Raw genomic sequence first — 68600 nt, 5'->3', positions numbered from 1 at the left:
ACCTCTGGACATCTCTTGATCTGGCTACCCCACGAGGGGTCACTGTGAGTTGGTTGTGTCTTGGCAGCACTTAATTATTATTACGCCGCCACCTTCTCTTGAGCACCTATCTTTCTTTTGGGAATCTCCTTACAGGATCTGGATGAACTGCTGGATCTTGAGATGAATGGATTCGTTTCAAGAGGCACATGGAGAAATGGCAGATACCAGGTACAGTGGCCTGCTTGTACTGGGAGGGACGGAGGGAGAGAGAGAAAGAGAGAGAGAGAGAGAGAGAGAAAGAAAGAAAGAAAGAAAGAAAGAAAGAAAGAAAGAAAGAAAGAAAGAAAGAAAGAAAGAAAGAAGGAAGGAAGGAAGGAAGGAAGGAAGGAAGGAAGGAAGGAAGGAAGGAAGGAAGGAAGGAGGAAGGAAGGAAGGAAGGAAGGAGAAAGATGCAATGTCCAGAATTGTGGAAGGAAGGAAGGAAGGAAGGAAGGAAGGAAGGAAGGAAGGAAGGAAGGAAGGAAGGAAGGAAGGAAGGAAGGAAGGAAGAAGAAAGATGCAATGTCCAGAATTGTGGAAGGAAGGAAGGAAGGATGCAATGTCCAGAATACTGGAGGGAAGGAAAGAAGGACAGAAGGAAAGGGGAACAGAGAGACTTGTAGGTTTCTCCAAAGGGCTAAGTGGAGTCCCCTTGGGACCATTTCAGGTTCAGGAAATTTTTCAAGCGAGCGGGAGGCAGGGCCCTTCTGTATTCACAATCTGAATCAGACTCCACGGATGCGGGGATTGAATAGAGCCCACAGTTCTCATATGACTATTGCACAGGACATTAGCTGAGAAGTCAGATACACCTTTAATGTGAAAACAGGAGTTGAAATTATATAAGGTGGTCTGGAAAGTGCGGGGGGGGGGGCCTCTCTCTGTTGGAGAGGATAACAATCTTTTATCATTCCAGGGGCAGTTGAGATTAACAAAACTATTAGGGGGTGGAAGAGTTAAATCATCTCTCTTGGCCATCCCCTGTAAGTTTATGACCTGAATCAGCGCCCTTTTCTGCCTGGTTTCGCCTTTAAAAATTTCTGGGAAGTTTCATCTTGTAGTCACCAGGGATCTGACCAGGTTGAGTGCTTTCCACTAAAGTTGAGTGACGGTGTTTGTTTGTCACTGATTTATTTAATTTTGTATTCCTATTCCGCCCTTCCTCAGAGGCCTAGGGCGGATTGCCACATGATAAAACATTCAAGTTTAAAAATGAATTTCCCCAGCGCCACATGATTGACAAACAGGAGGGGCACCGTAGGTCGCCTAATAAACCAAAGGATGTAAATGGGATTAAATGAAGTCTTATGCAGGCCCTGTGAGACACAGCTCTTCTGCTGAACATTCAGTTGGGGGCCACCGATCGTATTATTATTATTGTTGTCGTTGTCAATAATGTTAATGTTAATGTTAATGTTAATGTTAATGTTAATGTTAATGTTGATGTTGATGTTGATGTTGATGTTGATGTTGATGTTGACGTTAACATTAACGTTAGCATTAATATTAGCATTAGTATTAGTATTAGTATTGATATAATATTAATATGATATTGATATTGATATTAATGATAATGATAATGATAATGATAATGATAATGATAATGATAATACTTGTTTCCCGCCACTCCTGGCAAGCCAGCTCGTGGTGGGTTACACAATAAAAACCCCAAAGACAACAAAACCCTAATTAAAGACCCATTAAAATTAACATTGTAAAGGTGATATCCAGCAGCTATAGACATTAAAGGTAATGCTTTGTGTTATATACATATTCAACACATTATTCTTTCATACTTAAATCTGGATAACGCTGTAAATAGTACACCACTCTAAATGCTAGAAACATTAATCACAGTCTTAAAATTGCTAGAGCAATTTATCGTTTACAATCCGTTGTTCAAAAGTTGGATACCACCGTGTATAGCATTTGACTTTGTCACGTTCAGGATAACATATCATTGAATGGGTCCCCCCCTACAAAAGACACTCCCATGAAAACATGTTACATTGGTAAAAACCTATAGTATAGAATAGACTTTCTCAACCTGGGTTTCGTGAAACTCTGGGGTTTCTTGACATCCCTGGAAGAGTTTCCCAAGGGGGTGGAAATCAATTAATTTTCATATATTTTTAAAATTTATTAAACATTGATCAGGTGATATGGCTAATATATGGTTATGTCGATCCCCCCAAAATGGCCAATGATGGGCCTGGAGGGGGTGGGAAGGGGAAGAGCTCTGGGTGGGCGTGTCCACAGCTCTGCTTCCCAACCATATTCTTCCTGATCGGGCCACTTCTGGTGTTTCTTGAAGCCTGACGAATGTTTCAGGGGTTCCCCAAAGACAAAACAGTTGAGAAAAGCTGGTATAGAATGATCTGGAAATAACAGCTGTTATTTGCTGCCGCTAAGCATAAGTGCTCCTTAGAGTTTTTAAATTGTTTTTAACATATTTTTATTGTTATCAATTATAATATTGTACTCCACCCTGTGCCTGCTTGCTGGGAGGGCGGTATAAAAATCAAATAAATAAATCAACAAATATCTAGGGTTTGGCAGGGAGACTAGTACATTTTTAAGATATTGTTCAGAGGCCTCAACCTGCTTTGCATGCCTCTAGACATGTCTAAGATCCCACAGAGCCTCGATCTCACTTCGGAGTCTATTCCACCAGGCTGGGACCTCTTCAGCCAATTTAATTTCCTTGGGCAAGTTCTTTGGAGGACATGCTGTGAGAGGCACTCCTGCGGATCCTGGACCATTTAGGCCTTTAAAGGGCCAAATGAAAACCTCAGACTTGATTTTGTCCTCAGTCTGGAGCTGCTGCAGCTGGGAGAGAACAGGTTGAATATGGACTCTCTGTTGGGTCCCTGCAAGGTCCCTTGCTGCTGCATTCGGAACCAACTAGAGTTTCCAGAGCACCTTCAAGGGCAGCCCTGTGTGCAGCAAGTTACAGTAGTCCAGGCTTTGGTGGCCACTGTGTGGATCACAGAGGCTAGGTCGGGAGCTGACAAGTAGGATGTTAGATGTCGTGCCTGGTGAAGATGGTAAAAAACCCAGGTGAGCAGCATTAGTGCGGGAGGAAGTTCACTTGAGGGCACAAACCTAGAAATGAGGCGCACGTGATACATGCAGGTTGATGGCTAGCTGAGAACTGAGGACTGCAATTCATGCAAAGCAGCAGGGATGCCCTTTGGTGTTTGCCTTGGCCCAAGACCCGACCACTGCTGTGGTCAGGATTGATCTTAATATTAAAGGAGCCGGGATAGGAAGTGGTTGACGTACCATTTTAATTCAACCAGCTGACATGATATTACTTATAGAGCAGCTTCTCAGCTTTTTGGGAGATATGTCTCCATTCACAGGCCGCTGTGGCCCACGTTGAGATGTCTTGGAGTCTTCCAATTATTATAGCTATGTGCAATTCAGGTTATGAAGGAATGGACTCTCAGGCTCCCGTTCCATCAGGTCACAGGAGGTCGGGAACCTCTGCAGCCACCCTGAATCACTGCTTGGTGACACTTTATTTATTTAAAACCGCCCTCTCCATCAGAGGGGACCCAGGGCAGCGAACAACCCAGCTGTCCCTTTCCCTGACCGCAAATGAGGGACATTACCCAAAAACAATCCGGATAGCAGCAGACAACACCAACAAATCTGAGGGCATCTCCCACTAGATGCAGTTGCACTTCTAGCACTGTGGCTGTGTGTTCCTGTTTGCGGTCTCTGCCTAGCTGCCGTATTCCCCACTTTGTTTCTACAAGCTAGAATGGGGGGGGGGGGGGCGGCGATCTGATGCAGCTTGGCATTGTCAAGCTATCTGGCTAAATCGATAACAAATTTACCCACTGCCCTTCCCTGTTACTGTCCTTCAGATGGCAAGGCTGAACAAATAAAAAGGATACACAGCGTGCATTCAAAAATACAGGCCTAGCAAGGGTTAAAAGAAAAGGCGAAGGCATACCGTTGTGTGTGAAGACCTGCTGAGAATGGAGCTTGAAGTCTGAGGCAGGGTCTTCTTCTTCTTCTTCTTCTTCCTCTTCCTCTTCTTCTCCTCTTCCTCTTCCTCTCCTTCTCCTTCTCCTCCTCCTCCTCTTCTTCTTCTTCTTCTTCCTCTTCTTATCCTCTTCCTCTCCTTCTCCTCCTTCTCCTCCTCCTCCTCCTCCTCTTCTTCTTCTTCTTCTTCCTCTTCCTCTTCCTCTTCCTCCTCCTCCTCCTCCTCCTCCTCCTCTTCTTCTTCTTCTTCCTCTTCTTATCCTCTTCCTCTTCCTCTTCCTCTTCCTCTTCCTCTCCTTCTCCTTCTCCTCCTCCTCCTCCTCCTCTTCTTCTTCTTCTTCCTCTTCCTCTTCCTCTTCCTCCTCCTCCTCCTCCTCCTCCTCCTCCTCCTCTTCTTCTTCTTCTTCTTCTTCTTCTTCTTCTTCTTCTTCTTCTTCTTCTTCTTCCAGATCTAGTCAGCTTAAACTCCGTTCTATACCATGCTGGGGGCCTAGTAAAGAGCTGACACCACTTCCAGTGTCTGTGTCCACCTCTGAGCCTATGGATTTAACACAAACAGTCCCCTTTCCTCACACGTCATCCTGATCCCAACCTATGTTTCAAGAGGAGAGGCTGGCGCTGCTCTAAGCTGTAGCATTATCTTAGTTTTCAAGGTTGGGCCTTCTCTCTGTTGGCTCCTGCATTTATAATCTCTCTTTGGGGGAAAAAGATATACAAGGCCCAGGAGCAAGACGCAAGTTCGATTTTATTTCGCCAAATTTTTACTCTGCATTACCTGCCCTCCCAAGGGTCACTGGGCTAGATGACAATTTTAAATATGCGTGATGAAATCTCTGCTTAAGAAACCTTTAAAACCTTCACGGGTGTTTTAGCATCCCATCCATTTCGCCCCAAAGCATTCTAAATGCCCTCATTTCTCATTTCTGGTGTCTTTCTTTCTCTAGAGAAGCATATCCGATGATGACGATTCAGGAGAAACGGTAAGTTCTCTATGGTCTCTATGCCTTGTTGTTGGCCCTCCGGAGGAACTGGTTGGTCACCATGTGAGACAGGATGCTGGATCAGGGCTCTTCTGATGTCCTTATGAAGGTCTCTGTGCCCTGTGGTTGGCCCTCTACAAGAACTGGCTGGACACTGTGTGAGATGGGAGGCTGGACTAGCTAGACTAGTGGTCTGATCCAGCAAGGTTCTTCTGATGTTCTTATGAAGGCCTTGGCCTCTCTGCCGTGTTGTTGGCCCTCCAGAGGAACTGGCTGGCCACTGTGTAAGACAGGAGGCTGGACTAGCTAGATCAGTGGTCTGATCCAGCAAGGTTCTTCTGATGTTCTTCAGAAGGCCTCGGCCTCTCTGCCCTGTTCTTGACCCTCCAGAGGAACTGGCTGGCCACTGTGTGAGACAGGATGCTGGACTAGATGGACCACAGGTCTGTTCCAGCAGGGCTCTTCTGATATTCTTTTGTGATTTCCCCCCTGTTAATCATTACCTCAAAATCAATCCCGCCGTTTGCTTAACATTTTTGTTTTCGAGAGAGTTCCCAGATATGAAGCAGCTCAGGTTTTCAAAGAGTGGCATTTTCTTGTGCAATGTTGGCTCAGGATGGCTGGAATGCAAACGGACTCAGAGGCAGGGGCCGGGGGTGGGTGGGTGGGAAGGGTCTCAGCTGGGGGACAAATGGGTCACAAGCTCAGAACATTTTTTTCAAAGAAGGAAGAGAGCAAGAATCGGCATCAGGGATGCCAGCCTCCAGGTGGGGCCTGGGGATCCCCCGGAATTACAGCTTTCACTCCAGACTACAGAGATCAGTTCGTCTGAAGAAAGGGCTGCTTGGGAGGGGGGACTCTCCAGCATTGCGCCCCTCTGAGGTCCCTGTCCTCCCCAGGCCCTGTGCACAGATCTCCAAGAGTTTCCCAACCTGGAGCTGGTAACCCTGATGCATCCCCCACACTAGTGCCTGGTGCTGCCCGCCACCCAGGACTAATGGTGTCCAGGGACACCCGTACTCTCCTGGGTCCCACCGGCTGGGGGCAGCTGCCTTCACCTGGAATTCTTACTCTTTCATTGAAACTGAATGAGTAGAAAAGGAAGTTATCCTGTAGCCTATTCTCACCTATGGAACTTAGTGGAACACACACTGGTTGCTGGAAGAAGGGTCGCCCAACCACACCGTCCTTAATAGTCCCTGGCCATTCTTTCATGCTACCCCTGCGGACGGAGTAATTAACACTGCAATGGTACACAACCTGATTACAGAGCATTTAGGAACTAACAGACTTGATAGGAATGAGGAGAGAAGTTCCTAAGGACATTTCTAGCTGAGAGAGCAGCTGACTGAGTGTTGTACTTCTGAGATGAAGAGGGGGGGGGGGAGGGTTGCCCTAAGTATTTGCCCTGCTTAGCTTCCAATATCTGACAAGACTGGGCAATCCTGGATAAACTTCTGGAGAAGAGGCCCATCAGTGGCTATTAGTAGCCACAAGCTACATACGGAACACTCTGTCTGGAGCTTGATCCATTGGCCTGATCCAACATGGCTTCTCTTATGTTCTTATGGCTCTGCTGGTGGACCTCCTGGTGGCCCCTGGGTTTTCGCCACTGTGTGACACAGAGTGTTAAGCTGGATGGGCCGTTGGCCTAACCCAACATGGCTTCTCTTACGTTCTTATGGGTGGGCTGGTAGACCTCCTGGTGGCAGCTGTGTGGCACAGAGTGTTGGACTGGATAGGCCATTGGCCTGATCCAACATGGCTTCTCTTATGTTCTTATGGCTCTGCTGGTGGACCTCCTGGTGACCTCTGGGTTCTGGCCCCTGTGTGACACAGAGTGTTGGATTGGACAGGCCATTGGCCTGATCCAACATAGGACAGGCCATTGGCCTGATCCAACAAGATTCTCTTATATTCTTACGACTAGCCAGGTCAACTGACAGTAACGAAGCATTACCCAGGGAAAGCCCTACATGGGATCCGGGATATCATCGTGCTTGTCTGAGTCCATCTCATTGTATGGGTACCCACAGGTGCATGGCGATGACAATATCCTCCTCCATAGCTTCAAGGTCCAGTCGGTCATCACATCCCGGCTGGCCAACACGATGGTCCAGAGCAGAGTGACGAATACCGCCAAGCATGCACAGAGCCTGGTCTTCGATGTCCAGATCCCCAAGGGGGCCTTCATCCACAACTTCACCATGTAAGGACGAGCAGGGCTGCTTGGACCACTGCCCTTGTGCACAAACATGGGTTGGGTTTCCCGGAATGTTCCTGGAGATTTGTGGGGCGGAATCTGGGAGGGTGGGCTGCCAGGTCCCCCATGGTCCCTGGAGGGCAGGGGGCAGGGTTGTAACCCCCAGCTTGGAGAACCCCCTGGAGATTTGGGGATGGAGCCTGGGGAAAACAGGGACAGCCATAGACTGCACCCTCCCATGCGTCCATTTTCTCCAGGGAACTGATGTCTGTAATACTGGGGGAATCTCAGGTCCTGCCATGAGACTTGTTGGATGACCTTGGCCCAGTCCCAGTTCTCTCAGAGCCCTCTCAGCCTCACCTACTTCACAGGGCATCTGTTGTGGGGAGAGGGAAGGCGGTTGTAAGATGCTGTGCAACTCTTTCAAATATTCAAAAGCGGGGTACAAAAAACCCTGCTCTTTCCTCCTTCACTTGGAGGTTGCCAACACGATTAATCAATGTTCAGCCCCAGGAAGCTCCAGTGGCATTTCTCCCTGTTAGCAGTAATAGCAGATCTCACCTGGGGATTACAACAAACAAAAACGGGGCTACACAGTAGGAATAAGAAGCTGCACACTGCCTGGTCTATGATCCTTTGGGCTCTTTTCCTGGATCACAGAGCAGGCTAGGTGCAGCTTGGGAAAACACCACTAATGCAAGGAATTAATTCCTTTTTTAAAAGATTTCTTCTAAATCATTTTTAATCCCTTGAGGATAATATTATTGCTTCTGTTAGGTCCACTGTATAAGCCACCTTGCAAACTGGGGGACTTAGTGGGTCCTCGTTTGTACTTCAGTTGGAACTAGCCTATTGAACTCTTGCATGAATTATTTTTTGCATCCCCCCCTTGTTGAATTGTTGTATTATTATGCACTCATCCGCAATATGGTTTCATTATGATTGTCTTTATTACACTTTATAAATTATTTTTGCCCCTTTGAAAGCATTCTTTACTGTCGTGTCAGAGTCATGATGACACAGTTCTCTTTTTTTCCTGGTACTCACCTGGAAATCGGAAATACCTCGGCTGCCTCAGTTTTCAAAGCCATTTCTCCCTGTTAACTTTCTTAGTGCTTCTGTGTTTAAGCCTCTGGTCCCTTTCTCCGTATATTTTTGCTTCTTTCGGGAGAGGGGCGAGATAGAACTGTTTAAAATCAAGAAATGCCCTTTGACCCAACCCCTTTTCGCTACTGTCCGGCAGGAATGTCAACGGCATCACGTTCACCAGCTCGATTAAAGAGAAATCAGAAGCCCGGAGCCAATACGCGCAAGCCAGGGCCCGGGGCAAAACGGCTGGAATACTGAGGTACGTATGTGGCCTGTTTCACTTTCCTACATCTTGTTAGCAAAACAAGAGAGCTAGAGGGATGTCCAGGTCAGAAAAAGATTCCTAGAATTCAGGGTTGCCACTTCTGGGGGAAATACCTGGAGACTTTGGGGGGTGGAGCCAGCAGTGGGAGGGATTTGGGGCAGGAAGGGAGTGAAATGCTATAGAGTCCACCCTCCAAAGTGGCCATTTTCTCCAGGGGAACTGACCTCTGTAGTTTGGAGATCACCTGTAATTCCAGGGGATCCTCAAGTCACACCTGGAGGTTGGTATCCCTATGAAACTGAGAGCTCCTACATGCCAGGTAGACGGCTATGCCGAGAGGGGCGGTTCTATAAATCTAATAAATCATAGCTAATAAATCCAACCCAATTAAGCCACCGCTTCTCACCCTGTGATATTACACGGGATACCTTTCGTTTTGGAAGCTCTGCAATCCTGATTTGAAGTATCAAAGTCATTGAAACGCTTGGTTAGTGCTGCCTTCCTCCCGGGCAAAATGGTGGCCAGTCACATTCTCTCAGCCTAACCTGCCTCTCAGGGTTGTTGTGAGGTTAAAGCAGAGAAGAAGTATTTCTGCCACGCTGGCTCACCAATGGGAAGAAAGGTGGGATAGAAATGAAGCAAATAAATAGTCTCTTTTCCAGCCAAATATTACAATCATCATCATCATCATCATCATCATCATCATTATACTTAGATTTATTGCCCGCCATTCCCAGAGGCTCATGGCGGGTTACATTGTTCTGAATAAAACCCCATTAAAAACCGCATCAAAACCCCAGACATAAAAAACCAACAACATCACAATCCAAATGAACAATGTAAAAGAGAAGAACAGTAGGAAAAATATGAAAAACCTATCCCTTCTACCAGTAAATCATTCCACAGCAGATCGCTGTGTTTTCAATGGACAGTTTTAAGGTCCTTATGGGACCCGCCCTCCCAATTGAGAGTTTGCGTAGGACTGCACATTCAGATTGCCTTCTGCATACTGTTGACTGTTCCCAGGAGCAACGCTCTGGACATGGAGAACTTCAAAGCGGAGCTCAATGTGCCTGGAGGGACCACAGTCCAGTTTGAAATCCACTACCAAGAGCAGATCCGGAGGAAGCTGTCATCTTACGAGCACGTTATCCCCCTGCAACCCGGCCGGCTGGCTAAACACCTAGAGGTAAAGGCCCACCGTTTGCTCCCTGCAATTGAGACTGCAAAATCTTGCCTCCAAATATTTTGTGTGCTTAGAGACGAAACTGCCTTGTTCTGTTTTGCCATAGAATCACAGAGCTGGAAGGGACTTCCTGGGTCATCTAGTCCAACCTCCTGCTCTGTGCAGGACACTCACAACCCTCTCGCTCACCCACTGTAACCTTCCACCCCCTTGAGCCTTCCCAGAATCAGCTTCTCCGTCAGAGGGCTCTCCAACCTCTGTTTAAAAATCTCCAAAGATGGAGAACCCACCACCTCCCAAGGAAGCCTGTTCCACTGAGGAACCACTCTAACTGTCAGGAACTTCTTCCGGAGGTTTAGACGGAATTTAGAATAATAGAATCACAGAGCTGGAAGGGACCTCCAAGATCCTCTAGTCCAACCCCCTACACTGTGCAGGAATAATGACCTGACAACCTACAGTGACCCAAATTCCACGCCCAGGTGATTTCCCCCCGCCCCAAAGAAAGCTAGAATCCCAGGCCAGTGTGCCCTAGAAGAAATTCCCTTTCCGACCCCAAAGTGCCAATTGGCATTTCCTGGGCATGCAAGAAAGGGCCACACAAGCCAAGCACAAACACAACCTTCCCTGCCCACCCACTCACAATCTGCCAAAGTTCACATATTATTGAGCTATATCAGCTATTGGATTCAGTAGACCTTCTGGCACTCTTAACCATTCCTGAAAAATTAGGGGGTGGGGCTTGCCAGCTTTGCAGTAAGTAACAACTTCTCAGGATTTGTCTAGAATATTTTGACTCTCAAGATTGCAGCTGTTGGTGTCTTCCGTATTCCCCTGACCCCCTCCTGCACTGCCCGCAGGTGGACATCCGCATCATTGAGCCTCAGGGGATCAGCTTTGTCCACGCTCCCAACTCCCTGGGAGATGAATTTTCCAGTGTCACCGTCGTCACCAGAGGAGAGAAAAAGGTAAGGAGGAAACAGCGAGGGATGAGCCAAGAGGGCCACCTTGGCCAGCTTACTGGGTGACCTGCGGCCAGTCACGTTCTCGCAGCCTAACCTACCTCTCAGGGTTGTTGTGAGGTTAAAGTAGAGAAGGAGTATGTCTGCCACCCTGGCTCACCAATGGGAAGAAAGGTGGGATAGAAATGAAGAAAATAAATCACCACCAAACGCTGAAGATGACAATGCCTCCTTTGATCCCTCCTTCTCTCCTTCCCAGGCCCACGTGTCCTTCAAGCCCCCCGTGGCTCTGCAGCGGAAGTGCCCCACCTGCTCCTCCACGACCATCGACGGCAACTTTGTGGTGGTTTACGATGTCAACAGAGACAGCAAAGCTGGAGAACTGGAGGTAAGGCATGGGGAGGGGAACCAAGGAGAAGACACAGGAGACGCAGATCCTTCTCCTGGATGCTTGAGGCTGATCCTGCATTGAGCAGGGGGTTGGAGTAGATGGCCTGCATGGCCCCTTCCCACTCTAGGGTTCTAGGAGTCTAGTTCAGCAGTGGAAGGGGCTGCCTAAGGAGGTAGTGAGCTCCCCCTCACTGGCCATCTTCAAGCAGTGGATGCTTGAGGCTGATCCTGCCTTGAGCAGGGGGTGGGACTAGATGGCCTGGATGGCCCCTTCCCACTCTAGGATTCTAGGAGTCTAGTTCAGCAGTGGGATGGGCTGCCTAAGGAGGTGGGGAGCTCCCCCTCACTGGCCGTCTCCAAGCAGCGACTGGACAGATCCTTCTCCTGGATGCTTGAGGCTGATCCTGCACTGAGCAGGGGGTAGGACTAGATGGCCTGAATGGCCCCTTCCCACTCTAGGATTCTAGGAGTCTAGTTCAGCAGTGGGATGGGCTGCCTAAGGAGGTGGGGAGCTCCCCCTCACTGGCCGTCTCCAAGCAGCGACTGGACAGATCCTTCTCCTGGATGCTGGAGGCTGACCCTGCACTGAGCAGGGGGTGGGACTAGATGGCCTGCATGGCCCCTTCCCACTCTAGGATTCTAGGAGTCTAGTTCAGCAGTGGGATGGGCTGCCTAAGGAGGTGGGGAGCTCCCCCTCACTGGCGGTCTTCAAGCAGCGACTGGACAGATCCTTCTCCTGGATGCTTGAGGCTGATCCTGCACTGAGCAGGGGGTGGGACTAGATGGCCTGGATGGCCCCTTCCCACTCTAGGATTCTGTGACCAAAGAAATCAACTGCACACCCCTCATGTGTTTCATTGGTCCTTCTGAGGAACTAGTGGGCCACCATATAAGACAGGAGGCTGGACTAGATGGACCACAGGTCTGATCCAGGAGGACTCTCCTGATTTTCTTATGGAATGGAACCGATTCTGGGCAGTGCAGCATTTCATCCTTGTCTTTTCTTTTGTAGATTTTCAATGGTTATTTCATCCACTACTTTGCTCCTGAAAATCTGGAGCCCCTGCCCAAAAACATCCTCTTCGTCATTGATGTCAGCGGCTCAATGTGGGGGCTGAAGATGAAGCAGGTAAGAAGAAGGGAAGACCTGACCACGTCACACACGCCTGAGGGCCCATGTTGCCCGATATCAGAAGAGGAACTGCTCCCTGAGTGTGTGTTTTCTCAGCCACACACCTGCTTCATGAAATGCTGGTCATTTTGCTGCTACTCCCCGGACATGAGGCCTGCTTGGTGATCTTGGGCCAGCCACAGGTCTCTCAGAGCTCTCTGCCTCACCTACCTCACAGGGGATCTGTTGCGAGGAGAGGTAGGGAAGATGGTTGTCAGCTGCTTTGAGTCACATGAGGCCTGCTGGGTGACCATGGGCCAGTAACAGTTCTCTCAGAGCTCTCAGCCTCACTTACCTCACAGGGGGTCTGATGTGGTGAGAGGAAGGGAACGGTGTTTGTAGCCTGCTTTGAGTCTCCTTTGGGTAGTGAAAAGTGGGGTACCAAAAAGTTCTTATTCTTATTATTTAGCTCTTGTACATGTCTTTTAGTGAACTTCTGCCTGTTTAACTTCTGCCTGGTTTATTTGCGAGTTCTCTTAAAGTGGAAAAATCCATTGATGGAAAATTCTGGATTACCTCCCCCACCTCCTCAGAGTTAATTCCCTCAACTAATTAGGAGACTGCCTACTGGGGCAGCAGCTATAGACGTGGTTTCTTCTGTCTCCAGACCGTCGAAGCGATGAAGACCATCTTGGGGGACCTCCGCTCCGAGGACCAGTTTTCAATCCTCGACTTCAACCATCACGTGCGAACCTGGAAAGATAGTTTAGTGCGTGCTTCCGCAGGGGAGACCGAAGCTGCCAAGAAGTATATCGAAGGAATCCATCCTAGTGGAGGTATGTAAGTATGTTACTACAGGGAGCGTTACTATTATTTATTTTATGGCTTGTGTAATGTAGCCAAGAAATTTAAGGATTGTCTGGTGGCTGCCAGGGGTGGGATGTTCAAGGGTGGTTTGCCATTGCCTGCATCCGGGTTGTTCCCTGGTGTCCTTTGGAGGAACTCCCATCTTGGAGGTCTCCCATACAAATACTAGTCAGAGCCGACTCTGCTTAGCTTCTGAAATCTGACTGGATCAGGCTTGCCTGGGCTATCCAGGGCTGATTCTGCACTTACTTTGTTTATTCCGTTGTGGATCCTGATGAATTCAGATCAATTTGAACTCAGGTCTTCCTCTATCTCTCCCCCCCCCCCGACCCCATTGAAACAGAAGAGTGTTCTGCAGGTGATTAGGGAAGCTCAGAAGCGGGCCAAGCACAGCAGGAGCCCTTTTATTTTCTTGAAGGGCGGGGGAGGATTGCAGACAGCAGAGGAGGGGGGAATAAATTCAAGAGGAAAATCTCTGCTGAGAGAAGTTAGGGCTTCTGGAACTTCTGCCGAGAGAAGGTAGGGCTTCCCCTTTAGCCTTGGGAACAAGGAAGCCTTTGAACTGATGCCCTTGCCAATCAGGGCTTTTCTACAGTGTTTGAGGCTCGAGGCAGCAAGTTAGTTTAGCACATGCAGAAAGCTGCACCTTTACTCATGCCGATTTTTCAAATATCGACGGTTGTATGCACTCCAGGATATTGTGGGGAAAATGTAGAGTCACACTGGATCAATCCTCTTGTTGGAGAGGGAACATTTAAATCACCCCAAATCAAAATGAAAATCACATTCAGTGTAGATGGCAGGGACTGAATTGACCTGGGATTGGAATAAAAGCTCCATGCAGATTCAGCCCAGGTCAGGGAGTCTAGCCATTATATGCTGAAAGATATAGATAAGGATGGACAGCTGTGTGGTTACAGACCTACCTGTGCTAAAAAAAAAAAAAAAGCAACCAGCATCCATTTTGTGTTAATGTAAGCGCACCCCAGTTTTCGGCTTGCGTATTTTCATAGTGTGTGAGAATATAAAACCCTTCCCAAGAGGGACATATATACTTTGCCCCATCCTGAAATTGGAGTTGAGTCCCCATCTCTTACACAATTCTCTGATCAACCCATGAACTTTTATGGCCTAGCTCAGGATATTCAAAGAGCCCTCAATTGTCCTTTCCCAGCAAGTAGGCAAATGCTCATCAGCATCGCGTCTATTTGTCTCTATAAAGGAAAAGCCATCTCTTTCCTGCTTGAAACCTGAGGAGTTTATTGCTCCATTCTCAGGAAAAGAGAGTTCTCTCTGAGATCAAGGCCTCCTGGAGTGTTAATCAAATGCGTCCTATGTTTCTTTATCATAAGAACATAAGAAGATCCTTGCTGGATCAGAACAAGGATCTATACAGTCCAGCATCCCATCTCACACAATGGCCAACCAGTGCCTCTGGATGGCCAACAGCAGGATACAGAGGCTGGGGCCCAGCTTGATGGGGGGTAAAACGGTAATGACTGGGGAAAGAAATGGCAAACCACTCTGTATTGAGTCCGCCAAGAAAACGCCGGAGGGTGTCACCCCAAGGGTCAGACATGTTATCTGTATCTTTTTTCTGTTTCCTGTAAACTGCCCTGAGCCTTCAGGGAGGGCAGTGAATGAATGAATGAATGAATGAATGAATGAATGAATGAATGAATGAATGAATGAATGAATGAATGACTTGGCGCTTGCACAGGGGATACCTTTTCCTTTACCTTTATCCCTGGCTGGATTGAGTTCCTTTGGTCGTGATTTAAACTTGTTTTATCTTTTTTCCCCTTAAACAGGGACAAATATTAATGATGCTCTTCTTCGGGCCATCTTTATTTTAAATGAAGCCAACAGAATGGGAATGTTGGACCCGAACTCTGCATCCATGATTGTGTTGGTGTCCGATGGAGATCCTACTGTGGGTAAGCCCCAACATGCAGATGATTTAAATGAACTCAAAAACACAAGAAGAAAGTAGAGTTGAGATGGTGCGATAGGGAGTATAAAATATGGGTCAAACAAAGATTAACAGATACCTTCCATGAAGTGAAGAAGTCCAAAGGAGGGTCAGACAGCGAGATATCCTACTTAAATGTTGGGCATACGATTTGGATCTTAGAAAGACAGACATGACTATAGCTAAGTGCATCTGTTTCATGTCTTCAGGCTAAGGATGGACAGTTAGTCCCTAAAACAAAAGAGTTAATGTATTTGCTGGGTGAGGCAAAGAAATGGAGACCAAGTGATGGCTTGGCGTAATGGCAGCGTGGTGTTGTGGTTAATAGTGGTGGCCTCTAATCTGGAGAATTGGGTTTGATTCCCCACACCTCCACATGCAGCCAGTGGGATCACCTTGGGCCACTCACAGAGATCTCACCTCAGAAGGTGCCTGTTATAGGAAGAGTCCAGATGTTTTGCAGAAAATTCTTTTGAATTAATTTCAACCCATTGGTTCTGGTTTTCTGGGGCAACAGAAAACAACTCTGCTCTGTCTTCTATATGACAGCCCATCAAGATGGTGAGGGGTCTGGAGACCAAGACATATAAGGAAACCTCCCTCAACCTTTCCTCGGAAGTCTTGGTCTCCAAACCCCTCACCATCTTCGTAGCCCTCCTCTGGTCATGCTCCAGTTTCTCTACATATGGTGCCCAAAACTGAACACAGTCAACACTTCCAGGGTGCCTGAAAGCCTGAAAAACATTTCAGGGATCCCTCTGTAGTCAAAAGTTTGAAAAAGGCTACACCAGACTCATGCCAAGAAGAATACATTCAATTGCTTCTGGTTTGGGACAAACATGGAAAGCTTAAACAGCTTGGTGTCCTGGTTAGGAGTGCGGACTTCTAATCTGGCATGCCAGGTTTGATTCTGCATTCCCTCACATGCAGCCAGCTGGGTGACCTTGGGCTCACCATGGCGCTGATAAAGCTGTTCTAACCGAGCAGTGATATGAGGCTCTCTCAGCCTCACCCACCTCACAGGGTGTCTGTTGTGAGGAGAGGAAAGGGAAAGCGACTGTAAGCCGTTTTGAGACTCCTTCAGGGAGAGAAAAGTGGCATATAAGAACCAACTCTTATTCTTCAACCATCTCCTTCCACCTCCCTCCCAATGTAGGAGAACTTAAGCTGCCCACCATTCAGAAGAATGTGAAGAAAAACATTCAAGATGACATCTCCCTGTTCTCCCTGGGCATTGGCTTTGACGTGGACTATGATTTCCTGAAGAGACTGTCCAGTGAAAACAATGGGATGGCACAAAGGATTTTTGGAAACCAGGACACCTCCACTCAAATGAAGGTGAGCATTCATCCTGTTTCTTTGGTATTTGGAGTGGCCATGTTTGGTGGGACAAAGAGTTGATGAAGCCACCATGAATGGATCTTTGGGGGAACAGTGGTTGATTTCATGTATTCCAAGCCCCGAGACTCATGGGGCGAGGCCTGGTGGTGCCCTACTGAATAGCTGTTCTAGTGGTAGTGTTTCCGGAAGCTCCTGTATAGTATTGTGTTTATGGCACACTCATGGATGCTTTAGGCTGATCTTGGACTAGACAGGATGGCCAAACTGTGGCTCTCCAGATGTCCATGGCCTACAATTCCCATGAGCCCCTGTCAGCACATACACCACATGTGCTGGCAGGGGCTCATAGGAACTGGAGTCCATGGACATCTGGAGGGCCACAGTTTGGCCATCCCTGGACTAGATAGTATGTATGGCCCCTTCCAACTCTACGATTCTATGAAAGTTGCGTTGTGGGTGGGCCAAGGCGGACCTTTCAATGTGAGCTATCATTTCTGTACCTCTTTGGACTTTGCAGCAATTCTACAACCAAGTCTCCACTCCTCTACTGAAAAAAATCGAGTTCAACTATCCCCAGGGCATGGTGTCGGATGTCACCCACAACAGCTTCCAAAACTACTTTGGAGGATCGGAGATCGTGGTGGCTGGAAAAGTCGACACCAAAAATGTGCAGCACTTGGAGAGCGTTATCACAGCCACGGCCGTGAGTATGGGGTCTGTTTCTCCCTTCCTCTTGTGCCTTGTACCATGGCTCTCAACAAATTGGATGGTTTCAAATCTCTTCAGAGGAACTGTGGACTGAGACTCTGGGGAGTGGACATTCTAACTCATGTTCGCCATGGCCTGCCCTTCCCTCTGCTTTGCAATCAGTCCTTCAAAATATAATGGCTAATTCTTGTTCAGTTTTTCTGAGGATTGGCCCACCCAATGTGGTTTATGTACCATCTGGAGCAATTAACTCCCGTCCTGCATCTGACCCACAAACTGAGCCCTGAATTGGCTTAGTAGCCAACCAGTTCTTCTGGAAGGCCAAAAACAAGGCATAGAGGCCTTCATATAAATACTGAAAGAGCTGTGCAGGATCTGACAGATGGTTTACCTAGTTCAGCAGCCTGTCTCTCACAGTGGTCAGCCAGTTGCCCTGGATGGACAACAACAGGGCACAGAGATTGAGGGCTTCATCAGAAGGGCCCTATTGGATCATACCAGTGGTCCATCTAGTTCAACATCCTGTCTCACACAATGGACAACCAGTTCCTCTGGTGGGCCAGCAACAAGGCATAGAGGCTGAGACCTTTATAAAAACATCAGAAGAGCCCTTTTGGATCAGACCATGGTCCATCTAGTCCAGCATCCTGTCACATACAATGGCCATCCAGTTCCTCTAGTGGACCAACAACGCACAGCGGCTGAGAGCATCATAAAAACATAAGAAGAGCCCTTGTGGATCAGATCATTGTCCACCTAGTACAGTATCCTGTCAAACACAGTGGCCAAACAGTTCCTCTGGTGGGCCAACAACAATGCACAGAGGCTGAGGCCTTCATAAGTACAGCCCTGCAAGATCAGACCACCTAATTCAGCATCCTGTCTCACACAGTGGCCAACCAGTTCTTCTCTTTGATAATGCAATCCCTGCAGTTGCATGCTGTTGTTGAGGCTGACACTAGCAGATCCTTGGAGATTGGTATGGGCAACTTCATTAATGCATGGGTTGATGCGGTTGTGCCTTTCTGATTTCTCTTGGGATTTTAGTCCAATGCAGAATTAGTCTTGGAGACGCTGGCCGATTCCGAGGGTCTGGATGAGTTCTTGAGCAAAGATAAGCATGCTGATCCCAAATTCACGGAGAAGTTGTGGGCATACATTACCATCAACCAGCTTATGGCCGAGAGGTAAGATTCTCTGAATTTAGACAAATCATAAATGGGTGGGCAGCAGGGACTGTTTTGGTGCTTGGCTCTTGTGACCCTTCCTTGTCCACCCAGAGAAATGCCCATCACCACACTGAGGTTGGGAGGTAAATTTCTTCCAGGCCAAACTGGCCAGGGATTCTGGTTTTTTGTGGGGTGGGGCATAATCTGGGCATGGAATTGGGGCAGAGATTGATGGCCCAACCATGTGAACCCTGGTATTTCCCAATCCGTAGGAACATGGCCTCCACGGCTGCCCTGAAAAGGAACATCACTAAGACTATCCTGCAGATGTCTCTGGACCACCACATCGTCACCCCATACACAGCAATGTTGATCGAGAGCCCGAATGGAGATGAACTGATGTTGGCCGACTCCCCCCGAGATCACAAGCGGGCGTGCTGTCCAGGTCGGTTCCTGACTGCTGTTCCCATCAGGGCTCCGTGAAAAAAACAGGAGACAATCGGCAGAGTGGGCAAATCGGTTTGATTTCGCTCCAAGACTTTTACGCCTTTCACTTACCCAATTACCGTGGGAAGGGTCCAGACCAGGAGTCCTCAACATGGTGTCCACCAACACCTTTCCTGGTGCTTGGTAAATGTTTCAAAAAAATGGGTGGGCCAAGGGGGACTTTTGCCCAACAAGGCTTCTGATTGGCCAGTGGAGATTTGACTGGCTGCATGGATTTTTAGAAACTTTGCTTTGTCAGCAGCCATCACCACGGCACAGGGATCTCAGTCACAGTGGGTGACTGAGAGTAAATTGCAGCAGGAACCATTTTGTGGATGGCCCTGCCTCCTACTGTAGCTCTTGGTGCTGTGGTTAAGACCAGCAGCTTATGATGTGGAGAACTGAGCTTGATTCCCTCACTCCTCCACATGCAACTAGCTGGGTGACCTTGGGCCAGTCACAGTCCTGTTGGAGCTGTTCTCACAGGGCAGTCCTGTCAGAGTTCTCTTAGTCCCACCTCCCCCACAAGGTGTCTACTGTGGGGAGAGGAAGGGCAGGCGATTGTAAGCTGCTTTGAAATTCCTCCTGGTAGTGGAAAGCGGGATATAATAACCAACTCTTCTTCTTCTTTGGCAGCCATTTTGTGTGATTGTCAGCTGCAGTCATTTTGTGGATGGCCCCACCTCCTGCAGCAGCCATTTTGTGGCCGCTACCATCACTCTGTGTCAGGATTCCTAAAGTGTCCACAGATTCCAAAAGATTGAGGACCCTGTTGGAACTTTTGGACTAAACTCAGTCCAAGGTCCCTCCTAGAAAATTAGAGCTGCAGAGTAACAGTTATTCATTACCTTTGTGGATGAAGCACAGATCCAGACTCACAGCACTTTGAGGTTTAAAAGAGAGATAATCTTCACTTGGAAAATGAAGATCATTTGCAAAATATATCATATTCATCTGCTTTAGTCTCCTTACTGAAGCAGAGTACGAAAGCTTAAAAGATAGTTACAAAGAAAACACATTGCAAGCCTCTTGTGTATAGGTGGCAAGCAGACTACATGTGCTCAGGGTTTTTCCATTGCAGCCTTACCTTTGACCACTTGATGCCACTAGTGAGCACACAGGTACAGCTCAGCTGCTTGAACAGCTTAACGACTGCCCTTCAAGGCTGACTTCACCAAATTACTTGCTGACTGCAACTCCAACAGACCCCGAATCTAGTCTCTGATATTTTACGAAGCATATACCAAATGCATAGGGATCTCCGAAGGTGAATTAAAGTTTATTCTCCCTGCACGGATTTGTTTTTTCCGCTCCGTTCTTGGTGCTGCTTTCTTCTAATAGCTGCCCCATCAGGATGCAGCCTGGTTTCGCTCAAGACCGGATCTACCCTGTTTCTCCTCTCCCCAAACAGGTGCTTTAGCTGTTGGTCATCCAAAGCCCGAGAATTCCCTCCCACCGTGGGCCAAAGGCACTTCCATGCCCAAGGAACCATTAAGTCTTGTGAAGGGGCCAACTGCAGCAGCCATCCATGCTGGTAAGATGTGTGGGATGTTTCAACAAAGTCAGTGCGATCTACACAGGGGAGCAAAAAACAACAACAACAGTCACCCTATGCAAGAAAGGAAGGCTGAGGCCAAAGAATGAAATTGAGGGCAGGTGGGAGGGAGGGAGTTCCCCACCTGAAGCGAGTCAGTGGTAAGCTTTTCAGATGACTGCAGAGGAGAGGACACGCAGTAATGGGTTTAAACTTCAAGTACGACGATATAGGCTAGAGATCAGGAAAAAAAATTCAGTCAGAGTAGTTCAGCAGTGGAATAGGCTGCCTAAGGAGGTGGTGAGCTCCCCCTCACTGGCAGTCTTCAAGCAAAGGTTGGATACACACTTTTCTTGGATGCTTTAGGATGCTTAGGGCTGATCCTGCGTTGAGCAGGGGGTGGGACTAGATGGCTTGTATGGCCCCTTCCAACTCTATGATTCTATGTATATTATGCAGAAGGAAGAATATGAATCTGGGTTTCTCCCTGCTAATAATACCCCTGTCAGTTGCACTGTGCTGGCATTATGAGGGGAGGGGCCATGGCTCAGGGGTAGAACATCAGTTTTGCTTACAGAAGGTCACAGGTTCAATCCCTTGTCTCTCAATTAAAAAATAATAATAATCAGGGAATGGGTGATACAAAAGATGTTAAACCAGTGGTTCTCAACCTTCCTAATGCCACGACCTTTTAATACAGTTTTTCATGTTGTAGTGACCCCCAAACATCAAATTATGCTAAGGTGACCAGATTGTCCCACTTTTGGAGGGACGTCTGGGGGCACCTGGCAAACTGTACTTACGTTGAAATTAAAAAATATATATTACAATATTTTTTTGCGTTCTATGCATTCTATGAAAATCTTTGTTGCTCCATATAAACTAATTTTTACATCAAGAACCCCCCCCCCCCCCGGCCAATGGTGTCCCGCTTTACAAATGTTAAAATCTGGTCACCTTAAATTATGCAAGTGTTCCTTCACTGACCAATGGCATGAAGATCCATTGTTCATGACTGTATATAAATTGGTGTCTTTCTGAGGTTTCTCAGTTCTGCCTCTTGTCCCACCATGCCGATCTCGCTCTTTTCCGCTGCTCCAGACAGACAAATGCTCTATCTCAATCTACCCTGCAAGGCTGTGGTGTGGATGCCCCTCCCCGGCCAAGCTGCTTGCCCTGCCGTGCCCCCTGTGAAAGGGTCATTTGACCCCCCAAAAGGGTCCCGGCCCCCTGGTTGAGAACCACTGCGTTAAACAGAGACTCTGAAAAGCCATCTCCTCTTAATAGTGACCTTAGTGTAGACCTGGGGATCTTCTGGAATTACAGGTCATCTCCAGATGACAAAGATCCATTCCCCTGGAGAAGATGGCTGCTGTGGGGGGTGAACTCCATAGCATTGTACTCCTCCAAGGTTCTTCCCCACCCCAAATCCTGCCCAGTCCTGGATTCACCCCCAAAGTCTCCAGGTATTTCTCAGCCCAGAGCTGGCAACCCTAGATAGACCAGTAGTCTGACTCAGAATAATGCAACTTCATGTATTCATTCAATGCTGGTATTTGCATCTTTGGCAGAGGAGGACGCTGTTTCCATTGACTTCCCATTGAGTTTCACACCCCAAATTCAAGAGTTGAGTGGGCCATCAAAAATACATTGCAGAGCTGGCAAAATCACAAGGGGAGGGGGTTTGGAGCCCCTTCCCTATGAAGAAAAGGGGGGAACAGTTTAGAAGAGAGATGACTATGGGTGGACATGTGAGAGGTTTATAAAACGATGCATGGGGTGGAGAGAGCAAGCCAAGATAAGTTTTTATCCCTCCCCCAAAAGACTAGAACTTGAGGGCATCTCATGAATCCGATGGGCAGTAGGTTGAGGACAGGCAGAAGGAAAGACATCTTTATACAGTGAGTGACTGAAGTGTGGAATTCATTGCCAGAGGATGACCTCAGGAACAAACAGCTTTCAAAATGGATTTGATGGATTCATGGAGAAGAGGTCTGTGAGTGGCTACTAGCCGTCGTGTCTAAGGAGAACCTCCCTGTTCAAAGGCACTAATCTTCTGAACCCCGGAGTCAGAAGGGAAAATCAGAGGAAGTCCTTGGCCTCTATGGCCTGATGCTAGCTCTCCATAGGAACTGGTTGGCCACTGTGTGAGACAGGATGCTGGACTAGATGGACCACTGGTCTGATCCAGCAGGGCTCTTCTGATGTTCTTAGGAAGCTGGACTAGATGGACCACTGGTCTGATCCAGCAGGGCTCTTCTGATGTTCTTAGGATGCTGGACTAGATGGACCCCTGGTCTGATCCAGCAGGGCTCTTCTGATGTTCTTATTAGGGGAAGGCTTTGGGCTCTCTGCCCTGTAGTTTGCCCTCCAGAGGAACTGCTTGGCCATTGCATAAGACAGGATGCTGGACTAGATGGACCACTGGTCTGATCCAGCAGGGCTCTTTCAACGTTCTCATGTTAACTAAGAAACACATCAGTGAGCACCCTGGTTCCATGGGAAACACCTTTTGAATTGCTGTGCTGAGCCCTGAAGAATGACTTCAGTAACTCATACTAACAAAAATTTTAACTAGGTATCTTTAAAGCAAGAGATATCTTAAACAAGATATCCAACCCCTGGGTGATCTTCTCAGGAGACGGTGGGGAGTTTTTGGCTGCCACACTTGGAGGGTTGGTTGGAGGTTTTATTGGGGTTTTAGTGAACTATGTCTTATTGTAAAATGCCACAAGTCTCCGGAGAAGTGGTGGGATATAAATCTAAAAATAAATAAAAACAAAATCACTTAAAAGGCAAAAAGGACAAGGGTTTTTGCCAAGAGGACTAGAAAATACGGACCATCTTTGGTAGGGTTGTCAAGTTGGCATCCAGCAAGAGACCTCCTTGTATTGGGGGGGGGGGATATTCTCCAGTGATGTCATGACACTGCTGGTGATGTGACCTCTGGCATGACTTGGAAGTGATGTCATCACATAGGGGTGATGCTCTAGCGTTGGCCTGAAATTCTACAGTTTAACCATCGAGTTTTGGGTGAATGATAGAGTATGTTCTGTATGTGGTGATGTCACTTCCGAGTCACACCAGAAATCACTGGTGATCCCCTTCCACAGCAATCCAAGAGTCCTGGTAGATCTAGTACCTGATACCTGGAAACATCTGGAGGACCAGCTCCTGATGCTACCTCATATTCTCTCAGGCATTCATGAGCTCTTCCTTTATTACCCAACCTGACCACCATGTTGTGAAGAATGAGATGTACCATCTAGGCATCTCTATGGTTCTTCTCCTCAGGCGTTGTGAGGGCATCCTGCTCTCACACTCTTATTTTGTTGGACTCCATTCGATACATTTGTGGTTGTGAGATAAATAAAAGAAACTGAAAAGATGAACATCAAAACAGCGTAACAAAATTTAAGTCCCATGGTACCTTTAAGACCAACCAAGGTTTATGCTAGGTGTGAGCTTTTGAGTGCATGCAGACTTCCTCGTTGTGCATGCACACAAAACCTCATACAGAATCATAGAATCAAAGACTTGGAAGGGACCTCCTGGATCATCTAGTCCAACCCTCTGCACCATGCAGGACACTCACAACCCTATCGCTCCTCTACTGTAACCTGCCACCCCCTTGAACCTTCACAGAATCAGCCTCTCTGTCAGATGGCTCTCCAGCCTCTGTTTAAAAATCTCCAAAGATGGAGAACCCACCACCTCCCGAGGAAGCCTGTTCCACTGAGGAACCGCTCTGTCAGGAACTTCTTCCGGATGTTTCTTTTGCATTAATTTAATCCCACTGATTAAATTCTGGTCCATCCCTCTAGAATAAAACTTTGCTGGTCTTAAAGGTACCATGGGACTCAAATTTTATTATGCTGCTACAGACCAACATGGCTACACACCTGAATAGAAACAGGATGATTAAACAAACTAAGAAAAATAGTTTTGAGATTCGGATTGTTGAGTAAGACGCATGTGAAAACATCAAACACTAGAAGTCCGTATTTTTGGAATCTTTGTTTTTAAAAATTTTCAAAATTTTATGCCAAATTATTTTCACGTCACCTTAAAGATCTCGACAAGACAGTTGGTTTTTAAAGTTTCTTTAAAGTAGTCAAAGAATAACAGTGATACCTCCATGTAACGCTTGAGCATTATGCTCACTGTCTGCAGCTGTACCATGCGCATTACGGCTCATTAGTGAAGTCTCCTGGATGTTTACGGTTTATGTCTCCGTGTCCTTTAAATTTTGCCAGCTGACAATTCCCTCCGTAACGGATTTCCACTGCATTTTTCATTGCATATCTTTAAGATTTTCCCTCTGGGTGCTGCATAAGACGTTTTCACATCAACAATAAGATCCCCAAATACTCTAGACCAGTGGTCCCCATCCCCCAGTCCGGGGACTGGTACCGGTCCGTGGATCAGTGGGTACCGGGCCGCGGTTCCTCCTCATCCTTCTCCTGGGCTGCTGCCTCGGGGGCTGCCCCGCCACTCTGCTGCTGGCTCACCTTTGGTGCTCTCCAGCGGTGGCCATGGCTGGGGCTCCCCCTCGGCATCGCACTGCGCAGCTGCTGCTGGCAGCATTATCTAGAGGGCAGTGGGAAGTCAGGGGCGCCGGCAGGAAAGAAAGTGGAGCAGCGGCTCAGGCGGCAGTGACGTCCTTTGGCAAAAGACTACCCCGCCCCCCCGGGCCTCAGTAAAATTGTCAAGCTTTGACAGGTCCCCAGTGATAAAAAGGTTGGGGACCACTGCTCTACACGATGCACTGCTCACATCTGGCATGTTATCTTCTTTATTTATCTGAACAGGATCCTTAATTATGGGCCAAGCAGTGACTGACAATTCCATCCCATCTTGGGCGAGGCCCACCCCGAAGCCAGGGGGTCCATTAGCTGTGGTCATGGGTCCAACTCTTTCTGCCATACACGCAGGTAACAGAAGTTGGACTGACTCCCCCCGCTATACTGTCCTTGGTAGAAACACAATACAGCAACTCATTGGGTAAAAAGAAAAAAAACAGGCGGTAACATTTCTTCCATATATTCCTCAATATATTTATTTAAAATTTGATAAACATTTATTGGGTGATATGACCATATATAAGAGCCTCTTGTGGCGCAGAGTGGTAAGGCATGCTGTCTGAAGCTGTCTGCCCATGAGGCTGGGAGTTCGATCCCAGCAGCCGGCTCAAGGTTGACTCAGCCTTCCATCCTTCCGAGGTCGGTCAAATGAGTACCCAGCTTGCTGGGGGGTAAATGGTAATGACTGGGGAAGGCACTGGCAAACCACCCCGTATTGAGTCTGCCATGAAAACGCTGGAGGGCGTCACCCCGAAGGTCAGACATGACCCGGTGCTTGCACAGGGGATACCTTTACCTTTACATATATGAACATATATGCTCATGTCAACCCGCTACCCCCTCCCCAAATGGCCAATGATGGGCCTGGAGGGGGTAGGAAGGGGAGGGGCCCCAGGTAGGCGTGTCCACAGTGTTTCCCAAGCATATTCTGCACGATTGTGCCACTTCAGGGATTTCTCAAACACTGAAGAATGTTTCACGGGCTTCTCAATGGTGAAAAAGTTGAAAAAGGCTACTCTATGGTAAGAAGCAAATTCTACCATAGAGGTTTTGCCCAAAAATCAGAGTGCCCCGCCTACTGCCTATGTCACATTCATTCCCAGCTTCTTCCCTCCCTGCTCCCGGTAAATTCACCCCCATCCCCCACCAGCTGATCCAACATATTTGGCACCCCTAGATTCTGGTTTGCCCAGAAAGTAATGCAGGGGCATTACTTTCCTGAGTGGAAATCAGATGCTCATTTGCTAACCTGACCTTGCGATAAGATAGGAAAGAACTCCCAACGAATTGGATCTCGGGCCAAACACTCAACGAAGACTGCAGTTAAGCCATCCATAGCGAGCGACAGTCATGCAGTGATGGCCACGTGGCTCTATCTGCAACAAGGCCCCGCTAGCCCCGATGCTTGCATTGTGATGCCTGTGAAACTGATAAGACTGCCATTTCCCTTGGAACGGAATCTGAGTTTGTTTGTTTTTTCTTTCGAAAGAGATCTGTGCTGCACAAGGGGATAATTCTAGCTGTCCTCGATCTTGTTTCCCAAACAGGGCCTTTACTTTTAGGGCAACCCCAGCCCGATAATTCCACTACGTCTGCGAGCAAACCGAAAATGAATTCTGCTGGCAGCGGGATACACTCAGGTAGAACAGCTGGTACCGACTCTTTATTTCAACGTCACAGAAGCCTTTTGCTTGAATGCAGACTTGCTCGAGAGTACAGGCAGTGGGACAACAGGAAAAGCTGCAGGGCTGTTGAGAGAGAGGGAGAGGGATGAAGGGCCAAAGGACGTGTTCAGGTTTTAAGGAGCTGAGTTCAGGTTACCTGGATACAATCTTGGTTCCCTGCAGCCGCACGACATCCCCTTTGAAAGCTGTTTCTTCCTGTGGCCATCACTACATCCTCCGGCACTGAATTCCACATTCCGATCACACACTGTGCAAGGAAACATTTCCTTCTGCCTGTCCTGAACCTACTGCAAGAGCTCCCCAGGGGATATGCGGCCTTTCCCAGAAGTTCAGATGGCATCTAACATCACTGGAGCTCCCTTCCCCTGTTGCTCTACAGGCCTAGTCTCTTTCTCCACCACGGAAATGGTCAATGATTGGCCGGCTCCTGCATCTTACTCCTGCAGCCACTTCTCCGAAGGGGCATGTGACCACTTCCGGGGTTCTTTGAAGCCGGAAAAGATATTTCAGGGGTTGGTCCACGGTCAGAAGGTTGAAAAAGGCAGCTGTATACAATGCAACAGATGCGGTTCACAATCATTTCTCACTAAAAATGTGCTATTATTTTGATTTCCACCACTGCCACGCAATTTTTGAGACAATATGTTATCTATATGTTACCTAGCAGAGTTCTCGAGGCGGTAGATGCCTTGCACAGGTAACGGGGCATGTAATGTTGTCCGTTGATGTGTTCGTCTTCGTCAGAACAGTGACTGGATGCTGTTTGTGTTTGCAGTGGACAACGATCCCCATTTTATCATCAACCTGCCCAGGCAACAGAAGAACATCTGCTTCAATATCGATTCCAAACCGGGAGGGATCCTGAACTTGGTTTCAGATGCTGAATCCGGTAAGGGATTACCTCTTCTGTATTGAGAGGGAGTGACTGGATTTTACTGTGCGAAATGGGAAAATCCACTAGGAAATAAACACTAAAGTGCACGGAAAGTGCGTTTGCCAGCCAGGGGCTCATGGTTATTGTAGTCCATGGACGTCTGGAGAGCCACAGTTAGGGACACCCGGCTAGAGATTGATTCAGATGCCTAGAAAAGGGCTAGACTGCCCATGAGAAAAATAACATTGAGTTTTTTCCTCCTTCGGACTGCAGGGATTGCGGTGAACGGACAGCTCGTGGGGGCCAAGCAGGCAATAAACGAGAAGCTTCAGACCTACTTTGGGAAGATTGGGTTTGAGTTCAAGAAGAAAGGCATCAAGGTCGAAGTGAGCACGGAAGCCATCACCCTGATGGACGGCTCCTCCAAGATTTCCCTCTCCTGGTCTGACGCGGGGAGGATCATTCGGAGACGGTAAACTTAACGCTTCCCGTATTCCTTCCAGAGAGCCAGGAGCAGCATTCTGGGTTCCCCTTTCCCCATTTTATTATTTATTTCCACTGGATCAGGGTCCATGTAGCAGACAGGTAGGTGAGGTTTCCTGCCAGAGGGGAGATTTGTGTCGGCATATGCATGGTCTGTCATGTGCATGATTCAACAGCATCTGAAGAATAACCCACACTACAGGGAGCGTCGGAGGAGATGCGCAGCATATTCAGAACTTCTTGGTAGTTTCCCCAAAATCTCCTCCTGTGTCCTGATTGGCTTGGTTGGAGACTTCCTGCTCCTATGCATATGCTTCCTCCCTGACTGAACTCCAAGAATGAATGGAGAACGCAGTCAGTTAGGCTGTTAGGACTATCACTCTCCTCTTGTTTCTCTTCTCAATACAATACAACTATTTATTCTTTAAGAAGCCAGGGCTTGGCTCCTCTTTGGCATATTTAAACTCTTCCAGCAATTGGAACCCGGGTCTCCCAGTTCTTCAGCTGAGATTCTAACTGCTGTCCTGCTCCAGCTCTCGGATCCAGCAATTTCAACGAAGAGAAACGCCTTCCGTCCAGCTGTCTTTCCAGCAAAGTCAGAATCTATTAAATTTATGTCCCTGCCCTTCCTTCGAGGTGCTAAGAGCATTCTCTCTTCTCTGGCGCCCCGTTGCAACAACCCTGTCAGGTAGGCTAGGGAGGCAGGCAGCGATCCAAGATCACCTAACCAGCTTCAGAGCAGAGATCTGAAAACGTGACGCTCAACCCTCGCACCACACAGGACCTTTCCCCTCACCCTGTCTGAATACCTGTACACATTCCCTTGCTCCTCTTTGTATGTTTACTATCTACGAGCACAAGAGATTAGTGGAGGGTTATTTGTTGGCAGGAACACCAGCGGGTGTGGCAAAACAGCAGTCTGGGAAAATGACAAGCGATCAGGAAGACCGGGTCGCCTTTAAGACTAATAGAAATGTATTCTCTCCAAAGCTTTTGCAGGCCAAATTCAGTTTCCTCACATCTGATGCTCCGGACCACGCTGTTGAAAACGTGTTGGCCATTTTCAAACTGCCTTTCTATTCCATTTTGGATTTTTAGACACACCCGTTTCAGCTGGATTTATTTACTTGTTCACGCAAGCCGTTTGTGTTGGGTTAGGAAAGTGTGGTTGAGGCATTTTTGAGGGGAAATGCTCTCTTCTGTTTTCTACCCCTTGGTTGTACTTCGGAATTGCTCATTAAAATGTCCATAGCGTTTCCTTTGATGCTGCTTTCCCCCGGCCCTTTTTTCACTGTGCATGCTTCCTCAGAGGTTTTTACAAAAATGTTCTAAGCTCAGCACTATTGAGATGCCTTGGTCCACTGATTGAACCTGAGGTTCTCAGGATGCTGGACTAGATGGACCACTAGTCTGGCCCAGCAGGGCTCTTCTTAGGATGCTTGACTAGATGGACCCCTGGTCTGATCCAGCAGGGCTCTTCTGAGGTTCTTAGGATGCTGGACTAGATGGACCACTAGTCTGGCCCAGCAGGGCTCTTCTTAGGATGCTTGACTAGATGGACCCCTGGTCTGATCCAGCAGGGCTCTTCTGAGGTTCTCAGGATGCTGGACTAGATGGACCACTAGTCTGGCCCAGCAGGGCTCTTCTTAGGATGCTTGACTAGATGGACCCCTGGTCTGATCCAGCAGGGCTCTTCTGAGGTTCTTAGGATGCTGGACTAGATGGACCCCTGGTCTGATCCAGCAAGGCTCTTCTTAGTATGCTGGACTAGATGGACCCCTGGTCTGATCCAGCAGGGCTCTTCTGATGTTCTCAGGATGCTGGACTAGATGGACCCCTGGTCTGATTCAGCAGGGCTCTTCTGATGTTCTCAGGATGCTGGACTAGATGGACCCCTGGTCTGATCCAGCAGGGCTCTTCTTAGTATGCTGGACTAGATGGACCCCTGGTCTGACCCAGCAAGGCTCTTCTGATGTTCTCAGGATGCTGGACTAGATGGACCCCTGGTCTGATCCAGCAGGGCTCTTCTGATGTTCTTAGGATGCTGGACTAGATGGACCCCTGGTCTGACCCAGCAGGGCTCTTCTGATGTTCTCAGGATGCTGGACTAGATGGACCCCTGGTCTGATCCAGCAGGGCTCTTCTGATGTTCTCAGGATACTGGACTAGATGGACCCCTGGTCTGACCCAGCAGGGCTCTTCTGATGTTCTCAGGATGCTGGACTAGATGGACCCCTGGTCTGATCCAGCAGGGCTCTTCTGATGTTCTCAGGATGCTGGACTAGATGGACCCCTGGTCTGACCCAGCAGGGCTCTTCTGATGTTCTCAGGATGCTGGACTAGATGGACCCCTGGTCTGACCCAGCAGGGCTCTTCTGATGTTCTCAGGATGCTGGACTAGATGGACCCCTGGTCTGATTCAGCAGGGCTCTTCTGATGTTCTCAGGATGCTGGACTAGATGGACCCCTGGTCTGATCCAGCAGGGCTCTTCTTAGTATGCTGGACTAGATGGACCCCTGGTCTGACCCAGCAAGGCTCTTCTGATGTTCTCAGGATGCTGGACTAGATGGACCCCTGGTCTGATCCAGCAGGGCTCTTCTGATGTTCTTAGGATGCTGGACTAGATGGACCCCTGGTCTGACCCAGCAGGGCTCTTCTGATGTTCTCAGGATGTTGGACTAGATGGACCTCTGGTCTGGCCCAGCAGGGCTCTTCTTAGTATGCTGGACGAGATGGACCTCTGGTCTGATCCAGCAGGGCTCTTCTTGAATTCTTAGGATGCTGGAGCAGATGGACCCCTGGTCTGATCAAGCAGGGCTTCTCTGATGTACTTAGGATGCTGGACTAGATGAACCTTCCCTGGCCTTGTCCACGTGGACTCTTCTGATGTCTTTAGGAGACCTTTACTTCTTTCTCTGAGTGATGGTTCAAGAACCACATAAAGGGCAGAAGAAGTTGGGGAGAGGGGAAAGACCACCCACTAGGCTCCCCTGTGGTTCTTCAGCAGCCCATCTAAGCAGAAGAGAGAATGACTAACAGCCTGTATCCCCTTCTTCAAAACTTCTAGGCTACTCATCGTTGTGAACCGGAACAGCAATGCCACCATCGTCGTTAACGGGAACATGACCTTCATGGTTTTGCTCCACCGAGTGTGGAAGAAGCATCCGGTCAACGTTGACTTCCTGGGCATCTACATCCCTCCTGAAAACAACTTATCCCCCAGTGTCCACGGCCTGATAGGTAAAGCCTCTGGAATTAGGAGGACAGGAGTGGCTAATCCAACGGTGGGCAAACTGTGGCCCTCCAGATGTCCATGGACTACAATTCCCATGAGCCCTTGCCAGCGCTGGCAGGGGCTCATGGGAATTGTAGTCCATGTACATCTGGAGGGCCACCGTTTGCCCACCCCTGGGCTAATACATATATATATGTATATATTTTGGTGGTGGTGGGGTTAGTTTAAAAAAGAAAAAAATGGAGATGTAACATAGGCATATAAAATTGTCTGATTGCTTCTGATTTAGGGCAATCCTATGGCGTAATGACAGCCAGCTTGGTATCGTGGTTAAGAGCAGCGGCCGCAGATCGAGAGAACTGGGTTTGATCCCCTACTCCTCCTCCACATGCAGGTGGCTGGGTGACCTTGGGCCAATCCCAGTTCTCTCAGAGCTCTCTCAGCCTTAGGTGCCTCACAAGGTGTCTGTAAGTTGCCCCTGGGACACATGAAGGCTACTGTGTGACCTTGGGCCATCGCCAGTTCTCCCATAGCTTTATCAGTCCCACCACCCTCACAGGGTGTCTGTTGTGGGGAAGAGGAAGGGAAGGTGGTTGTAAACAGCTTTGAGACTCCTTTGGGTAGCGAGGAGCAGAGTACAAAAAAGCAGCTCTTTTTCTTGAAGGTGTCACATCCAAATACTAACAAAGGTCTGCTTAGTTTCTGAAATCTGACAAGATCAGGCTTGTGTGGGCTATTTTGGGTAGGGTGCACACACACACACACACACATGGTAAATAGAGCCTTCAGGCTCAGCAGCTGTAGATCCCCTACAGATCAAATTCCCCAGGGGAAAAATCAGAAGGTCGGAGGTCATTACTTGGACACCCCATGTATTGGCTTCTTGAGCAGCTGGTTGGTCAGTGTAAGGTGGCCGGATACTTTTCGGGTCAATCCAGTCTTGCATAGCTTCCAGCTGGAAGCCTCCAATTAAAGTTTTGATGCAATGCCTTTTCAAACTTCCCCCCCTGCCAGGTCAGTTTGTACTTGAACCCGCTGTGCACATCTTCAACGAACGGCCGGGGCGAGACCCGGAGAAACCCGAAGCCACCATGGAAGTGAAGGGCCACAAGCTCACCGTCACCAGGTGAGGCTTTCCATTGGTCCACAGTCTTTTGATGCAGGAAAGGTCTTTGAATGATCCGACTCACAGCTTCCCCCGAAGACCCTCAGGTGGCCATAAAGATGCATTTGGTTATTTAAGACCTAGCCACAGCGATGCATGCCGACTGGACTACTGCAACTTGCTCTACGTGGGGCAACCCTTGAACCTGACCTGGAAATTGCAACCGGTACAAAATGCCTCTGCTCAAGTCCTCACGACAGCCTTTGTCAACGTTTTCACCATTGAAAACCCCCTGAAACAATCTTCAGGCTTTGAGAAACCCCAGAAATGGCACAATCGTGCAGAATATGGTGGAGAAACAGAGCTGTGGACACGCTTACCAGGGGCCCCTCCCCTTCCCAAATCCTCATCTTTGGTGATTTTGAGATGGGGAGGCGGGTCGGCATGACCATATATAGTCCTGATAAATATTTAACAAACATTTCACAGATTTTAAAATGTATTAAAAATAATTCACTCCTACCCATTTGGGAAACCCTTCCGGGGCCAACAAGAAACCCTGGTTGAGAAAGCCCATGGAGGACCCATATTTGCCCTGCCCTTCACTGTATGAGTTCCAGATCAGCTTCAAGGTTTTGGCATTGACCTTTAAAGCCCTACGCGGTCTGAGCCCTGCGTACTTGAGGGATCGCCTCGTCCAATATGTTCCCTGGAGAGTACTGCACTTTGCAAATACCAACCTGCTGGCGGTCCCTGGACCCACAGGTACCTGCCTGGTCTTGACCAGAACCAGGGCCTTTTCAGCTCTGGCTCCAAACTGGGGGAAATGAGTTGCTGGTCAACATTTGGGCCTCGAGGAGCTATCAAAGCCCTGCAGGGTTACAAGTCCTGTGGTTGAGGCTAAGGCAGCCAATAATCAGACAGGCCTCCCTCTGGTGTGTTTGGAGGAGCCAGGATTAGTTTGGCACGAGACAGGAAAGTGCCAAAAAGGTGTAAATCTGTGTTTTTAACATTTTAATGGTTTTTTTTACTGCTGGAAGCTGCCCGAGCCCGCTTGTTCCTGGCTCGGTCTTCCATTTCCTCCTGTGACGTCACTGATATGTTCCTGTCCTCCTCCGCAGGGGGGTCCAAAAGGATTACCGACTGGACCGCATTTTCGGGACCCGGGTTCACTGCTGGTTTGTGCACAACAGCGGAAAGGGCTTCCTCGACGGCCGCTACCAAGATTATCTCGTCCCGACTTTATACAGCTTCCTGCCTTGGCCCTGAAGGAGGGTTAAGGAAAGAGCCCGCCCCTTGCGGCCAAGCCCCACCCCCTCCGCTCCAGAGAGATTTGCATTAATTCACGTTTGGGAGGGGCGGCAGAGCCTTCCCGAAAGACAAGCCTGAGTATGCAGGCTAGGTTTAGGCCACAGAACGCGCCTGGCCAGTCGCTACGTAACAGAGGCAGATTCCCCCTCCAAAACTATCCCCAATTCGTACTCAGGATGTTCCAGAACCATTCCTAACAGAGGGCAAAGTAACAGAAGGGGAGGGGTCTGCAAGAAAAAAAGTCCACGTCTTTCACTTTTACAAGGAAGGGAGGCGCATGGTAAAATGCCGGTCTGTTTCCTGGACATAAATACCACACTTTGAAATATAACTTAAACCATGCAATTAAAAGACAATTATATAACTCCTGGTATAGTTTTGCCAGATTCACGAGGGACGGTGTGGCGTAGAGAGTCCGGCTGGGGCCTAGAATTCCGGGGTGGGAATTCCTCGCTCAGCCAAGAAAGGCTGCCAGGTGCCCTTAACAAGGTGGTTGTTGCAGATATTAAGTCAGGGGTAGTCAAACTGCGGCCCTCCAGATGTCCATGGACTACAATTCCCAGGAGCCCCCTGCCAGCGAACTCTGGCAGGGGGTTCTTGGGAATTGTAGACCATGGACATCTGGAGGGCCGCAGTTTGACTACCCCTGTATTAAGTGAAGGGGAACCAATATGAAAAGACACGTCTGGCCCCCGATCAGCGTGAAAAGCGAGATCTAAGTCAGCAAGCCAGCAGGCGTCTTGGTGCTGTGGCCAAGGGATGTCAAAAATATCAGCAGTGAACTCTACGCTGAGGAAGCAGAGCATCACGGACACAAGACAGACGCTGCCTCGTACTGAATCAGGCTACTGGCCGATCAAAGCTAGGTGTGTCTATTCAGCCTGGCCGGAGAACTCCAGAATCACAGAGTTGGAAGGGACCTCCAGGGTCATCTAGTCGTTTCCGTTTCTGCCACCTACACCCAACCCCAGGAAAATTAATCCCTGGATCAGTGCAGATGGGGGGGGGGGGGGAGGAGCTACAGTGAAGAGGGGGGGGGGGAGTCAAACATATCTAAGACAAACTCTCCTCCCACAAACGGGTCAGAACGAGAGGAAGGCTGGAAAAATGCTGTGTACCTTCAGTGCATGTTAAGTTGGATCCCAGAAGGATTCACGAGAGGTTTTCCATGGCAACGTTTCAGCAGAGCCGGGATCAGTTCCGTTGTCGTCCATTTCTCAATGTATCATGGTGGCCAAGTGCAGGGGACCCTATGGGACTGGGGGGGGGGGAGAGGGGAGGAGCGCCCTTTACTTGCCTCTCTGCCTGAACATTTTCCCGAGCATCTCAAGAGTCAGCGTGGTGTAGCGATTAAGAGCAGCGGACTCTAATCCGGAGAACTGGGTTATGATACCCCATTCCTCCATATGCAGTCAAGCTGGGTGACCTTGGGCCAGTCCCAATTCTCTTAGAGCTGTTCTCAAAGAGCAGTTCTGTCAGAGCTCTCTGAGCCCCACCTACCTCACAGGGTGGCTGTTGTGGGGAGAGAAAAGTGAAGGTGTTTGGTAAGGCGCCTTAGAACACCTTTGGGTAGTAAAAATGGTATAAAAATCAGTTCTTCTACCCCTGAGGACATGACTCGGGTATAGACATTAATGGGATGTGTCTGGGGATCAATGTGGCTCAAGTCCAACACCAGCCCCCCCCCCCAAGAATCTGCCCCCAAACGTTCCCATTACAAACACTGGCATGCCTCTTTTGCTGTCCACAATGGGCCCTGTGAGGTAGGTGGGGCTGAGAGAGCTCTGAGAGAACTGTGACTGCCTCCAAGGTCACCCAGCTGTCTGCATGTGGAGGAATAGGAGATCGAACCCGATTCTCCAGATTAGAGGCTGCCGCTTTTAACTGGCAACTTCACCAACCCAGCTCACTGAAGAGGAGGTAAGACACAGGGTTCCAGCATCCCAGAGGCCTATTCCGCCAGAGGTGATGCCCTTGGGGCAGGATAAGGCTCTTTGCGCCAGAGTACAGATCAAGAAGTACCTGAGGGAGGGAGCCGTGACTCATGAAAGCTCCTCTCTGCCACCAATTCGGTTTAGCCTTTAAGTTGCTTACTGGTCTCTGGCTCTTGTCTGCTGCAGAGGAGAGTACTGCAACAAGGCATAGATCTGCATGATCCAACTCATACCCTCCTTCATCTAGTCCAGTGGTTCTCAGCCTTCCTAATGCTGCGACCCTTTAATACAGTTCCTCATGTTTTGGTGACCCCCAACCATAAAATTATGCAAGGGTTCTTTCCCAGAAATTGAACCAAAACTGACCAATGGTGTGAAGATCCATGGTTCAGGATTGTATATAAATTGGTTTTTTTCCAGGGTTTCTCAGTTCAGTTCTGCCTCTTGTCCCACCATAATGATCTTGCTCTTTTCCGATGCTTCAGACAGACAAACACTCTCAGTCTACCCAGCAAAGCTGGTGTGTAGTTGGCACCCCCACTAGCCCAGCTGCTTGCCCTGCCGCAACCCCCGTGAAAGGATCATTCGACCCCAAAGAGATCCCGACCCCCAGGCTGAGAACCACTGGCCTAGTCTTTCCCTGTTGACCTCCCCCCACCCTCCCCCAATTCTCAAGTCTCCCAGGCACAAATGCCTCCCAGTTACTTACTTGTGTTTCCCACTGAGACTCTGAAAGGGCCCAGCGTTTATGGCAGGTAACTGCATTGCGCTTAACATGGTGAAATGTCCCAGTTTATTAAGTGAGCATTTGAGAAATGCTATTCAATATCAAAACGTCCCAGCGTTCGTTAAGCGGCGTACACAGCAAGGTATCTCTAGTCCAAGGCGGCTTCCATGGAAAAGGTCCGCCGTGTTTGCTTGCATCTGCAAACAGACTTTAAAACAGGCGCTGGTGCAGCGGTGGTCACATTTCGGGAAACCTCCAAGTGGAATGAGTTTCAACAGTCTGTCGGCTTTTGCTGTTCAGGCCATTTTGGAGATGTCTTCGTACGGCACACCTTCAACACGGCTTCCCTTTTGAGGTCCCTGGAGCAGGAAGAGGTTTCAAAATAAGAAGGGGAACCTTAAGGCAGCCTTGCCTGATTTTTTTTTTACCAGGGGTGGGCAAACTGTGGCCCTCCAGAAGTCCATGGACATCTAGAGGGCCACAGTTTGCCCACCCCCTGTTTTTTTACCGTTGAGAAACCCCTGAAACATTTTTCAGGCTGTGAGAAACCCCAGAGGTGGCGTGATCAGGCAAAATATGGTTGGGAAGCTGAGCTGTGGACACGCCCACCCGGGGCTCCTCCCCAGTTAAAAAGGCCCCTCCCCTCCCCACCCTCTCCAGGCCCATCATTGGCCATTTTGAAAGAGGGGTGGGTCGGTCAACATGACCATATTTGGCAGGGATGGCCAAACAGTGGCTCTCCAGATGACCATGGACTACAATTCCCAAGAGCCCCTGCCAGAACATGTCAGAGTTCTCTCAGCTAGGAACCTCGGAAGGTAAGGGGCGGAATATAGTAAATTTATTTATTACTATTCGTGCCCACATTTAAAAACTTTAAAACATCAATATTATTCACACACTATCGCACTAGATCCAAGACATGTTGACGCAGGGATAAAGTGACCTAAGACAAAGGACCAAATGTTTTTTCCACCCTTCTTGAGGTCTTTCTTTGTGGCCTGATATTAAAATGCATTGATGTAAAGCTGCGAAAAGGATTATAAGAGGGTAGAAGGATTTCTAGGATCTCACAATTCCCCCCCCCCCAAAAAATATTTATTTCCCCAAATTCCCCGCTCATTCTTGCCCTGTCTTAGCCTGAGTGCCTTCTCATGTGTCTCATACGCTGTGGGATAATTTACCGTTGCAATGAGGATGGTTGCTGAAAAGGTTTTCTCATTTATGCCCTCCAAGGTAGCCTCATTGCCTCTGTAGACACCGTTTAAAATCAGCACCTTTTTCCCTGGAAAACAGAACGACGGAACAGAAATATTACTTATTCAGAATGCTGCTATGCTGTCTTTTGGGGCTCCTGACTGGGGCAAAGGAGCCCGAATCTAAAACAATAAAAGCAAAAAAGGAAACAAGCTGCTGGACGTGACGGCACAGAAGCTATCCCCGAACCGAACGGCAAACGTGCCAAGTACCAGACCTTTGCAGAATGCAAAAATATTTCGGAACAAATGGACCTCTCCCCCTTCCCCCCCCCGGCCAGAAGGATCACCTGGTGCTGGAAGCACCGTCTCCAGATGGGTCTGGTCAAGCTTCAGTTTGTCTCCCGAATCGATCAGCTTGACAACTGCCGTGTACTTGTTGATTACTTCCTGCCAAAAACGTAGACGTTTATTAATGGGAAATCAAACCGTCCGTTGGTCTGTTTGTTCTTTCCTTTATTTATATGTTTTTATACCGCCAACTCCCACACCAGCTGGCTCGTGGCGGTTCGCAACAGAATAAAAACATAAAAACATAGGACGGCAAGATTACAATCTCGCCGATAAATACAGTACAATAACCACAGTTTAAAAATGGACAAAGATTACAGGCATAACAGTTCCTACTGGACCCATGGTCCTCATTCACCCATTCCCGGCAATGTCAAACTGAAGTAAAGCTGGGGAGGTGGAGGGCCCCAGGGGGATCCAGATGCCACAAGGGTGGGGGGGGGGAGGACATAAAAACATTGAGCCTTGCAGGAAAAGTCCATCAAGTCCAACATCCCTTCTCATGGTGGCTAGCCAATTACTCTGGAGGTCCAGCTGCAGGGCAAAGAGGCGAATCCTTTTTCCTGAGTTTACCTCCTCACTCTGCGATTCACAGGCTTAGTGCCTCTGAAGGTGGAGGTTCCTCTCAGCCACCATGGCTACTGGCCATTGTTAGGTTGATTGTGAATCTAGCCTTTGAAAGGTGTTTGTTTCTGTGGTCATCATTATGTCCTCTGGCAACAAATCCCATATCTTTACCATTATCTGTGTAAAGTAGTATTCCCTTTTGTCCATTCTGAACCTACTGCCCATCAGCTTCACTAGATGCCCTAAAGTTCCAGTCTTTTGGGAGAGGGAGAAACATTTCTCTCTGCCAACCATCCCCACCCCCATGCATCATTCTAGAAACCTCCAGCATGCCCCCCTCCCAGTCATCTCTTTGCGATATTGTAAAGTCCCTGGCTCTTCAGCCTTTCCCCCTAGGGAAGGTGCTCCACCCCTCAAATCATCTTGGTTGCCCTCCTCAGGAATGTCCTTTTGGAGACACGGTGATCAGAACTGTACACAATATTCCAAATGTGGCTGCACCATAGATCTATACAATCTATCTGTGCTTAAAGGATCTAGGAGTCTTAGTAGATCATAAATTGAACATGACTCAGCAGTATGACTCGGTGGCTAAAAAGGCAAATGGGATTTTGGGTTGTATCAAGCAAAGTATCATGTCCAGATCATGGGAAGTGATGGTACCGCTTCACTCTGCTCTGGTTCTGCCTCACTTGGAGTCCTGTGTTCAGTTTTGGGCATCCCAGTTTAAGAGGGATGTAGACAAACTGGAACGTGTCCAGAGGAGGGCAACAAAGATGGTGAGGGGTTTGGACACCGAGACATATGAAGGAAGGTTGGGGGAGCTTGGTCTGTTTAGCCTGGAGAGGAGACGACTGAGAGGGGATCTGATAGCCATCTTCAAGTATTTAAAAGGCTACCATGTAGAGGATGAAGCAGAGTTGTTCTCTCTTGCCCCAGAGGGACAGACCAGAATGAACGAGATGAAATTAATTCAAAAGAAATTCCGTTTCAACATCCAGAAGAAGTTCCTGGCAGTCAGAGCGGTTCCTCAGTGGAACAGGCATCCTCGGGAGGTGTTGGGTTCTCCCTCTTTGGAGATTTTTAAACAGAGGCTGGAGAGCCATCTGACGGAGAGGCTGATTCTGTGAAGGTTCAAGGGGGCAGCAGGTTACAGTGGATGAGCGAGAGGGTTGTGAGTGTCCTGCATAGTGCAGGGGGTTGGACTAGATGACCCAAGAGGTCCCTCCCAACTCTGTGATTCTACGCAGGGGCATTAGAGGAACATTCTTTGCTCAAAAGAACCAACCGCTTTAACCGAATCCGAAATGTCCCCACTCCTGCCTTTGGCAACCAGCTCACTGAGAAGTAGACAGCAGAGGGATTCACCTTTACGACAGCCTTCTTTTTATGATATTTCTCGCCAAGTTTCTTTGTGATGATCTTGACCACGATTTCCTGGAAGAGAGGAAATAGAGAAGTGATCTTTACATTTGGGAGAGAGCATCATATGTGCCCTGACCTGCAGGGGTAGTCAACCTGTGGTCCTCCAGATGTTCATGGACTACAATTCCCAGGAGCCCCTGCCAGCATGCTGGCAGGGGCCCATGGGAATTGTAGTCCATGAACATCTGGAGGACCACAGGTTGACTACCCCTGCTGACCTGGACAGCCTGGTCATGCCAGATCTCAAAAGCTAAGCTGGGCTGGCCGTGTCAAGTGCTGCGATGGGAGACACCCCTCCCTGAAGGCGTTGGGATATATGCACAATCAGCCCTGTGCATGATTTAACAGCATACATGAAGAATACCCTGCAGGGGTCATTGGAAGGGATGTGTAGTTAGCATATTCAGGGACCCTCTGTTGCCCTATGCCCCCGCAGAGCTTTGCGCTCTGCTGGTGCTAATGTGCTGGTTGTTCCTGGTCCCAAGGAAGCTGACCTGGCCTCAATGAGGGCAGGGCCTTTTTGGTCTTGGCCCTTACCTGGTGGAATGAGCTACTGGAAGAGCTGCAGGACCCTGCGGGAGCTTTCTGCATTCTGCAGGGCCTTCAAAACAGAGCTCTTCTGCCGGTCTATGGTTGAGGCTGGGGTCTGAGAAGATCTGAGACTGGGGCCTCATACTGAGGTATGCCAGGGTCACCTACGGCAGAGGTTATGGCTCCCCTTCTCTTACCACTTCCCTATTGGATGATGTTTATTGGGGTGTGGGTGTGTATGGATTTTTACCGCCATGTTTCTAGATCTATGTATTGTAACTTTTGTAAAAATTGTAAAATTTGTGTCCTTTTTTAATTTTCAGGGGGTTCTATTGGCGTTTTTAATTGTGGACAATTGTAACCTGCCATGAGCCGATCTCGGGAGCGGTGGGAAATAAAAATTGTAAACGGTAATAGTAATAATAATAATAATCTCTGGCCTTTGGAGAGTGTGGATGATAGTGTGTTTAATCTGGGCAGCGAATGCTGGCAGGGGCTCATGGGCATTGTAGTCCATGGACATCTGGAGGGCCGCAGTTTGACTACCCCTGGCCAAAACAAACATTTGGGATGGTCACTTACGGGTTGTAGCCAGTGGTCCGTCCGAGATGATTTTTTCTTCTCTTCTTCAAACTGAGGGAGGAGAGGAGATTGGAAACGGTTCAGCTCAAAATCCGAAATGGACGTGTGATTGAGAAAGGAAAAAATCCCTGGGACAGCCGGGGAGGATCGCTTTATTTATTTATTTGATTTATATACTGCCCTCCCCGGGGGCTTAATCCTGTGATGCTGCCGTATTGTGAAACAGCCCCTCGGTCCATCCCAGTCAGTATCGTCTGCTGAAATGGGCAGCAGCTCCCTGGGGCATAGCCCTACTTCATTTGACAGACTTTCCCAACCCCTATTCTTGAAAACATAATGCCCCCTGAGAAAACAAAAGGGGTCTGCAACTAGATCGGCAGCACAGCATGCTGGGGGAGAAACAGTACTCTATCCCTTCCGTTTCCCTCTGCCCTGGAATCCTCAGCTACTCCCTTAGCAAGCAAACCAGGATCAAATCATCTTATGTTTACAGGATACTATTCTGAATGGCAGCATGTTATAGTGGTTAGAGCAAGCTTGGTCTAGTGGTTAAGAGTGGCGGCCGCTAACCTGGAGAGCTGGGTTTGATTCCCTGCACCACATGCAGCCAGCTGGGTGACCTTGGGCGGGTCCCAGTCCTGTTTGAGCTGTTCTCGCAGAGCAGTTCTGTAAGAGCTCTCTCAGCCCCCACCTACCTCTTGTGGTGTCTGCAAGCCACTTTGAGACTCCTTTGTGTAGTGAAAAGCCGGGCATAAAGACCAACTCTTCTTCTTGTCCTGACAGACTCAGATTTGGGGACCTGGGTTCAAATCCACCCTCTGGGCAACTGAGCTGGCAAGACGGTTTCAGAGGGCAGCCGTGATGATCTGCAGTGGAACACAGTTAGATTTGAGTCCAGTGGCACCAGAGACTGACAAGGTTTCAGGGAAGACACTTCTGCGAGTCAAAACTTCCATTGGTAAACACTTTTGCTTCCTGGAAGACCTTGGCCTAGTCTGCTGGCAGGGATATTGTCTGGCCAAACACAGGGATATTGTCTGGCTAAAACAGAAGAAGGGGAAACTATGGGGCCTTTCAAAGAGCACACATTCAAATCCACTTTCAAGGTACGTTGCCTCTGGATTTGAAGAAGAAGAGTTGGTTCTTAGATGCCGCTTTTCTCTACCCAAAGAAGTCTCAAAGCGGCTTCCAATCACCTTCCCTTTCCTCTCCCCACAAGAGATACCCTGCAAGGGAGGTGGGGCTGAGAGAGCGCTGATATCACTGATCGGTCAGAACAACTTTATCATCACTGTGACGAGCCCAAGGGCACCCAGCTGGCTGCATGTGGGGGAGCAGGGAATCAAACCCGGCTCCCTAGATTAGAAGTCCGCACTCCTGACCACTAGACCAAGCTGGCCCTCTGTGTGAAATGGCGGAATCTATTTGCAAACAGTCGCTGAACTAGACTGAAATGTCATTATTTAGCAAATGGTGAAAGTGCCTGATGTATTCTATGTTCTAAAGATCTACTAAACAGGATTCTTGGGGTGGGGGAGGAATAGGCTTTTCCTGGCACCTCAATGATCTCTTCCAGGGCTGTCTTCCTCTTCTTGTCCTTTGACTGCCCTAAGGCGGGAGGCGCTTCTTTGCGCTTCACCGTCGGTGCTGTTCCCGCCGTCTTCAGCCCGCTGGGCCCAAGCAAACTGCAGAAGAGAGGCTGCAGGTTAGTAGAGCCGCTGCAGGCCTTTCTAGGCAGGCCAGAAGGGGGGAAGGGCCCTGGGGGCCCTTCGACCAAGGAAAAGCAAGCAGGGGAGGGTGGCGGTGGTCAGCATACAGCATCCAGACTCCAGGTTAAGCTCACGGTGAGGCTTGCCTGAATAAACCCCTTGGCCGTGTCTGGAAGGGGCTGAAGAACATGGGAGCGGACTGTGCTATTAGATGGCATAGGGGTCTGTGTGGGGGAAACGAGCCTGAATGCAGGCGGGAACTGGACAAAGCAGAGAAGGACTCACCTGGGCTTAGGCTGTGGCCCTGTGGAAGTGCTCGCTCCCTTGTTCAAATTAAATACCACTAGAAAGAAAAAGAGAAAACCACTTTTAAAAATCATAGGACTGTTATCCAGATAATGCACAATTCGCTCATTGACCTCGGGCCAGGTTCTGCCGGCCTAACCTACCCCACAGGGCTGTTGTGGAGACAGCACCACTTTAGCCTGGACTTCCTTCAAATTGGTACCCCTCTGTTCCATCCCCACAACAACCCTCTGAGGTTGGTTAGGCTGAAAGCGAGGGGACCAAGATCACGCAGGGAGCATCCAAGGCAGAATGGGGATTTGGACTCGGAACTTCCAGATCTTCATCGGACAGTCTAACTAGTTCTGTGCGCACCATGAGAGCACTACGGGCCTAGCCCATGACAGTGGGATTCTGCAGGGTGCTAAGCGATCGAGTACACTTTCCCAGCAATGAGTAACGCTTCTACTTCTCCCTACCTTTCTCTTCGTCATTTTCTCGGTTGAGTTCTGTATAGACCGGGGCTTCCTACAAGAGAAAAATGAAAGGAATGCCATAAGCTTCTGTGAGTTTCAGCCTGCGCTGACATCAGCAGGGATGTGTGTCCAAAATTAGCCCAGCCAGTCACGGCTGCTGTGGATGCAAAGAATGCCGACAGCTGGTTGTCAAGGGCAGGCACCAGAAGGCAGAAAAGCCCAAGACATTTGAGCATCTAAGATTGGAAACCCAAAGGGAGACATCCAATAAATGTGACAGTTGCAATGGAATTGGGGCAAGGATGCTCTGTGTTTTTGGTGCTTGGGGAGCCATCGTGGGAAGGCCAAATCTAACCGTGGCCAGAATACAACCCACCTGTTCCTTCCCCTCCAAGCCTCTCCGGACTTGCTCCTCGATGAACCGGGCCGTCTTCTCTTCGTCATCCATGTCTTGCTTTTTCTTCTTCTCTTGCTCCTGCTGCCTGCGGATCGTCTCAGGGTCTCTGTCGATGTACTGGATGTACCAGCCCTTGGGGGTTTCGTCCACCTTGCAGAAGCCTGAAAAACCACATCGCAACCATTACAGTCTTGAGAGAGGCAGGAGGGGAGGAGGAAAGAGGTGTTGCCAAGGGTCAAGGTCCGGGTGCCTCTCTGGCCTGTCCCTGATCCAAAAGTACAGAGATTCTAGCCCAATTAAGAATGGCTCAGTGAAGAATGGGAGCCACTAGGTCCTCTGCTCAAAGCTTTCCTCTGCCACAAGTTTACAAGGTAGTCTTAGGCATGCCCCTTATCCCTCTATAATTGCTGATTTACGGATTGGATTTACGCTCGGCTTTCCTTCAGTCATGGAATTCCCATCAGCCTCTCAAGATGCATTCTTCCTCCTTGTACTGAGCCAAGCTAGACCTGCCTTGTGGCCGGCCCAAGGTCACTCAGTTAGCCTCACAGGTTGAACCGAGAGCTCCGTGGCTCAAAACGTATTTATTTCTACTCCATCTTCTCCGGCCACCGTGGTGACCAGAAGCAGCTGACCTCATTCCCCCTCTTCTCAGTTTCATCCTCCCAACATCCCTGCAAACATGGTTGCCAACTTCATGGTAGCAGCTGGAGATATGGGGTTACAAATGATCTCCGAAGAACAGCTCCCCTGGAGAAAATGGCTACTTTGGAAAGTGGCCTCTGGGCGGTTCTGCTACGTTGCACTCCCTCCCCTCCCCAAACCCTGCTCTACTCAGGCTCTGCCCCCAAAGAGAGAGAAGAGGAGCTCATTTTTTGGACCCTGCTTTTCACTACCCGAAGGAGTCCCAAAGCAGCTTACAAACACCTCTCCCCACTGCAGATGCCTGTGAGGTAGGTGGGGCTGAGAGAAATCTGAAAGAACTCCTCCACAAGAACAGCCCTAAAAGAACCGTGTCTAGCCCCAAGGGAATTGTAACTAGTCCGAGGACATCCAGCTGGCTGCCTGTAGAGGATTACTCACTACAATAGCCAAAATATCACCATACCGGAACTGAGAAATTTGGAAAGCCACGATTAGAATATATAAATCAATGTACCTGGTTGTTCTCATCAGCAAAACTACAAAAAATGTTTCTTTGTAAGGCTTCTATCCCAGAGGTTTGCCTTACAGCAGTGATCCCCAACCTTTTTATCACCGGGGACCACTCAACGCCTTTTACCGAGGCCCGGTGGTGGTGGTGGGGGGGTAGTTTACTCCTCTACTCTCAACCATTGCCCTAACGCTCTCTGATCGCTATGGTAATGTTTAAACATCCCTTCAAAATGAGATACAGACAGGCCACAACAATGAAGTGTGTTGTAAAGGGCTGGGGGGGGTGAAGCAAAGGGCCGGGGGGGGGGGGGAGGTGTCCTTCGGGGACCACCTCCAATTAGTCGAAGGACCACATGTGGTCTGCGGCCCACAGGTTGGGGATCGCTACCTTACAGGACATAAAATTACCTTCTCTCCCGAGCCACTTGGTAAAATCGGTCAGCGTCTCCCACTGGGTGGCGTTCATGTGAATGTGCTCTCGATGGCTGATGTATTCATTGTACACTATGTTATTGTGGACTCTCTTTGTTCCTGGAATGAGAAAGCGACACGGTGAAATGCAGACCTGCTGCTGACTGATTCATGAACAAACAAAGCATTGTTACAGCAAAGGGATTTACCAAAGCGTCTTCGGAGCAATTCTAAGAAATCATTCCGGAATTCCCTAAGGGAACACAAAAAAATAGTTTTAGCAATTTGGTCCAAAGGCTTGAGGAAGTATATGTTAAGGAAATAAAGAATAACAGCTTATTTTTATTCAGGTGGGCAAATAAAACAAAGTTTGAATACAATGTCCCCTTTAGGACAATTTTTTTGTGTATATGCACACTTCTTCAAATACATTATATATATGTGTGTGTGCACATGCGCACACATGTGCGCACACACACGTGCACACACACTCACTCATGCAAGCTTAAACCCAGCATTAAACTTTGTTGATCTTAAAAGGGCCCCTGGACACAAACTTATTTTCATGTAGAAGTGTGCTAGCTGTTGAGTTATACAGATGCCTTCATCAGATGAGAATGATACTGGCTTCACGAAACTCTTCATCAAAAGAACTACATGGACCACTGGTCTGATCCAGCGGGGCTCAAGTACAGAAGAAAGAAAGGGTAATGTAAAAAATATAACAAGAAAGAGAAGTGAAAGAGTAAAGCCAGTACTGTGGTGGCAGCTCCTGCTAAAACAGAGCCTGCTAATCTACAGAGCCAATCAGAAACCCACAGGCCCATCAGGACTCACCCATGTTCTAGAAATGCTTGGTGGACACCAGGAAAAGTATTAGTGCAAGGGTGGCCAAATGGTGGCTCTCCAGATGTCCATGGACTACAATTACCATTAGCCCCTGCCAGCACCAGAGCTCATGGTAATTGCAATCCATGGACATCTGGAGAGCCACCGTTTGGTCACCTCTGTATTAGTGGGTGCCATGGCGCCCATATTGGGAATTACAATTAAATTTTTGCCAAAAACATACCGACATCATCCCAAGGAACAGGAAAATCCAAACCAAAATACCAGTTGCACTCACTCTGAAAAGTAATCCATGAACTGCTGGGGATTTTCCGATGCAAGCAGCAGCTGCCTCTGGTGGGATTCGGACATGCAGTGGCATTTAAAGCCATTCTAGACAAATAAAACAATAGAAATGCAGTCAGCGGAACTAGCAAAACAACGTTGTTAAAACCTTCAATATGTACTTCGGCAAACTTGCTTTCCCACTGATATATTATAAGGTTCCCTCAGACAGTGAAAAGAGGAAGCTTGCCTGCACACGAAAGCTCACACCTTGAATAACCATTTGGTGGTCTGAAAGGACTCAAAATATGTTTTAGCCCCCCGTGTACTGGTTGGGAAACTTGTCTTTCATTGTAGCCGAACAAGTGTGCACACACACACACACACAAAAGCTCACACTTTGAATAACATTTGGTCTGAAAAGTGCCCCCGGACCAAGGTTTGTTTTCCTTTCTCCTTACACGTGTAGTCTGATGATTTCCGTTCCAATGTATCGGAGGATATGAGCCTGCCCACGGAAGGGCACGCTTTGAATAACACTGAAAGGTGCTCAGAGTTTGTTCTCTCCCTCTCTGAAATGGCTGAGGAAATGGCCTCATTGGAAATGGCAGTTCATTGGACCTGCCCACGGAAGGGCATGTTTTGAACAACACTCTGCCGGCCTTCAAGGACCCCCCCCCCACTCCAGCTCCAGGCCCACACGGGCGCCCCCCTGGAGGGGTCTGAAGCAGCCGACCCAGAGTTGGGGAAGACCAAGCCACTATCCGGGCCCTGCCCTGCTCAGGTATGCTGCCCCTGCCCGGGGAGGCTCCACTCCACCCCACTCGGCCGCTCTCACCTCGTCCCGGCACTGCTTCTGGCACATCTGGCAGTACCAGCGCAGCTTCTGCAGCCCCTTCGACTTGATGCGGTTGGCGATGGCCTTGGGGCTGAGGAAGTCCGTCTTGCCCATGCTGGGAAGCCAGGGGGGGAGCGAGAGGCGGCCCTGGGTTCGAGTCTTGCTTCTCTCCGGGAGGCCAGCTGGCGGAAAGCGGAAATGGCCCGCCGACTCTTCTCCCGGGTCTTTACAGAGACGGCTTTCCTGCCACTCTATCTCTGAATCTCTATGTTCCCCCTCGCTGTCTGGGGAGGAGCGCCACAACAGGGAGGTCGCTCTAGCCCGAGGACTCTATGGAACCAGCGCTCGCTCTCTGGGATGCATTGGTCCAGCGCCGCCTGGAGGCGGATCGAACGCGTGGGAGTTCTATCCCGCGGCTCTATGTTAAATGGGGCGGAAGCTAGGACGTCTAGACGCTCTAGTCAGTCAACTCTATGGATTTGGCTGCATAGGTGGAGCGCCGATCGAACGCGAGGATGCTCTATCCCGCATCTCTATGATATCACCGTTTCCCCCTCCCCCAGGCAAATGTCTCTGGCACAACTGCGTGGGGCTGCTCTAGCCCGCCGACTCTATAGATCCAGCGCTAACTACGGGCATACCTTTTATGCAGCGCCACCTATCTATCCCGCACCTCTATGACACCCCTCTTTTTTTTTTTTTTGCTTTGGGCCAATAGGACAGCCACCACGATATCGAGCCGCCCTAGCCAGGCAACTCTATGGCGCCCGCCCTACTTTTCGATGTCGGCAAACCTTAGAGCCGAGACAATAATTGTCGTTAAATCTGTTTCTACTCAAGAGTGACAGAAACCATTTTGGAGAGAGATACTGGACTCAAATTCGACGGGACGGCTTGGGGTTGACCTTTGAACCCGGAAGCTGTCCCCGCTCTTCCTCTCGGGCCCGGAGCGCGAGTCGGCCGGAGGGCAGCTGCGGCGCATGCGCGGTGCGGCGGCTCTGACCTTCAGCGGCCGAGACCGGGCGGGCAGCTCGTGAAGCAGCCGAAGAGGGAAGGAGGGAGCGGAGCCGCCCCGCGCCGAGACTCGCCATGCTGTCCCGAGGAGCAGCGGGGGCCGGCGGCGCCCTGCTCTTGCAGCCGCAATGGTACGAGGCCGGGGGCAAGAAAGCACTCTGTACGTGGGCAGAGGCGCCCGTGCATGGCCTCTGTCTGTCTGTCCCTGCAGCGAGGGAGGCCCTTTGCACCGGGGCTGGGGTGGGCCCACTGGCTTGGTGCCCCAGCTCAATGGGAGAGGCTGTGCTTGACATGCAGAAGGCCCCAGGTTCCGTCTCCAGTCAAAAAGACCAGGCGGGAGGTGATGGGGAAGACCTCAGCCTGGAGGCCCCGGAGAGCCCCTGCTGGTCCGAGTAGTCTGCATGTGATGGAGTGATGGAGATTGAGAAGAAGGCAGCTTCGTGTGTTCCTGAATACAGTCTCTAGCATTTCTGATTCATGAGGTCATGCAGCCCTTGATGTAAAGGTCCTTGACCTGAGGGATTGCGGCTCAGTAGAAGAACTCTTGTTTGGCATGTCGAAGTTCAGTCCCCAGCCTCTGCAGTTAAAGGGATCAGATGGGAAATACCTTTGCCTGACACCCTGGAGAGCCGTGGCACTAGTGGACCATCTGCTTGGCATGCAGAATGTCCCAGGTTCAATCCCCAGCATCTCTAGTTAAAAATAACCAGGCAGCGGGTGATGGGAAAGACCTCCTCTTGAGCACCTGGCCCAGCGGTAGAGTGTCTGCTTGGCACACAGAAGTTTCCAGGTTCAGTCCCAGCAACTCCAGTAAAATGTACCATGAGGACGTGGTATGAAAGACCTTTGCCTGAAAAGTTATTTCTTGTCCGAGTAAGGATTGCTGACCTTGATAGACACAACATCCGAGGAACTTTGCATGACCACGAAAGCCTATACATTGAATACAACCTTGTTGGTCTTAAAGCTGCCAATAGACTCAAACTTTGTTATGGTCGTGTAATGCTTCATCTCATGCGGTAGTTCCCAGCTATTTTGATATGGTGGCCCGCAAGTCCAGATTAACTTGGTATGGTAAACTGAGGGGGCTGATGGAGCTGTCAAAGTTCCACAGGGCCTGTAAAATGGAGCTCTTCCACCAGGTCTTTGGCTGAGCCCCAGTTGTTTAAGAGTATTGTGCTCCGCGCAGGCTTTGCTATATCATCAGTTGAACCTGTTGGGGATGGGGTAGAAAGTTTTTTCTCTTTTTTTTCTGCCATCTGGAAGTGCTTGGTTTTAAAAATCGGGGCTTTTATGTAATCCACCTTGAGTCCCACCAAGGAGGAAGGCGGACTATAAGTGTAGCTAATAATAAATAAAAATAAATGAATGGTGACCCATTCAGGGGCCCCCAAGGTTTTTGGCTGTCTTAGGCAAACTACCCATCCAGCTCAGCATTCCATTTTCTGTAGTGACCAACCAGATGTTTTTGAGAAACCAACAAAGGACACAACAGCCCCCACTAACTGAGAGCCAGTTTGGTGAAGTGGTTACGAGTGCGGACTTCTAATCTGGCATGCCGGGTTCGATTCTGCGCTCCCCCACCTGCAAGCAGCTGGGTGACCTTGGGCTCGCCACGGCACTGATAAAACTGTTCTGACTGGGCAGTGATATCAGCGCTCTCTCAGCCTCACCCACCCCACAGGGTGTCTGTTGTGGGGAGAGGAAAGGGAAGGCGACTGTAAGCCGCTTTGAGCCTCCTTCGGGTAGGGAAAAGCGGCATATAAGAACCAACTCTTCTTCTTCTAAAATGTCCAAGCAAGTGGCAACCCAACTTGCGCAGCCTTTGCATGCGGTGACTGACGTTCCATCTTTTGACCACTCTCTCCTCCTCCACTACACCTTCTCATTCCCCTCTAAGAAAATTGCTCTAGTATCCATTAGGACGTGTTTTACTTAATTAACACTCATGTGAAGTGAAGAAAACAGAGCAACTGACATACGAAATGGAAGAGACTGTTTCCTTGGCCAGATCTTGGTTTTCAAGGTACAAAAGAGAGCAATGGGAAGGGCAGGTCAGCGCCTGCAAAAAAGACAGGCCCATGATCCGCTTCCAGAGGCTTTGTGACCCTCTAATTAATGTAACTACTGAATGGCACATTTTAGAGAGGAGGGAAATTGATAATGTGAAGAAAATTTGATGTGGAAAGCCAATACTCCATCCCAGTACTCATGAAAAACCTTACAGGCAGGACAGTGGCCCTTTCTGGTGCATTCTGGGATATTTCTTCCCATCGGAATGTGTGATAACACATCTTTACTTCTTCCTTGGGCATGTTCTTATTTGTGAAAGATTTGGGATCAGTGGGTGAGGGGAGAACCAAACTGTGGTTCTCCAGAGGTCCATGGGACACAATTACCATGAGCCCCTGCCATTTGGAAGGGCAGTCATGTCCTGCAGCTGGACCATTAATTAACCAATTAATTAAAAGAGCTATACTGCTTTTCATGGCTGAGCTCTTTGGTATTTGTTGCTGTAGTGAAGAAGCAACACTCTTAACAGCTGTGGTGTGTAATAGCATGTTTGTTTTTTCAGGGTCCAAGTTAGGAACATGGCAACTTTGAAAGACAGTAAGTATTTCTCCTTTTTTAAATGGCCTTTTTTGGGGAGAGTGGCATGGGCTGGGTTCAGTAGTCGGTCGCTCCCTTATGGTCTTATGTCCCAACTTCCATTTCTCTGCAACTGAGAGAGCTCCTGTGCGGGGAGGTAGACTGCTTTTAACTTCCATTTTAAAGCCTTCTGGAGCAGGGGTAGTCAACCTGTGGTCCTCCAGATATCCATGGACTGCAATTCCCATGAGCCCCTGCCAGCAAATGCTGGCAGGGGCTCATGGGAATTGTAGTCCATGGTCATCTGGAGGACCACAGGTTGACTACCACTGTTCTGGAGGACAATCCTGCACTCATCTGATTTATTTACTGGGGATTATTTCTCAGCACTGCTCCCTATGTCATAGGGCCTATGAGAGTACGCTGTATGTGTCAGGCTTGCCTCACTTGATGCTTTTTCTAATCTGTGCAGTCACCCGGCGGTTAAAGTCCATCAAGAACATCCAGAAAATCACCAAGTCCATGAAGATGGTGGCTGCGGCAAAATATTCCAGGGCGGAGCGAGAGTTAAAGCCGGCTCGGGTTTATGGCGTGGGGGCCCTGGGTAAGGAGAAATCTCTTTTTTGGAAGCGGCAGTTGTCGCACGGATCTTTCAGAATCCCATGCTTGCTGGTCAAGAAGTCAGCAAAAGGGATGGTGGGTCCCATCTTTCAGTGTGGTGTGCTGGTTAAGAACAGTGGCTTTTAATCTGGAAAGCCAAATTTGATTCCCTGCTCCTCCACATGCAGCCAGCTGGGGGACCGTGGGCTAGTCACAGTCCTGTTAGTGCTGTACTCACAGAGCTGTTCTCTTAGAGTTCTTTCAGTCCCATGTACCTCACGGGGTATCTGATATGGGGAGAGGAAGAGAAGTAAGCTGCTTTGAGACTCCTTCAGGCAGTGATATGTAGGGTATAAAAACCAGCTCTTTTAGGAGGCTGCAACCCAAAAACGGCCCTGAGAGTACAAATTCAGGTATGGTAAAGGTGCAATAGATTCAGAACCGTGAATGCCACATAATCAGTTATACAAAAATGGCAGTCCCATGCAAAGCAAAGAATCATGGAACAAACAACATAAGCACACTCACATAACTGTTGATGACGGTCCCATATCAGGAATCAACAGTATCGCCAAGAAGCAGTCCAGTACAGGGGTAGTCAACCTGTGGTCCTCCAGATGTTCATGGACTACAATTCCCATGAGCCCCTGCAAGCAACTTGTGGAGGACCACAGGTTGACTACCCCTGGTCTAGTACGCAGATGCACTGAAGCAATTTGGAAGTATAAGGCCAGCATCTGACAGGGGTTCATGGTAATTGTACTCTAGGGACTTCTGAAGAGCCACAGTTTGACCATTAAGGGAAGGCAGTTGTAAGCTGCTTTGAGACTCCTTCAGGTCATGAAAAGCAGGGTATAAAACCCTTCTTCTAAGTCCACCGATCCAAAGACCCATCCCACCCTCTTAAATGGGTCTTATTGGAACCGGAACGACTATGTTTCCCAGAGGCCTTTCATTAGTTTCTAGCCATCATTTTTGGTTGAAGTTATTCCCCCTCCCCCCATTTCCTTTCTCAGCTCTCTATGAGAAGGCTGAGATCAAGGCAGCTGAAGACAAGAAGAAGCACCTTCTCATCGGGGTGTCCTCTGACCGTGGGCTTTGTGGCGCGATCCACACTTCAGTGGCTAAAAACATCAAGAGCCAAATCTCGACCCTGACGAACGCAGGCAAGGAAGTTATGGTGATCGGAGTGGGAGACAAGCTCCGAGGTCTGCTTCAAAGGTAACGTGGTGATAGCAGCCTCTGGGCAAAACCCAGAATGTTTCCTTATTTGCGGTTAATGCAGCCTTTCTCAGACTTTTTACCAAGCAAACCAACCGGTGGACAGAAGACCACCTGAAGAATGTCATGAATGCTGGGACTTTTTCTTAAAATATGTGGATTAGATGATCATACTATTGCCTTAGTTTTTCTCTTTTTTCTCTTTCTTTACTTTTATATGTTTATTGGATCAATATACACATAGGACCAAGCCCTATGAAGATAGGTTGAGGGACTTGGGAATGTTCAGCCTGGAGAAAAGGAGGTTGAGAGGGGATATGATAGCCCTCTTTAAGTATTTGAAAAGTTGTCACTTGGAGGAGGGCAGGATGCTGTTCCCGTTGGCTGCAGAGGAGAGGACACGCAGTAATGGGTTTAAACTTCAAGTACAACAATATAGGCTTGATATCAGGGAAAAACTGTTCACAGTCAGAGTAGTTCAGCAGTGGAATAGGCTGCCTAAGGAGGTGGTGAGCTCCCCCTCACTGGCAGTCTTCAAGCAAAGGTTGGATACACACTTTTCTTGGATGCTTTAGGATGCTTAGGGCTGATCCTGCGTTGACCAGGGGGTTGGACTAGATGGCCGGTATGGCCCCTTCCAACTCTATGATTCTGTGATTCTATTTTAAAAAAATGAAAGACTGCCGTATACTTAGTGCGGTTGACCAACTTTATTGAAGCACATTACATGTGATTGCTGAGCCCCACGGTTTCCTTTATTCGATTGCTGTTTTCCATCCTAGGACCCACAGCAGCAACTTCTTGCTCAGCTTCAAGGAAGTCGGACGGAAGCCCCCCACTTTCGGAGACGCCTCCATCATTGCCTTGGAGCTGCTGAACTCCGGCTATGAATTCGATGAGGGATCGGTCATCTACAATCGGTTCAGGCAAGAGAAGCGAAAAGTGCTATTTTGAAATGGGGGGGGGGTCAGCAGCCTCTGGGATGGCCTGCAAGGAAAGTGGGTAGAACTTAATTGGCAGCCGAGCCTGGGCAGTCCCAGAGGCAGCTGGGACCGTTGCCTAACAGGAGACAAGGGGTCCGGTATGAGGACAGGTGTTTGGGGAGAGGGGAGGGGCAGGCCTTTGAGCCACATTTGCATCTTCCCTTAAACGAGCCCACAAAGTTTATTTCTTTGTTGAAATGCCGTATTAACCATCTTTCTTTCTTATGGAACTCAAGGCAATGTACAATATTAATCCCATGCGTTAAATGAAAAACTCAATAGATCTGGCCCAAAGTCGCCCAGCTGGCTGCACGCAAAGGAGTGGGGAATCGGACTCGGCTCTCCACATTAGAAGCGTCCGATTTTACCTGCCACACCAAGCTGGCTCTTGATTTTGATTCCTCACTCCTCCACAGGCAGCCAGCCAGGTGGCCTTGGGCTAGTCACAGCTCTCTTAGGGCTGATCTCTTAGAGCAGTTATTGTCAGTCCCACCTACCTTACAAGGTGTTTTTTGTGAGGAAAGGGATGGGTGTTTGTAAGCCGCTTTGGGACTCCTTTGGGCAGTGAAAAGCAGGGTCTAAAAAACCCAATTCTTCTCTTCTGCTGGTCCAAAACCCCAGAATACTAAGCTAAAAAACCACAAATATTGTAATAGTCTCCGTGAGTCACAGACCTCTGAAGAAGTGAACCGTGATGCATCAAAGCTCCAGCCCTGCCACAAATTTTGTTAAGTTGCTGCTGAGCTCTTGCTCTTTTCTACGACACCAGCAAAGTTAAACTGAAAATGGGTTTCTTTTCTAAGCATCTTCGATTGCCTGTCTCCTCCTTCCCTTGTGTGTGCAGGATCTCAGAAGTGATTTCGAACTTTTATTCTGAGCCAGCACAGTATTTCAAAATGGCATTCCTTTTCCCACAGGTCTGTTATCTCTTACAAGACAGACGAGAAGCCGATCTATTCTCTCGAGACAGTTTCAGGTGCCGGTAAGTCCAGAGCTATCATTGTGTGCCATTTCTTGAAACAAGAGAGCTATGAGATTGGGAGGAGCTGTGGCTCAGTGGGAGAGCTTCTGCTTGGCATACACAAGAGCTCAGGTTCAATCCCTGGCATTTCCAGTTGAAAGGACATGCTTCTTCAGACATTTTGTGAAAGGCTGCCCTCCTGATTCTGAAGAAGTTTGCTTGTGCATGAAAGCTTCTACCCAGAATAATATTTGGTCAGTCTTAAAGGTGCCCCTGACGGTTGTTCTGACGGTTGACAGAGTTTGAATATGCAAGAGAGAATATGCAAGATTGTTATGATTATTTATTTGATTTGTTACCCGCCATTCCCGGACGGCTTGTGGTGGGTTACACATATATCTGAATAAAAACCCAGACATAAAAATAACAGTTCATTAGTCAAAAACCGATAGGAAGAAGATATGGTGGAAAAACAAAACCCTTGCTATTCTCAGTCCCCAAGTAAACATCTCATAGAGGAATGGGAGGTAGGAGGGTGCAGATGTAACTTGCAACCACCACTAATAATGCTCTCCTCGAAGGGGGGGCATGCAGTTCTCCCTGGCCGTACCGGCCTCAACTATAGACCTGGTGGAAGATCTCCGTTTTGCAGGTCCTGCGGGATGCCGGAAGCTCCAGTAGGGCCCGCAGCTCATTCCACCAGGTTGGGGCCAGGACTGAAAAGCCCCTGGCCCTGGTCAAGGCCAGTCAGGCTTCCCTGGGGCCAGGATGAAGCACCTGGCTACTTAAAAGAATCAAATAGTCTTAGTAGAGAAACTGTATAGGGAGAGGAGAAAGCGATAGCCCTAGGCCAGGGGTAGTCAACCTGTGGTCCTCCAGGTGTCCATGGACTACAATTCCCATGAACCGTGTCTAAGGTGGGTTTCTGCCCCGCCCCAACTGAAGCCAGCTCCCTTCTCATTCGGTCTCCCCGCTTGCTCCCGCAGATAGCATCAACATCTACGACGATATCGATGCAAGCGTCCTGCAGAACTACCAGGAGTTCACGCTGGCCAACATCATCTACTACTCCTTGAAGGAGTCCACCACCAGCGAGCAGAGCGCGAGGATGACTGCCATGGACAACGCCAGCAAAAATGCTTGTAAGGAGCCACTGTGTCACTCTCAGGGCACCGGGACCACTTTGTAGAGGCTCAGAAGTAGCCCCATCAAGATCAGATTCATAGAATCAAAGAGTTGGAAGGGGCCAGACAGGCCATCTAGTCCAACCCCCTGCTCAACGCAGGATCAGCCCAAAGCATCCTAAAGCATCCAAGAAAAGTGTGTATCCAACCTTTGCTTGAAGACTGCCAGTGAGGGGGAGCTCACCACCTCCTTAGGCAGCCTATTCCACTGCTGAACTACTCTGACTGTGAAATTTTTTTTCCTGATATCTAGCCTATATAGTTGTACTTGGTGCAAAAGTTATTGTTGAATCCCTTGTCACTTGTAGATATGGAGATGGCTATTCCGAAAGAGGTTATTCAAAATTTTACCCTATCTGCCTATCTCTCTCTCTCTCTCTCTCTGCCTGCCTGCCTGTCTCTCTGTGTCTCTGTGTCTCTGTCTCTCTCTCCCCCTCCCCTATCTAACTTTTATGCAGCCACTCCCAGCATAGCTATGGCTGACGGTTCTTCACATGTTGAATTATTCCCAGCATAGCTGGCTCATGGCAGTTTACATTCAATAAAAAATGTTAAAACACATGCATAAAACACCCTAAAAACATCATAACATCCCAAAAATACAAAGCCAAAAGTAATGGTGTTTAAAATATATAGCTCCTCGCCAACGTTTCATTTGTTCTGGCATCCAGTATAAGACACCATCAGTATTCCTCATGATGTGATCCAGGGGAGGAGATTGCCCTGTGGTTCTGGACAGGGTCTAGCACCTAGCCCAGGGGGGAGACCCAGTCAGATAACCCCCGGATCACCACCCGGCCTCAACCAAATGCCTGCAGAAGAGCTCCATCTTGCAGGCCAGCGGAACTCAGAAAGCTCCACTAGGGCCTGCAGCTCTTCTGGGAGCTCATTCCACCAGGTAGGGGCCAGGACTGAAAAAAGGCCCTGACTATGCCATTGACTCTAAGGCAACTTCGCTATAATGAGGAATGAACTTTTCGAGCAGGAGTAGTTAAACTGCGGCCCTCCAGATGTCCGTGGACTCATTCCCATGACAGGGCTCATTCCCATAAGCCCCTGCCAGCATTTGCTGGCAGGGGCTCATGGGAATTGTAGTCCACGAACATCTGGAGGGCCGCAGTGACTACCCCTGTTTTTGAGGATGTATTTTTATGGCAGTTGTCTTTATGGTGGCAACTTGAAAATCACATCTGGTGTCATAATTTTGTTTTAAGTATTCCCTTACCACTTTGCTCCCCAATATGTGTTTTTCTCTTTTGCATCGTACTGAGAGGCATACAGAGCACAAAGTAGTCATAGACACGATATTTCCTAACAGTTTCCATAACATTTATAACTCCGACTCATTCCTCGTGCGGATAACGTAGACGTTTTGACAGTGAGTCTGACAAAACCTTTGTTAGGATTCAGCGCCAGCCTTCCTTGGGTGAATCTCTTGCTGAAGTCTTCTGCTTCTATTGAAAGCGAGAGATTCTTTGGTGGAATGTTGGAGAAGTGGGCGCGGTCAAGGGGGAAAGGGCGCCGTGGGCAGCAGACGCCTCATCCTGTGTGGCCATAACGCGTTCACACATGTGGTTTTCACTGCTTTGGCTCTGTGGCAGCCCAAATAACGCCTGTTGCCAGCGAGCAAAGGAGGGGGGGGGGAATGCAAAGGGAAGCCGCTGTCCACTTCCCGTGACTGAGCGAGCCGATTGGCTGCGGATCCCCTTGGCCACCTACCTCCTGAATGTGTCCCCCCTCTTTCCCCAGCCGAGATGATTGACAAGCTGACCCTGACGTTCAACCGCACCCGCCAAGCTGTCATCACCAAGGAGTTGATTGAGATCATCTCCGGGGCAGCTGCTCTGTGAGTACCTTGCGGGATTTCTGCTGGGGGAGGGGGGTGGGGCAGGGCTCTCATGAATTCCATGCTGCCTGCAGATGCAACTGGATGCACCGGAGGACTGGCTTCCTGCCCTACCCTTGGATTGTAGAACCTGTGCTTTTCCCCAGAAAGCAATATAATAATAGTTTTTATAGCCTGCCCTTCCTGGCTGGCTCAGGGTGGGTAACAACAGGCATGTATATGCAATGAAGTAACGCTAATAATTCGATAACAATTTAACCTGCCCAATTGAATTATTAATTCAATTAAATCATTAACTTATTAGAGCCGTTAGGGTGTTTCGGTGTTTTTTTCCTGGTCTCAGCCACAGGCCTGGTGGAACAGCTCTGCTCTGGAGGCCCTCCGGAAGTGCTGAAGGTGCCAGCCGACCCTGATACCATCAGGGAGAGCGGATTAGGAGTTTTGGCTATGATTAGCCGAGCTATCGCTAGGCTTCTGCCGGGCTTTCCTCCAGGCCAGGCTGGATTCTGGAGATTTTTGGTGGGGGATTCACTGGGGCACGAAATTTGGGTTGCTGCGGGTGGGCAGTTGTGAATTTCCTGCATTGTGCAGGGGGTTGGACTAGATAACCATGGAGGTCTCTTACAACTCTGATTCTAGGATTAGGGGTATATGTGTATGTGGGGGGGAGGAATAACCAAGGGCTGGCTATCTGACCCGTTCAAAGCGTTCAGTCTGTGGGTTACTTGTGAACGCATGATGCTGCCTCATAGTGAATCGGTCGGTACTGAATTGCTTGGTCAAGGGCAGTATTGCCGACTCAGACTGGCAGCAGCTCTCCTGGGTCTCAGATAGAGGTCTTTCACAATACCTCCTGCCTGATCCTTTTGACTGGAGATGCCGGGGATTGAACCTGGGACCTTCTGCATGCCAAGCAGGTGCTCCCCCACTGAGCTAGGGCCCCTCTCATGAATGGAACTTCCCATGAAGCTGCCTTATGCTGACTCAGGCCATCAGGATTGGTTAGCAGCTTGCCAGGGTCTCAAGCAGAGGTCTTACTTATTACCTTCTGCCTGGTCCTTCTAACTGGAGATCCCGGGGATTGAACCTGGGACCTTCCGCATGCCAAGCAGATGCTCTGCCACTGGGCCACAGCCCCTTCCCATGACTCTTCAGGGTCTCAGGCATCCCCTCCTTCAACTAGGACACTGGAGATTGAACTGGGGACCTTCTGCACACCGGGCAGATGCTCTGCCAGTGAGCCAGGGCCTCTGCCTGACATTTGAATCATGCTCTCTGCAGGAAGCAAATGTCCGCTTCACTCTGAATAAAAACGGGGAAGCCCGTCGGGGCATGCATTGCTCTTAATCCAGTCTGCCCAATGAGCTTTTGTAAGTCACCTTGTGTTTTGGCTCCGCCTTGCATGTTTGATAAAATCACAGCGACGAATGTGCCTCGATCTGCATGTCTTAACGCTTCACTGCTTGTACTGTGTCTTTTTTCTTTCCTTTAATTTAACACCCCCACAACTAGGCACTAGGGACAAATCGGGAGCTGGGTGCCAGTCAGAGCCTGCAGGTAACGTTGATGCTGTAAACGAGATGCTCGGAGAATTAGGTTAAGTAGCGTAACGATAACAGATGACAAGTGTTGGAAATGTAGTCACGAAGGTGACCGATGATGTCTTTTGTCCTCCAGACCAGCCTTTCTCAGTTTTTTTTTTTTACCATTGAGAAACCCCTGAAACATTCTTCAGGCTTCAATCAAACCCCAAAGGGGCACGATTGTGCACAATGCGGTTGGGAAGCACAGCTGTGTACACGCCTACCCAGGGCCCCTCCCAGCCCATCGTGGGGGGGATGGGGACAGGCCAATCACTTGATATTTAACACATTAAAAATGATATAATTAAATTAATTAACCCCCACCCATTCGGGAAACCCTTCCAGGCCCCTCAACAAATCTTGAGGCTTCATGAAACCCTGGTTGAGAAAGCCTGTCCTTAAGAACAGGCGCTCAAGAATGTCTGGAATTATATAGATTTTGTTTCTGCACTGCATTGCATGTGTTACTGGCCAAGAGAATCAGTGTGGGTAGAGCTGAATACACCAGTGCTTGTTGTATGACCATGGGTGAGTTACGGTACCCTTTCTTCAGGCAGACATGTTGAATTCTTATAAAGCAGTAGATTATAGCACCTTCTAGACCAGATGTCCATGGACTACAATTCCCATGAGCCCCTGCATTCACTGGTAGGGGCTCATGGGAATTGTAGTCCATGGGCATCTGGAAGGCCGCAGTTTGACTACCCCTGTTCTAGACTAGCAAGTAGCTGATTAGCAGCCAGCAAGCTTTGGGGGGAGGGGTCTGAGCTGAAATGGTCCTGTAATAACAGTTGTTTAAAGCAATGCTACGTGATGCTCAGTTGACCAACCCCCAAGGTAGCTTCTGTTGAATTTTTAGAAAGTCTGTCTTTAGTTCTCCCCCCGCAACATGTGACATCTCAACCATTCAGTGTCTTCCAGACCAAGAGATTACTTATTTTGCTGTTGTGGTCACGTTTCGGCTGACCTATGGCGACCCTGTGAGGTTTTCAGGATGAGAGACCACAACAGCACTATCTAGGCTGTGACGAGCCCAAGGTCACTCAGCTGCCTGCCTGTGGGGGAGCGGGGAATCAAACCCAGCTGGCCAGATTAGAAGCCACTGCTCTTGGTCTGGTAGTTTTAGCCCCTGGCGTTTCGCCTGTCACTGTGGCTGGCACCTTCAGAGGTAGGACACGGTAAGATGGGAATCTTTCCATGCCAAAATGTGCCAAACTTTGGCATGGAAAGATTCCCATCTTGCCCAATCCTACATCTGGTCACATCAGCCAGTTACTGGCGAAACGTCAGGGACTAATGCTGTCAGACTGCACAGCCTGGAAAACTGACAGCAGCCAGTTGACTCTGGCCATGAAAGCCTTCAACAATTCTTCCAGCTTTTCTTAATACTGTGTTTGCGTTTGTAGGTGAAGAAGAGGAGCCATTCCGGCAAGCGGTAGACATCACTTCCTTTCTAGAAAGAAAAAAATGGTTGCCCTGACATTCTGCGAAGAAATATTTTCAGGCCAAGACTCCCTGAATGTTTGTAAATCATAATACAATAAAGTCCTACATGGAAGAGCCTGGTGTTTTTCGTGGGGATGGGGATGTGCTAGAAGAATACAAGGCAGCAGCAGCACCTACCAGTATTTCTTATCTATAGAATAAAAGAATGCTGCAAGATTATCCGGTAGAGACAAACAATAGTAGGGACAGTCTGTGGGGCATGGTAACTCTGCATGCCAGAGGAGGTGGGAGGGAAAGGGTTAAGAGAATTCTGTCTCATTTGAGTACACTTGACAGGTGATGCTACCCTCTCTTTGGTTAGATGTTGAGCCTCTTGGCTGTTGCTTGCCTTCTGTCCCCCCCCCCCCAGCTTATATCAGGCCTCTCTTCTCTCTATGACCTAGACTTGGCGCTGTAGCAAGTTATCCTCTTTGATATTAACCTGTTTGCAATAAGTGAAATGTCCCTACCTGAAAATGTTGTGTAAGTTGTGCTTCTATTTTTGCAAGCAACATTTCTTTCTCTCCCTACCACTAGAATCAGATCACCTTTGTAATTTGTTTAAACAGCATTTTCACTTAGCTGGGACATGTGAGAGGATCCAGGATGCTGCATAAAGCTGCTATACTTCCAGGGCAAATGATAATTTATTTATTTTTACAGTTAACCCAGTACAGTCCACCCAGAAGTTCCGAGCTTATTGATTTCCTTCTGTGAGATCTCTGCAAAAGCCAGAGACCCTACAGGGTGCCAGATCCTACATTTACATTGTAGAAGTTTTGGAAATGGTGTGACATGAAAAAGTTCAAAACTGTCGGTGAGTGCCCACGAGACGAGCCATTCTTCCTAATTTGTGGCTAGAGCTGCCAAACTCCAGGTGGTTGAAAAATACGAGAAAAACTACTAGTTTGAGGCTAGTAGAAAATCAAAATATTTTTTAATATGGTCACTCATGTGAAACTTAACCTTAATTAAAAGGCTACATTCTTTGCCAAAAGAAACTCCCTTAATTTAAGGAAGTACAGAAATTGATCCCATGAAACAACAATCCACATAACATAAAAGTCCCAAAATATGAGTCAAGCAATACGCTGGTAATTATTGGTTTCGACTTGTCAGAGAAAACTGAGGATCTGCTCGGAATGCAAGATTCTATTTTACCTTCCCAACAACCCTTCAGGGTAGGCTAGGCTGCCAGGGACTCCCCTAAGGTCACCCAGTGTGACTAAACTGAGATTTGAAATCCCAGTCTCATCCTAGCCTACCTTGAGAGTTGGATTTGATTCTCCACTCCTGCATGAAGCTGGCTGGGTGACACTGGGTCAGGCACAGTTCTCTCAGGACTCTCAGTCCCACCTTTGAGATGCAGGATGGAGAAAAGTGGGGTATAAAAACCTACTCTTTCTGCACATAAAGGGGGGATCTTGGGCCAGTCAGTTCTCTGAGGTCTCTCATCCCCACCTTCCTCTGTAGGTACCTGTGGTAGGGAAAGGAAGGGAAGATAAGTGTGGAAGGCCATGTGAGGCCTGCTGAGTGACCTTAGAATAGTCACAGTTCTCTCAGAGCTCTCTCAGCCCTGCCTATCTTGCAGGGTGTCTGTTGTGGGGAGAGGAAGGGAAGGTGGTTATAAACCGCTTAGAGGTACATGAGGCTTGCTGGGTGACCTTGGGCCACTTAAAAGTTCTTTTGGCACTGCCTAACAAGGTGCCCGTTGTAGAGAGAAGATAGGATCGTAAGCCCCCTTAAGACTCTTGAAAGTAGAGAAAAGCAGGGTGTAAAAACCTACCTTTCTTCTAATTCTATATCTGATACAGATATAATTCTATATCTGATCAGTTCTGTGGCAGAGTTCATAGGTGAATTTTGTACTGGAGGGACTAGATCAGGGGTAGGCAAACTGCGGCCCTCCAGATGTCCATGGACTACAATTCCCATGAGCCCCTGCCAGCGAATGCTGGCAGGGGGTCATGGGAATTGTAGTCCATGGACATCTGGAGGGCCGCAGTTTGACTACCCCTGGACTAGATGAATGGCAGGGCATTCGTCTGTGATGGAATGCCTGCCATGGCGAAGCTCAAGACAGAAGTCTCTCTCCTTGGCTCAGATGGGGCTAATTGCCACTTCAATCTGACGGTCTCAGCTATTAATCAAGCCCAATTATTGCTTCAGTTTGCCCCCGCCTGGCATTCTGAGCCCAGTTCTACAAACGAGGATGTCATTGTTCCAGCCTAAGCGCGCTTTCAAATGGGACAAACGCCCAGCTTCTTAGCGGGTTGGGAGGGAGGGGGGTGGTTTATAAAATTGCTGGAGGAAATCGATAACAAACTCAAGGAGGGAGTTTTTGGCTAAACGGTGGCTGCTTTGCAATATTAATACAAATGTAATCCTTCATGGGAAATTAAGGTCGCTGCTTGAGGAGAGAGAATTGGATCCTCGCGAGGTGGATAACGTCCAATGTCGCAGCCACCTCTGCATAAATGCGAAGGGAACGAGTTGTTTTGACCGTGTTTTGCTCAGAGGTCTTGCAATTAAGGCTTTGTTGAGCTAGCTTGATGGCTCTTTTAAGCCTTAGGTTCCAAAAGAATGTACTATGTTTGTTTCGAGTGGTTATTTGAACATGGTGCAACCTGCCATGGTGCAGGAAAGTTAAGAATGCAGTCTGGTGAAGGGGATACCACAGGCGTTCCCCAGTCTTGGTGTAGTGCCAGGGAGTGTGGCTCTCCAGCTGTCCATGGACTACAATTCCCACGAGCTCCTGCCAGCATGCTGCCAGCTTGTTTAGAGTTTGGCAGCCTCTAATTGGGAAAGCCACGTTTGATTCCCCATTTCTCTACATGCAGCCAGACAGGTGACCTTGGGCCAGAGCTAACTCAGCCACACATTCATCACAGGGTGAGTGTGATGGGGAGAGGAAGGGAAGGCAGTTGTAAGCCGCGTTGAGACTCCTTCAGGTAGCGAAAGCAGGGTATAAAACCCAACTCTTTTTTTCACCCTGCTGGCTGACAGCCATTGTGGTGTACTGGTTATTTTATTTATTTCATTTATACAGTACTCTCCCCTGTGGCGTAAGAGCCTCTTGTGGCGCAGAGTGGTAAGGCAGCCGTCTGAAAGCTTTGCCCATGAGGCTGGGAGTTCGATCCCAGCAGCCGGCTCAAGGTTGACTCAGCCTTCCATCCTTCCGAGGTCGGTAAAATGAGTACCCAGCTTGCTGGGGGGTAAACGGTAATGACTGGGGAAGGCAATGGCAAACCACCCCGTATTGAGTCTGCCATGAAAACGCTGGAGGGCGTCACCCCAAGGGTCAGACATGACTCGGTGCTCGCACAGGGGATACCTTTACCTTTACCTTTACTCCCCTGTGGCTCAGGGCGGTTTACACAGAATATAGAGCATAAGGATAGGACACAGTGTAATTCAGGAGTAGTCAAATAAGCGACAGTATAATAACATATAACGACAGTTTCCTAACATTACATTACTGGTGGTCGCAACATTAAACAGATAACTGTGACCCCAAAGAGTGAGAAAGAGAGAAGGAGGGTGGGGAAAGGAAGGAAGGAGGAGGGGGGAATGGAGGAGAAAGAGAGGAGGGGAAAGAAAAAGCGAAGGGACGGAGGGGAAGAAAGGAAGGGAGAAGAGAAAGGAGGGAGGGAGGGGAAAGAAAGGAAGGAGAAAGAGTGAGAAAGGAGGGAGGAGAAAAAGAGAAGGCGGGAGGGGAAAGAAAGTAAAGTTTACGTTCTACATAAACGTTCTAAAATGTTTTATGTAAACCGCCCAGAGCCGTAGGGAAGGGCGGTATAAAAATCTAAATAAATAAATATAAATAAAATAAATAAAAGTGAAAAGGGAGGGAGGAGAGAGAAAGGAGGGGAAAGAAAGGAGTAGAAAGAGAAGGGGAAAGAAAGGAGGGAGGAGAAAAAGAGAAGGCGGGAGGGGAAAGGGAGAAGGAGGGAGAGAAGTTGAAATCTAAGCCTTCCCCTGGCATGGCATCTGAGGAAGCGTGCATGCACACGGAGGCTCACACTTTGCCGGTCTGCAAGGCGCCCCTGGACTCAAAACCGGCTCTCCCACTAGCACGCCTTTCAACCTCCCCTCCACAACAAAAACCTCGCACTGCGCACGCGCACACAGGAAAGGCACGGCAGGCGAGCGAAGGTCCTCTCGCTTTCCTATCCTGGCGAGGCTGCCGAAGATACCAGAGCAACCGATGAGCGGGGCCCCGCGCCTTCCTCCCCGTCGCGCAAGCGCGCTAGCCTCCCATCGACGCGCTCGGCGCTCGGCCGGCCCCGGCTGCCGCGCTGCCCGGGCGACCCCAAGATGGCGGCGCTGGCCGAGGCCGAGGCGTCTGAGGCGTCGCCGCCGTCGTCGTGAGCGGCCTGGGCCGCCGTCCCCCTCCGCTCGGGCCATGGCCTCGGGCTGGGCCCGGCCGGGCGCCGCCGCGCCGCAGTGAGGCGAGGATGTGCGAGAGCTACTCGCGCTGGCTGCTGCGCGTGTCGGTGGCGCAGGTGTGCCAGGCGCTGGGCTGGGACTCGGTGCAGCTCTCCGCCTGCGACCTCCTCACCGACGTCCTCCAGCGCTACCTGCAGGCCCTGGGCCGCGGCTGCCAGCGCTACTGCGAGCTCTGTGAGTGGCGGGGCGAGGAGGAGCGCCTCGGCGTTGCCATGGGCACGGGAGAGGGCGGGCCCGCGCGGTTGCCGGGGGGACGAGGGGGAAGGGGAGCCCTCTGCGTCGCCGCGGCAACGGCGTAACGGGAGAATGAAACCTACGCGGTGTGGGGGTGCAGGCCAGTAGGCGCTGATCTGGAGAGCTGGGTTTGATTCTATGCAGCACCTCCTCCGCATGCAGCTGGCTGGGGGACCGTGGGCTGGTCACAGTTCTCTTAGAGTTTCTCTCGCAGTGCAGTTCTCTCAGAGCTCCCACCCTTCACAGGGTGTCTGCTGTGGGAAGAGGAAAGGGAAGGCGAATAGAAGCCACTTTGAGACCCCCTACGGCAGTGAAAAGTGTGGTCAAAACCAACTCTTCGTTTTCCTCTCAGGGCTACTTAGACAGCTACTGAAGGAGGTGTGTGGTTTATGGTAACTTCTGGAGCGTCCTACTGATCAGGGCTTTCTGACCGAGGGCTCCGTCAAGCCGTCGGAAAAGAACATAAGAACATTATTGGGAGCCTGCATGTTGTGGAGGTTAAGAGCAGGAGGCTGCAATCTGGGGGACTGGGTTTGATTCCCCACTTCTCCCCATGCAGCCAGCCACTTTGAGACCCCAAACTAACTCTCCTTTTACTGCAGGGGTGGCCAAACGGGCTCTCCAGATGTCCAGGGCCTACCATTTTCATCAGCCACTACTCACAGAGTAGTTCTCAGCCCTAACCACCTCACAGAGTGTCTGTTGTGGGAAGAGGAAGGGAAGGCAGTTACAAGCTACTTTGAGATGCCTTCAGCAGTGAAAAGCGTGGTCAAAACTAACTCATCTTTTAGTGCTGGGGCTCTCCAGGTGTCTATGGACTACAATTTCCATGAGCCTCTGCCAGCATGAAGCCCTGTCTGTAATTGACCAGTGTGGCCACCCATCAAGTCATGTTTCTTGGTTATGGAGACCCAGGGTGGCTGGGTCCCCCCTGGCCACCAGTGGGGGATGGGAGACTAGGGTGGCTAGATCCAGGTTGGCAAACTCCTGGAGTTTTGGGGATGGCCTGGGGAGGACGGGGACCTTCCTGAGGTCCAATGCCATCAAGTCTACCTTCCAAAACATCTGTCTTCTCCTGGAGAACTCAGTAGTCTGGAGATGAGTTGTAATTCCGGCAGATCCCCAGGTCTCATACCCTAGAGCAGGGGTAGTCAAACTGCGGCCCTCCAGATGTCGGTGGACTACAATTCCCAGGAGCTCCTGCCAGCATTTGCTGGCAGGGGCTCCTGGGAATTGTAGTCCACAGACATCTGGAGGGCCGCAGTTTGACTACCCCTGCCTAGAGGCTGTTATCTCTTTGGGTACAGGGTAGACTAGGGTTACCAGCTCTGGGTTGGGACATTCCTGAAAATTTGGAGATGTCTCCTAGGGAGGGGCAGGCTTGAAGAAGAGCAGTGGGTTATGACGTGACTGAGTCCACCCTCTGTAGCAGCCGCTTCCTCCAGCGGAATTGTTCTTTGTAGTCTGGAGATGTAGGTATCTGAAGACGTGTGCGTGCATCTGAAAGCTTAGACCCACAATTAAACTTGGTCAGTATCCAACTTTGTTAGACTCAAACTTTGTTCTGTTGCTTTGGAGCAACATCTCCACCCACCTGAATCTATCTGAAGGAAACATGTATGCACAAGAAAGCTTATATCCAAACTCTCCCCTTCCCATTTTGAGGCACTCTGATTCTCAGGTCACCAATTTCTTGACCAGATCTGTAGGCAACCAGGCCCCAATTAGGAACACCTGCAAGATGGAACCAGCTTGAAGTAACATGCATTAACCCATGAAGGGAGGGATGGAGGTTGCTTTGCCACCTGAGAAGAAAGAGTAGATGCAGGCTATTGCTGAGGTTTGTGTGTTGGGAGAGGTAGAGAGAACTTTGGTGTTGCCACAGTTGATATAGTAGTCTGGGGTGTGTGGAAGGACAGAACAGGATTTCAGAAAGAGTATGATAGGATTTTTGTGGCTATGGGATAGCGGGTGGGGAAGGAAGCCATGGTTCTGACATGATAACGGGGTGGAGAAGGATCTCCATGAGTTAGGGGGAGGACCAGCAGCAGAGGAAAGGATCATAGTAGCAAAAGTGATCTAATCTTAATAGCAACAGGGGCAAAATACTGAGATGGAGAATGTGTACATGGAGCATCATGATGGGGGGAAGGGCAGAAATGCTGGGCATGCATGATCTCGGTAATCTTCACAACAGTCCTGTATGGTAGGAATATGCTAATCTTCCCTTATTGTGAATGTGGAGCTGTGGTTCTTGATTGTTCAGTTATTCTAAATATATATCATCATTATACTATTCAGCTAAATCGAAGAGGAAACTTTCTGTCCTATGTATATACCACACAATTCAATGGGAGCCGTGCAAAATTTGCCAGTGCATAGAGTTGTTTGATGGTTTTTGTCTTTAAGAAGTTTCTTAACTGTATCTTTTGAAGGGAGACTTTGATATCCATCTAAAATAGGCTGGATGAAGTTGCTTCCTATATCATTCTAGATGGAACAGTGTAGCATCCTTGCTTGGGTGACTTCCCCCTCCCCTTCCTGCTTCTCCTTGTGCTGAAATTCGAGAGCTTCTGAATTCATGCTAGATCATGGTTTTCCATCGTATCCCAACTTCAAATGCTGTGTTAAGAACTTTCTTTTCAAATCTCGATTAGACCACAGTTTAGCATCCTATTTGGCGAGAAGAATGCAAACCCTGGTTTGTGATTTGGAGGTAGCGACAAGCCACGGTTGGGTGTGGATTTCAAGAGTTTTATATTCTGGAAACCTAGAAAGCCTTCCAGAGGGAGCCTGCCCCCCCCCCACTCCCACCCAGGCCATCCAAACCTCTCCCCCCCTGTCGCGCCGACTTACCTTGTGGCCCCGGTGTTCAGCATGCGTGTGCTACGCTGGGGCAGCCCAGCATGCCCCGCCCCCGTGCATACACAGGGAACGGCGGGGCATCCTGTCCCGCCGCAACGGTATGGCGGCAGCGCTCATGAGCTGCCGCCGTGCATAAGAGGCCATGTTGGAACTAGAGTGACAGCTTCTGGATCTTGTTTGTCTTTGGGGACTTCGGAGAGCTGAAAGCTTCTTCATTTTTTCACCTGGGAGCTTCTTCCTTGATTTTCTATGCATGTTTCAAAATGTAGCCTTGGATCCTTTGTAACACAAGCAGAGAGAGAGAGAGAGAGAGAGAGAGAGAGAGAGAGAGA

At 49.1% G+C, this 68600-nt stretch overlaps 4 protein-coding genes across 10 annotated transcripts in view; 3 read left to right on the top strand and 1 right to left on the bottom strand.

Moving 5' to 3' along the window:
- Positions 1-33921, top strand: part of ITIH2 (inter-alpha-trypsin inhibitor heavy chain 2) — a 37628-nt gene extending 3707 nt beyond the window's left edge. Inside the window, exons 2-23 of one of the 3 annotated variants that reach the window (XM_077340303.1) lie at positions 136-210; positions 4962-4997; positions 7034-7206; positions 8444-8548; positions 9581-9743; positions 10601-10708; positions 10962-11090; positions 12105-12221; positions 12871-13039; positions 14882-15007; positions 16199-16380; positions 16901-17086; positions 18139-18278; positions 18533-18705; positions 20158-20280; positions 25092-25214; positions 26411-26503; positions 27324-27437; positions 27696-27894; positions 30974-31146; positions 32156-32267; positions 33368-33921. In XM_077340303.1, the coding sequence (XP_077196418.1) occupies positions 136-210; positions 4962-4997; positions 7034-7206; positions 8444-8548; positions 9581-9743; positions 10601-10708; positions 10962-11090; positions 12105-12221; positions 12871-13039; positions 14882-15007; positions 16199-16380; positions 16901-17086; positions 18139-18278; positions 18533-18705; positions 20158-20280; positions 25092-25214; positions 26411-26503; positions 27324-27437; positions 27696-27894; positions 30974-31146; positions 32156-32267; positions 33368-33515 (2967 nt within the window). In that variant the 3' untranslated portion in view covers positions 33516-33921. The remainder of the gene's footprint in view (positions 1-135; positions 211-4961; positions 4998-7033; positions 7207-8443; positions 8549-9580; positions 9744-10600; positions 10709-10961; positions 11091-12104; positions 12222-12870; positions 13040-14881; positions 15008-16198; positions 16381-16900; positions 17087-18138; positions 18279-18532; positions 18706-20157; positions 20281-25091; positions 25215-26410; positions 26504-27323; positions 27438-27695; positions 27895-30973; positions 31147-32155; positions 32268-33367) is intronic. The other 2 variants (XM_077340304.1, XM_077340305.1) reach the window with 2 other exon arrangements.
- Positions 33922-36265: 2344 nt separating this feature from the next.
- KIN (Kin17 DNA and RNA binding protein) lies at positions 36266-47580 on the bottom strand. Of its 2 annotated transcripts, XM_077340306.1 has the most exons (13): positions 47255-47571; positions 46430-46524; positions 45513-45556; positions 45301-45423; positions 43717-43898; positions 43344-43392; positions 42865-42922; positions 42429-42555; positions 40871-40921; positions 39701-39769; positions 37765-37864; positions 37403-37503; positions 36266-36577 (listed from the first exon to the last, which is right to left on the bottom strand). In XM_077340306.1, the coding sequence occupies exons 1-13, from the start codon at positions 47366-47368 to the stop codon at positions 36515-36517; spliced, it is 1176 nt and encodes a 391-aa protein (XP_077196421.1). In that variant the 5' UTR covers positions 47369-47571; the 3' UTR covers positions 36266-36514. The 2 variants fall into 2 exon arrangements, with proteins under 2 accessions (XP_077196421.1, XP_077196422.1); XM_077340307.1 differs by lacking the exons at positions 36266-36577; positions 37403-37503 and having other exon boundaries at positions 37766-37860; positions 47255-47580.
- Positions 47581-48194: 614 nt separating this feature from the next.
- On the top strand, positions 48195-60793 carry ATP5F1C (ATP synthase F1 subunit gamma). Of its 3 annotated transcripts, XM_077340300.1 has the most exons (10): positions 48196-48399; positions 50844-50878; positions 51330-51461; positions 52474-52678; positions 53461-53604; positions 54579-54643; positions 55609-55764; positions 57556-57652; positions 59165-59209; positions 60642-60793. In XM_077340300.1, exons 1-9 carry the CDS (start codon positions 48344-48346, stop codon positions 59169-59171), a joined length of 897 nt encoding a protein of 298 aa, XP_077196415.1. In that variant the 5' UTR covers positions 48196-48343; the 3' UTR covers positions 59172-59209; positions 60642-60793. The 3 variants fall into 3 exon arrangements, with proteins under 3 accessions (XP_077196417.1, XP_077196415.1, XP_077196416.1); XM_077340301.1 differs by lacking the exon at positions 59165-59209; XM_077340302.1 differs by lacking the exons at positions 59165-59209; positions 60642-60793 and having other exon boundaries at positions 48195-48399; positions 57556-57656.
- Positions 60794-64985: 4192 nt separating this feature from the next.
- Positions 64986-68600, top strand: part of TAF3 (TATA-box binding protein associated factor 3) — a 132157-nt gene continuing 128542 nt past the window's right edge. The window contains exon 1 of one of the 2 annotated variants that reach the window (XM_077340299.1): positions 64986-65343. In XM_077340299.1, the coding sequence (XP_077196414.1) occupies positions 65178-65343 (166 nt within the window). In that variant the 5' untranslated portion in view covers positions 64986-65177. The remainder of the gene's footprint in view (positions 65344-68600) is intronic. The other variant, XM_077340297.1, reaches the window with a different exon arrangement.

The sequence above is a fragment of the Paroedura picta genome, chromosome 5 (assembly GCF_049243985.1).
Source record: "Paroedura picta isolate Pp20150507F chromosome 5, Ppicta_v3.0, whole genome shotgun sequence".
Taxonomy (NCBI): Eukaryota; Metazoa; Chordata; class Lepidosauria; order Squamata; family Gekkonidae; genus Paroedura; species Paroedura picta.
The sequence above is the reverse complement of the archived record's forward strand: the minus strand, read 5'-3'. Positions and strand labels throughout refer to the sequence as shown.

Coding starts and splice junctions, on each gene's coding strand:
- KIN (XM_077340306.1), bottom strand. CDS start 47,368: ATGGGCAAGACGGACTTCCTCAGCCCCAAGGCCATCGCCAACCGCATC. Junction 42,923..43,343: donor AGAAAATGACGAAGAGAAAG/GTAGGGAGAAGT, acceptor TTTTCTTTCTAG/TGGTATTTAATTTGAACAAG. Junction 39,770..40,870: donor CGGACCACTGGCTACAACCC/GTAAGTGACCAT, acceptor CCTCTCTTCCAG/GAAATCGTGGTCAAGATCAT.
- ATP5F1C (XM_077340300.1), top strand. CDS start 48,344: ATGCTGTCCCGAGGAGCAGCGGGGGCCGGCGGCGCCCTGCTCTTGCAG. Junction 48,400..50,843: donor CTGCTCTTGCAGCCGCAATG/GTACGAGGCCGG, acceptor TTGTTTTTTCAG/GGTCCAAGTTAGGAACATGG. Junction 50,879..51,329: donor CATGGCAACTTTGAAAGACA/GTAAGTATTTCT, acceptor TAATCTGTGCAG/TCACCCGGCGGTTAAAGTCC.